The sequence below is a fragment of the Asterias rubens genome, chromosome 18, assembly GCF_902459465.1.
Source record: "Asterias rubens chromosome 18, eAstRub1.3, whole genome shotgun sequence".
In the NCBI taxonomy this organism is placed as follows: domain Eukaryota; kingdom Metazoa; phylum Echinodermata; class Asteroidea; order Forcipulatida; family Asteriidae; genus Asterias; species Asterias rubens.
Genome location: NC_047079.1, coordinates 8,867,267 through 8,939,355, shown reverse-complemented (window position 1 = coordinate 8,939,355; position 72,089 = coordinate 8,867,267). Strand labels below are relative to the sequence as shown.

Below are 72,089 nucleotides of genomic sequence, written 5' to 3'. Positions count from 1 at the left end.
TTGCTGTAAATGAGCGTGTATGTGACATTGACGTGTGTGTGACGTCACGGAACTCCCAGCCAATGGGGTGCACAGCTGCTAAACAAAGACACGCCCCCGTTCCGGAGCAAGTTAAAAAGCCACGACCAAGCGGGAGATGCTTCATTGATAACGCAATCACAGGCAGAACACGACAATTCGTTAAGTGACAACGATCGCTCGCATCAGAGACACACACACGGAGAAAAGCAGACGACATTTTTAACCGAGAAGGCCAACGCAAAAGCATAGACGTCGTTCCCGCTTCTTTTTATACACAAACATTCCTTTTCTCTTTGCAAAGATGAATGCCTCGCCTATGATGAGCCTTGTTGTGGTCGCACTCTGCGCCCTACTGGTCGTCTGTCAAGCTGACCTCACAGATATAGGAAACAGCGACATAATGAATGAACCTGGATCGGTAAGTCTTTGCATTATTATTTTGTATATTAAACAAAATATTTATTTCATCTTTAACATGAGTTTCTTAAATAAATAGCGGTGCATTGCAGTTTGTAGTCCTTAGCCACACAACTGTTAGAATCTGCCATGGAAAGTACAACATCGCTATCTGGGATACGATATTTTAGCACAATACTCGGTATTAAATGGCGGGGGGAAATTATTAAAATTCCTCCCGATAGATTTCAGAATGTGTCTGGCTTGATACTGACACGAACAGGTGGTCATTGCAGTGTGACAGTTCAGTTAATGAGCGTCTTCAGTGACATAAAAACAAACCAAGCGTGCATGCATTGTGCTGTTAACATTAAAAAAAACATTAAAAAAAATACAGACTTGGAAAGATTTGCGCTCTAGTACATAGGGAAACTTGATTCCATTCTGAGGTTTAAATGATACGTACAAAAAAAAGACACTGGACACTATTGGTAATTGCCAAAGACAGTCACTCGGTGTATCTCAACATAAAATAGCAAACCTGTGACAATTGAAAGAAAAAACACCCTTGTTGCACAAATTGTATGCTTTAGCTCCCTTGTAAAACAAGAGTAACACGTCTTAAAGGCACTGGACACCATTAGTAACTACTAAAACTTAACTTTTTAGCATACAACTTACTTGGTAACGAGCAAATGGACAGCTGTCGATACTATAAAACATTATGAGAAACGGCTCCCTTTGAAGTAAAACAGTTTTTGAGACAGAAGTAATTTCTCACTAAAATGTTTGAATTGAATTTCGGACATCAGCTCAGGTCCAGAAATCAAGCATCTGAAAGCACACACCTTGTGCGACAGGTTCATTCTTCTCCCATTATTCTCTCGCAACCTCGACGACCAACTGAGTTCAAATGTTCACATGTTTGTTGTTGTATGCACATGTGAGATACACCACGTGAGAAGACTGGTCTTTTAAAATTACCAAAGGTGTCCAGTGCCTTTACACGATCGAAGCTATTTCTCGAGACTTTCACTCGAGATTCGCGAGAAGATATTGATTTATATCCAGGGGTTGGAGTGAGATGTTAAAAACAACGTGTAGAGAAGAAAATATCCTTCAATTCTTACTCTTTTGGAGTAGGATATTGTGGGATCTGAGGCATTGCATGATGAGATATAAATATATATTATTATATATTTTATTGGCGGTATCAACATGTGTAGATCTACTTGCCATGTAGATTTTGTTCGTTTGGAAACTTGTCCGCGGAGAAGATTTTTCGGAATTCGGGAGACTTCTCAGTTCTGAAAAGAACTGCAGTCCTGCGTGCTTTGTATTTACTACCTGGGCGGAAGGTAGAAAATCGGCTGAGACTTCCACTTTATCGCGGCGGAGTGAGTTCTTAATATTGTTCTAAATGTTTAGACTAGCTCGCTCTAGTCATCGTCAGGAGACTGTTATTTCTTGGTCTAAGATGAGAGATTTTATGAAGTAGCTTCTCTGTTTAAATTTCTACTCATTTGGTGTACTTTTGTCCAATACTTTATTTCGAAAACGTAATGATTTTTTTCTTAAGGTGTTTTAGGTTTTTAAACGGTTTTGGCAATTTTAGTTTAAGTGTAAAATTTGGAAAATACCACATTCAAGTAAAATTGTCATTGCATTCACAAATTTACCAACTTAACGGCGGGAAGAAAAATACGAAACAACTGTAGTTTACTTTGGCAAAGTGGTTTAAAATGGGCATTGTTGTCATGACAATTGTTGGTGTATACATAACCCATAACACAGCCCATCCAGTACGGGTTTGCCGTCTTTTAGGAGGGAGTTGATTTAGCTGTTGCCTAAACATAAGAAAGTAATTCTCGTTCGCTATTGGACACCCCCCCCCCCCTCGCCACGATCTTAACAAACCTCATTGCTTTATGATTGCTTTGGAAACTAATTGTCTCGCTCAATTTGGATGTTTGCGTTATATTACGTGCGGATCTAAGCACATAATTGCCATGAAATGCACACATCGTAAGATCTGATCTCTCTTGATTTGCGTTATGATTATGACATTACTTGTAGGGTAAAGCGCAGCGCACAATACAAGGTTTTCGGCCATGCAGAAGTAAACTGTCTCAGTATGTACGGGTCTGTGTGATGCGGCCCCAGGGTGAGCCATTGAGCCCAAACTTGGTGTTAATTCATCCATTGATCAGTTTGAAGCTGTGCTTGGACATGCATTTTGACAGACAAATAAAACTTTGTTAAGGTAACCTTTTGTAGATCAATTTTTTTGCCAAGACACGAATCCCTACTGGGAATAAAGACGTATTACTTGTTGAGGCTTCAGCTTCAATACGTGTCAAGTTTTAAAAGCCATCAATGTTTTAATAGTATAGTATACATTATGTCAAAAGCGAAGAATTTCAGCAAAAATACGAAGGGCATAAAAATGACAAATCACCGAGCATGCGACCGACTTCTGATGGTTTATTTAGTATTTTCTTCTTATATTTATTTATTTAATTATGCATTTATTTATCTACTTATATTTGTATTTGTTCACTTTTTATTTATTTATTTACATGTACTTACCTTTGAAAGTTTGTGCTTCATTTACCAGCTTTGCGAGTCTATGTAGGCCAGATAATTCGAATGGTTGTGTTTTCCCCCATAGTAAAGTTCTACCTTCATTTATCAGCCGCAAACAGATTGTTTACTTATAAAAATGACTCAAAACACCTGTCGACGGCTTGTCAAACCAGAACAGGCCCCGACTATCTTAAATATTTAAAATACATTTTATCTAGATTCGGACCTAATCAAAAATTGATTATTAAACGCTTTTTCATTCATGGTGATCCGTTTATCGACAGGTGCTATGCATACAAATCATTCCTACCTGAAAAATTGATACGTGGCCCATGGCTTCGAGGTTTAAAGGCAATGGACACGATCAGTAACTACTCAAAATAATTGAAAGCATAATATATTGCTTGGTAAGAGCAATGGAGAGCTGTTGATAGTTGAGACACTGTGAGAAACGGCTCACTCTGAAACAACGTAGTTTTCAAGAAAGAGGTAATATCTCACTCAAAGATTTAAAGACTTCAGACCTGAAGCCTTTATCTGTGCATCTGATAATGTGTGGAACAAGGCTGTTTTTAAAGCCTTTTTAAGCAATCCGAAAGCACAAAAATGTCTTCAAAAAGGGTGTTTTCTTTTTCATGCTCTTGCGACTTTGATGAACAATATCATTGAGTCCAAACTTTCAAAGGTTTGTAAAGTTATGTTGTGATACACCGAGTGAGAATGCTGGTCTTTGACAACTACCAAAGGTGCCTTTAAGGCCTCGAATACATCATGAGAAGTGCCAATCCATGTTTATCTAGACGAGTTCGACGGGATTGATTCGATTTGAGCCCATTATACGTGTTTTTGTTGTGGGAGATTTGGCAGTGAGTACGATATTTATAGAGAGGCAGTTCCGTCGTTTACATGTTGAACTTTAAACATAATTTGTTTTCATCGTTCGAGCCAAAAACATTATAGACACTGCTGGAATGCTTTTTAAACCCTCTGAGAAATATAACGTCAATTTGAATTTTGTTGATAATGTCCTTGGTCGATTTCGGGAGGTCATTTTTGACAAGTGTGCCATGAAACGTGCCCGGGTGACTTTAGAACAAGGGTGTCGTCTAGTAGATGCCTTTAAAAAGCAGTTTATATAATAGTGACATGGAATGTGTACGGATGACTATGTTAGGATGAACGTAGGCCTAACACTATTTACTTGATACGGGAGAAATGTTGGTATCATTACACACTGTGTGAAGCGATCAGCTTTGAAGTCGTGTAACTTTAGAGTGAGGAAGAGGTACATGTTTCATCCTAAAAATTGAACCTAAAAATGGCTTGAGGCATGATGCCTTTCTCAGCCATCTGAAACCACACCGTTATAAGGAACAAGGGTATTTTCTTGCAACTTCGATGACCAATTGAGCCAATGATGTTGACAGGTTTACATGGTCACAAGTTTATCCTTCCTATAAGTGAGAACATTTTAAATATTGTGAGATGGATTGTGCACTCGTGCTTATTATCAAGTCAAACTTGTGAAATTCCTATTTCGCGTATCTACACAATGGTGTCAACTTTTACCACTAGGCGCCAAACTAATGAGTACAAATCAAAATGCTGGATGGACGGGGGGGGGGGAAATGAAGTGTACTTTCGAACTTGCATAGTTTTTGTTTGACTGCTGGTTATAATGTGTTGGCCTATAAACGATGAAGCATCAACGAAGAAATTCATATTTGCCTTGAGTGGTAACGAAGCAATGCAGCTAATTATCCCTTGGCCGAACATTTTACTGTACTGCGATTTTGGTAAACTGTAATTTACAATAACTTAAAATGAATACCTAATATTTGACTTGCTCACATATGGAGTTATTATAGGATTGTTTTCTCTCCTAACAAGGTAATTTAGCCATTACGAGAATTTTTACCCAAAGTGGCTTATACCCAACAGACTTTGTACCGGTGTGAAAGAGTGCATTCCCGGGCCGTACCCGGCTGCATAAAAACGGTCATGCCCGGTCCCGAAGAACACGATCGCTAAAACGGTGCCGTGTTTCTAGCTGTTTCCTGGGCTCAGTTGACTTAGTGTTTCCTGCTACAGATTGATAATCACGGAGACAAATCTGTAGATACTTTTATTGCTCCCCTGATTCTTCTCCCTTTCTCTCTAATGATGCGGTTCATTTAAAGCAATGGGCACTATTTGTTATTCCTCAACATAATTGTTAGCTTACAAACTTCCTTGGTAACGAGCAATGGGGGCGGTTGATACATTATTGTGAGAAATAGCTCCCTTTAAAGTTATGTCTTCTGAGAAAGATGTAATTTCTTACCCAAAATATTAAAGACTTCAGGTCTGAACACCTTTAGATTGCATTTGAAACACACAATGTGTGCAACATGGTTATTTCTTTCATTAAGCCTATCTCTTGCAACTTCGAAGGCCAATTTGAGTCAAATTTTTACAGATTTGTTTTTCATGCATATGTTGGGATACACCAACCAAGTAAACATACTGGTCTGTGACAATTACCAAAGGTGTCGAGTGTCTTTAAGTGAAAATTAAAGACAAATATTTTGGTATGTACTTGCTCTTCAAAAATATAGAAGAGGGAAAAAGGGGATTTGATGTCAAGCGAACCGGCTGCGCGGGAAAATTTCCAGCGTGTAACCCAACACGTGGAAAACACTAGAAATGAAGAGCAAATGAAAGCGCAGAGTCCTTCCTCTTCATTGTGTTCCTCCATCACCATGGTAACCATTATCTACTATCATTACGTAATCCCCACTTGAGTCTAATCTTGAGGAGTGGTTGTGTAAATCAATGTGAAGTCAAGTCAAGCGCATCTGTGTCAAACCGTGCCCAGTAATTGGGGAACAAATTAAAACATCCGGGTTTTATATCTACAAGGTCTCTTCTTTGGAAAATTTATGAAAAATATATGATTTGGAGTGTTTCGGCGCTACCGTGTACATTGTGAACAAATCATTACAATTTCTATTCACTGGTTCTCAATAACCACACAAAACAAGAGCTTAAGTGTAGTAATGTGGTCATGGAAAAGGATATAATGGATTTTCATCACAACGTTTTGAATTTGAGAAGCTGTTCTTTCTCGGATTTTGTATGCCTACTTTGGTTGCGTTTTTTTCCCGGCGATATTTCAAAAACCCAAACCGCGTTTGTTAAACAAAAAATTCACAGGTTAGTTTTATTGTGATTAAAACTATAGACAAGCTTCCGATTAAGGGTTTAACCAGATGAACAAACGATAGTAAATAAATAAATAAATAAACAAATAATCAAATAAATAAATAAACAAATGAATCTTTGCGTCAAATCATAGTACAAAACAAAATCGTTTTCTATATATGTTTGAACTCATCGTGATTTCGTACAAAAATTATGCGGTCTTAAATCCAACGGTTAGAAACAACTGTGAAAGTAAACCATGCATTTATACTATATAAACAGTTCCATTAAATTTGTGTAACGTCATTGCTTTCTTACGGAATCGGGTCTTGGGGAAGATGTTCTGTAGGATGAACGCCCCCCAGCCACACCCCACCCCCCCCTCACACCTCAAGACAAAAGCCTCCATCTTTGACCTGTTAATATTACATCAACAAACAGGGAGATCAAATTCGACTTCGCAGCTGCAATTCTGAGACAAATATTAAGGCTTTGTGGAGATTTGCGCCGAAGAAGAAAAAACAAAAAAATCGAATCTCGATTTGCTGTATCTTTGAAAAGGTTGTTGAAGATCGCAGACTGGTTGAATAAAAGATTACATCAACACTCTAACAAAACCAACCGCAAGTAAATCCCATCCTTAAGTATTCAAATCACAAAAATATTCATTGTTTGACAAATTCAACGGTCTATATTTTGTTTTTGTTTTGTAGGAGTTTGTATTTTGAATGATATTTTCGAAGTCGTTGCGGGTTAACAAAATACAAAAAGTAAACCTGCTACTAAAAATACATAATGGCTATAGATGATAATACGAGTGGACTACGTGTGCTCGGAGATCAGGGGACACACAAACAAAAACAAGGAAAGCTAAAGGTCTTCATGAGGAAATTCTAAAGACTGATCCACAAGGAATTTCGTGTAAACATATTCCTTAGGAAGTACAGGGACAAAGGAAATAACAATAGATCGTTCCACAGTGATGCAGGAATAATCTGTGTAAGCCGATACGCACAAAACAACACATGTCTAAAAACGGCCGGCCCGCGCGTACACCTTGGTCGCGTCTTTGGATTGGTGAATGTTTTTCTTCTTCGGGTGGAAACTGGATAATGTTTATCCAAGTCACAGCAGGAAAGGACCGTTCCTGTCCGGAACATTCCCAATGGGGAAAATTGAAAAAAGGGCAAAGGACCTTTCTACAATAAGGAAATTAATAGTGTGTGTAAAAATGTCCCGTAGTCCTGCACATTTTATGTTCATGTTCTAGTTTATGGATATACATCGCATTGTCCTTTCTTTGAGTAGGTGGAATCATTCAAGAGCCTGATATGCAATACGACGGCTGTTCTATGGACTGATTTTGTCTTGTTTTTTAATTTACTTTTTTGTTTACCTTTTTAAAAATTATTTCAAAACAAGACACCTTCTAAAGAAAAGAAATACATCATTTTTTTGTGTTTGACGCTGCATACGAAGTGCGCACCTGAGAAATAAATAATTAAACATAATGAAGGAACTTAAACACTTTTTGTTTCTTCTTTTTTTCATATTCTTCTCGAGTGTAGTAAATTTTCTTCTCCGGAAAATCCCCCACGGCTATACATATTTTTTATTAATACAATAATATTGTCATATGCCCTACGCTTGTACTTTTCGTCGAGTGGCTTTATATGAAGGCTGTCACATTGTGCGCGACGAGACGGCCGAATTCCCTTGGGGTAAAACGTCACAAGTTTTCTTTAAAGAAAAAAAAAGGAAAAAAAGAGAGAGTTAGATGAGGAAAAGGTTCTGTTTGGTGGGCAGCAGATTTGATTAGTGCTCCACGATTCATTCGGAGAGAGCAGCAAATTAATTCAGTTTAGAGAGTGAAGATGTCAGAACGTCAGGGTGCCAGACGCTTAATACGACGGCCGATATTAGCAATTACTGCAAAATACTGTACTTAAACCGTCGTAATACACGATGCCTCACTTAATTATTCCATCCAATCCTGACGTTCACTCTGAAATTGAAATAAATGAGATGCGTTTCAATCTGTCAGCCTAATTGATTGAGACATTGGTGATACTAAGACTTTAAATCTTAAACCGGGTCAGTCTATGGCCTTTTCCGAAACCACGGCTTCGGCTGTAGATTCGGCATTAGACTCCGTCTACTCGTCTGAAGCCCTGAGTTCGGACGTAAAGCACGCGCAATATTGTCACCCAAACCGCTTGGTCAAGCTAGCCTGAGCCGAATCTTGAGGCGAAGTCGTGAGCCGAAGCCGTGTGCAACAAGGGTGTTTTTTTTTTTTCATTATTCTCTTGCAACTTAAATGACAAATTGAGCTAAACATTTCACAGATTGTTTTTGTATGCATATGTTGATTTTTATATATATATTTTTTTTTTACAATTACCAATCTTTAAGCATCTTTATATGTGAGGGAGCTGTTTTACAATCCCCCAGTGAGGGTCGAGATGTCGCAAACTACGAGTCTGTCAGCCCGAGGTAGCTGCCCTTTTTACGGGTCGCAGAACACTTCGGGTAACGGCCCACATCGGGTGTGTTTGCTCCAGTTCGCATCTGTGTTTTTTTAGGTACGATGTGCTCGGGAATGATCGTTTACTCACATTATTGCTGGGCATGCGCTGCGACACGGCGTCAAACCAAACCGCCCCATCTGTGAAAACTTCGCCAAAAGATGGTATTCGATCAATTATTACTTTGTCACGGTTTATGTTCATGGACAAATAAAGAAAACCGGAAGTGAAGTTTAGAATACAGAAGAGTCGGTTACCTGTATTTTGATAGAGTACATTGTCGACTCAGCATAGAAAGTTAATAATCAAATTATAGAAATCGAGTGATGGTTATGGAACAATTGTTTGGTCGATGACACTAATGCCAATGAATGTCAGTGCACAATACGGGACACATTCTAGAACAGTCGATTACATTCTTCGATACTCTTTTCGGGTAACCGTTTTGTGTATTTGAGTGACAAGCACAGTCTCAATTCGCGGTTGAACACCCTCGTCAATGAATGAAGTTTTCATTTAATTGACGAAGAACAACAATCATTGAATGTGACATATTCTTGGAGTCGATTACATGAGTTTGATTAGCCTGAACCTCTGACGTCACACTTCTAGGCTCGTTTAATACCCTGCAACTTACGTTGTGGAAGTTTAATTTAGAATCGGCTAATCGTAGTCCCAATGATGACGTCATTCGCAGCCCTGCGATTTGAGTTTGTAAACACCATTCGATATTGTGTATAAGCTATAAACAAAATTGAAAATATGTTTATGCTTTAAAGTTTTTAATTTTCCGTCTATAGAACTGATGAAAACAACGATGTTTCGAAAACGGCTTGCACGCTGTAGTGTTCACAATTCATCCATAAATTAATATGGTTGTAACGATCGTCGCAATATCGACACAGATAATTCGCTATTTAGAGTCAAGTGCTGTACATAGCGGCAACTGACCGTACTTTGTAAAGTGCACTACATACAAGAAGATGACCCACGTGAAATGGGTATCAGTATTTCAAAGTGAATGATAACCCACCTTGGTAAGTTGTCCAACGACTCTTTGAGGGCGATTTAAGAAAAGAAAAGCAAGTAATTCACAGTAAATTCAGATTGACCTAACTCAAGCTACCCGACGACTCTTTCAGTTACGTTCAACTGAAGATAAATCCCAGTTGTCATTCTGCGGTGAAAAAAACACCCAAATAGTTATACACAGTATTTCAAACTGAACGATCTATTCATCTGTACCCGACCACTCTTTCAGTTGTCATTCTGTATGATGAAAACTAAGCCTCTCAAGGCAAAGTATACATTGTGTTTGAGTAATTACCAACAGTTTATTCTCCATGTGTAATTAATCGAACCTACTCTTTCAAATTATCCATCGAGTCCAATCTTGAAAACATAATAATACGTCATGTGGCAGAGTTATGACGCATATATAATGGATGCTTTGACATCAGATTCATCATATTTCCTTTTAACTTTTAGAGACACTAGATTTATTAGTTGCGATTAGTAGTTTGTGGTGGACGTTACTTCTAGAACCCAATATCAATCAGTTTACATTTTGTTAGTGTTCATAAATGATAAACTCAGAAGTAATTTCACTTTTTTTTAATCGGGGACATATTTTTGACTTCATGTAGTTTACGAGTGTTATTAGCATGCTACATTGATGACAAGATGATCCAAACTTAAGATTTTAATTAGTTTGTTTTATAAACTAAATTAAAACCACCGTTTATTATCCTGCTGACAAGCTTGATACTTTGGAAGTTTTATTGAAAATTGTCCAGGTGGTTTTTCATAAATAATCCTTTACTGCTTCTGCCTAAAAATGGTCAGGTTGCTGTAGTATGTTTTACGGCTACAGAGCGTCTTGTAGTCAGGAACCAAGACAAACATAACAAATGCTATGTGTGTATTTGGAAACATTGGTAAATGCCAGTACAGGATAATGCCTTTTAGCGACCTTTCTGTGTGAGAATTTGTAGCTTTCCAAGGACGAGATCGAAATCAGTTCAGCACTTACAGGTGAAATATCTAACCGTCTTCTTTTTCGAAGAGATTTGGGCGATAATAAGCCTGTTTGTTTTAGTTTTTTTTTTACAAAGCAAACTACCACTTTCAACACGAGCCCTTTTATTATGTTAATAATAATATCAAACATTTGTAAATCGCCTAATGCAAAAGTCGTTAAGTGCGTAAAGAGACACATAAAAAATACAATAAGTGAAAGATACAATTACAAGTAAGCAGATTACAAATAAACAGCTTTAACCAATGAGTGTTAACAGAGATTTAAAGCAGTTTAAAGAACTGGCCTGGCACAGGAAGAATATTCCAAAGAAACAGGAAGAAAACATACGGAAGAAGCTTTTACCTATAAGTTGGAAGCAATGACTGTTGAGATGATCTTAAAGCCCGAGTAGGGAATCAGGTGAACAAGTTTATATAAATAAGCAGGATATTGACATATTGTTTGAAATGTAAAAGTTTTAAAAATAATTTCATAAATTTGCACAATGTTATGCATAAGGTTGAAAAATGAAAAAAAATGGGTTGTTATCTTACACGGCTCATAACTCGCTATGGCTAGCCAAATAAATCTCCTTGATGGAGTGTTGGCTCTGAAAAGAGCAACGAGCCGTTTTGAACAGTATACTCTGCTCGTCCTCATGAGAGAAAAGAAACAGTACTGTTTTACTGGTTGCGGAAGCGATGTAATTGAGACAAATATCTGCACATATATACGGTATCCTTCTTTGCGCATTCGATCCCTCTTTGATTCAGCATGATTTAATATCGTTGCGGCTAGTCTGAGTGGACGACAAACATGTATAAACACCCTACCCCGGGGCGGGCTTTCCTGCCCCCTGATTACTGCAAATCCAATACCACTGATTTTTACACTCGTTCGTTTTACACGTTAGAAAGATCCAATTTAGCGTAGGGTTTAGATGACAAACGCCTAACCTGGGGGCACAGTGTGGGGGAGAAACATGTTCCGAATACGGTTCGATTTTTAAGAACTGAAGTCGTCATATCGTTATTTTTGCTCGTACCGTGTTGCCTTTTAAATAATTCAACCAGTTTGCCCTATTTTGACGGGCCCTAACAAGTCAGCATTTGCGCTGAGTGATGGCACTACTTAATGGCTTTCTACGACTACAGACCACCTATCACTAATTCTGTTTTACTTTAAGGAACTCTGATTTAGCAAAAAGCTCAATCGTTTTGTTGTAGGCCCCTACAACTTCATATAAATGTAAAAAGATTAAGCTCTGGGGCGGCACTGGTGGATCATGGCCAGTGATTCGTCCCAATAGAAGGAAATTACCTCAAATATCTCCCCGGAGGACTCCATGTCGCAGTTTATATAGATTGAGCAGTCGTAGAAATACTTCAAACCGACGTAGAGTTGTACTTTCTGATGTAAAACAGACTTGGCGTTATTAACCAAAAGGGTAGCCACAAGCCTGTTGCCACTCGCCCAACTCACGTGCGTAAAACACACCATTCACAGCTCAGTTTTAATTCATCTTTTACCCGGAGTAAGAAAACAGTTGCTCTTGTTAATTTGACCTAGAAACCAGAGTGACCTTATAAAGACCACCAACTGTATGTATGATGTATGACTCTTGTAATTAGAAATCGCAGACCACTCTCATCTAGAGCAGCGGATTTGTTTGTTTCGTGATAATCACGTCATGTGAGACTTCACACACCATGTCAGACTTAGCGCCTCAGACGCATCGTTAACGCATAGATTTTCTTAACAAATTGGTTGCTCCTTTCACTCACAATATTACTTACATGTAACCCTATGTGCGCTTTGGCGGACGTGGGCGTAATGACCCCTTCGGCAACAGACACATGTAGTAACTGTCAAAGACTATACTTTTCATCTAGTGTGTCCCAACATATATATGCATAAAATAACAAATATGTGAACAATCTGTAGACTTTAAGAAGTCATCTATAAAGTTGCTAGAGAACGATGAAAGAAAAACACCCTTGCCGAATGTTGGCACCTTCGTGCCACAAACTTATATTTGTTGCAGTATTATTCCTCCATGGTTATACCATATCTTTTAGTTGGTAAGCAGGTTGCAACAGCTAATCTAATTTTCTCAAAGTTTTGTAAAAGTGTCCCCTGTTCCCTTGTGTGAGCTTTACGTGTTTCAAGGCCCTAAAGCAACTTGCACAAATCCATCTTCAGACTTCCATGAATATAGGTCAGAATTTAATTGGGGATTTGTCAACTGATTCCATTATTGAAGCAATTTTACAAATCATAACGTGCCCCGATTACAATATGCTTTGTGATATAATTGGAACTGAAAAACACTGTGTTTGTTTGTCTTTTTTTCTTTCAGCGGCACAGACAGTATTCTGGAACTAGTTGAAAGAAAAAGATAACTGGAATTAAAATAGAAGTAGCAATTTTAACAATGTGGAAGTTTTACTAGTCACAAACTGTGTATTTTCACCGTCTGTTGTGAGAAAATAATCCCATCTGAAATAACTGCCTTCTGCGAACATAATTATTCTGCTCAACACCTCTGTGTTTACTTTTGGTTTCTATAATTTTGTATAGAAACATATACTGGTACAGGCCTCTGACAAAACACAACTCTGAACGTTGTTGGTCCACACACGCCATTCGAAGCAACTGAGATTATTTAAATTTTTGCAGGGTGGCTGGCTTTTTATGTTTATAAAAAAAGAGCAGGATTTTTACCGCACTCTTCCAAAAACTGGCATACACTTTACTATACATAAAGTTATGCAATTATGTTTAGTGTCTGTTAATTCTTTGTTGTATTTTAAAACCATATTTTTATCAGATTTATTTTATGACGTGTTTTTTTAATACTGCATTTGATTTATGAAAAACACATAATTCCGATTGTGATTATTTGCTTATTCTTGTGTACATAATCTGTATTGGTTGGAGACGCTAAAGAGTATTAAATGACCTGCATCACCTTGCGGTCATTGCTGCTTAATTCCCTGTTTAGCCAGTTGATGATAACAATTTAGGAGGTTAATCAGCCTTACTCGCCCCAGCTGATGAGAGGTTGAATTGTGAAGGACACCGGGTTACCGCGCGGTCGAGCCGCTGGCAAGCAACGGCGCATTTGAAGCCACATCAACCCGTGACCAGTCTGCGATTGACCCCTACCCCCAACCCCCCTAAGGGGGTCTAGAACAGACCCCTCGCGGTAGAAAAGACAACAAAGACATAACTCTCCTCGAGCCGGTTCAGAACACACGGGACCAACGGCGTTACGTCCTGAGCGCCGGACGAAGCGTCAAATCCCACTCTAGTAAATTTTAATTGCGTGGATTTCTACTCTTTATTTGACCACACCCAAACAAAATATTTCTCGTCGAATCACTAAACGCACAACATCACAATCCATCCGCTGACTGACTAAAACCATTTTTTACGACCCGCGTTCAATCAAGCACAGGAAAAAATAAATAATTGGCAATTCAATTGATTTAGCTGTTATTAATACCAATCATGCGTGGAAGGAGGAGATTTATCCGAATATGGCCGACCCCCCCCCCCTTTTTTATTTTAACCTTATAGGTTATCTCTGTAATCGCCTTCAAGCACAAGGGGAAATTTCAATCAGGGGTGACTTACCGAAGCGATCCTCAGATTGCTCCGGGGACTTTACTGCGATCTACCCTGAGGAAGAGAGAAGCAAAGGAGAGGGGAAGAGCGGGGGGGGGGGGGTGGGGGTTGAGAGACCGACCTCTCAGTCACACTCTACCGGGCAAAGCGGCCTTCCGAACGGGCCCCATCTGCAGTTTCCTCCCGCTTCATTTACCCCCCCCCCCCCCCCCCGAAGGGAAACGACGAGTTTCGGCCTGTTGTCGGTGCGTAGTTCACAGCGTTTTCTCAGGCTGGCGACTTGGGTTTATATAGGCGAACCTGCCGGACATGCTCTCTCGAGGATAAGGCCAGGCTAGGGTCCCACCCTAACCACATGGGAGATGTCAATGTGTTGTTTCTTGCACCTGCTCATTTTCTTTCGCTTTTGTTTTAGTTATTTTTTTGTATTAATTAGCTAGCTGGAAACACTCCCGTTAAGCTACGCTAATTTCGGTTCTTAATGGTGTAACTGATAGTCTGGCACCCCGTCGAATAGCAATGCTGCGCAGAGTGTGTGTTTAAATCTCAGTTGACTCCTGTTCCCTTGAGCAAAGCACTTAACCATAAATGCTTCTCTTCACCCAGGTGTTAAAATAGGAACCTTGGGGTTGAGAAAGTGGTATTTTTAATTAACTCATCGGTGATTACTTTAAACAGCTTAGTTGTATTCTCCTCATGGAGTTGAGAAAGTTGGAGGAATGGTCCAACAATGCAAGATTTACATGGAAAGTATTAGAACGCCTTAATAACTATAGCTTTGTCCTGGGTTCACACTCGTATACCTAAACTACCCCAATACCCAATGCCTAGACCCCAACCTTCAATGTGTTGTCTCCTAGCTCTTTTATTCCTCGAGGAATACCCCTTACCCACGCAATCATGACGTCAATACGATATTGTTTACAACAGCCACCCTTCATAACAAATCCCACAATATTTTCCCCTCAATAATTCAAACAGTAAGGATCATTGAAATTGAATTAACAATCTCACCAACAATGTAAACATTGCCTCTCCCCTTGGCTTCCAAAATAATCTCCAGTCACCAAACATCTCAGGAATTGTCTGCCAGAAACGCACGATCTTTTGTTCGTCCTTCGTAGTCAACATTTCTCGCTAATCGAAAAATTGAATATTAAACATAAGGGAGTTTTCCCCCAGGCCGTACTGGTCAAACAAAGCTACGAGTTTGCGTTTTGGGATGGGAGCCTGAAGTAGTTAGACAAAAGACAAAATCTGCTATTTTTTTATGACAGTAAAAATGAAATTGTATAAAGCTCCGGGGAAAGCATATTGATTTTTATCTTTAATGTGATTAAGCAAAAAATTATATTTTGCTTGCTTTGTAGAAGAGAGTTGTAAAGAAGTTTCGAATCGAAAAAGAAAATCAATCAGAGGGCGTTCTACTATGTTTCTGTTGTTCAAAGTTGTTGCATGTTTGTCTTTTTAGATTTCATGTTACTGTGGTTACGCTTCTCAGATTGAAATGTTTGGGCATAAAACTTACTCTATCTCCTCATAGGATGCCCATTACCGAGGAGAAAGTGCCTTAGTGCAATTGCCCTTTCAAAAACGAAGCATACAGACTTGGTATACACAAACACACTATAGTATATTAATGCACCCGTTCTGTATTCAGACCACTCACTATTCCTAGCGCAGAGTCTAATCTAAATTTCCCATTTAACAAAATCTAAAACCGTATTCATTGAACAAACGTAAATGCCCGGAGGCCTTCATTCAGCTACCGGATACTTCACTGAGTTTACGACAACTCCCGGAATCGTACAAGTGCAAATCTTTCCACGTGATTTGCAAAGAAATAAAAAATGCACATACATTGTACAAGAAATCATGATTATGAGAATATCATTTACTGTATCAATGGATTGTATGAGACATAATGGAGAGACCTCAACACCCTAAGGAAGTGTTTTGATCAATGGGAATTCATAATTTATAAGTCTGCCCTAAGGTGAAACAAAAAAGAGATATCACTTACGACGCCATTTGCATTTTCCATTGCAACTTATCACTGGGGCGAACGCCACATTAATGACTCCACTCAGTCATCAGATGAACATTTACGCAAACTATAACAGATGTCTGCTGTAACATTGATGGATCTGTGAAGGATGTGCAACTTTTTTCTGAAGGTTACCCGCGACCTTCATTAATTCTAAACCTGTAAGACTATACCACCTAAGGTTACAGTTGCTGGGGTGGATTTCACAAAGATTTAAGACTAGTCTTTTCTCGAGTTAGGAATCGTAAACGTCTTACGTCCATGTCCTAACAAGCCTGAAGTTTTTAATGACATGTTTGCATTGTAACGCTCACTTCTCCTGATGCGAAAGCTATGACTAGCTGGGCCCAATTTCACGACTCTGCCAACCGTATGCCAATAATCGGCGCTTACGGAAGTAGGGAATTCTGCGCTTTCGTCAAGCGTAATTCACTGGTTAGCAGGGAATGTTTGCTGATGCGTGTGCGAACTTCACGTTGCTATAGACATTCTTCACTTACACAGCTAGCGCAGAAATTTGGGTAAGCGGGGACCGGGAATGGTGATCGTAAGCGCAGAATTCGGTGGTTAGCAGAGCCATGACTGAGGGCTCTGTTGCCGTGCCGTGAGTGTGTATCGAATAGAAGTCCACAAAAGCCGATCAAAGATACACCATGCACCATTAACCGACAAGTCGAAGGCGCATGCATCCCCTAAGTGGCATCGGATTATACAAACGGGAAACGTCTCGGTTCAATGGGACTGGGTCAGGACATTTGCAAACATTCATCTTCAATTTTTAACCCTTATGGTTAATTAGTGTCAGAATTGTTTAAAGAAACTGGACACCTTTGGTAAAATGTCAAAGACCATTAGTCTCAACTTGTGTATCCCAACATACTGTGCTCAACATAAAAAAAATCTGTGAAAATTTGACTCAACTGGTCATCGAAGTAGCAAGAGAATAATGCAATTAAAAATACTTCACTAGCTAAAGTATTTTATTTGTTTGATTGAGAACTAACGCTTTCTCAAAAACTACGTTACTCAGAGAGGGCTGTTTCTCACAAAGTTTTATATTATCAGCAACTCTCCATTGCTCGTTACCAATATTGTCCAGTGCTTTTAAGGACACAATAGCATCACGACCGGGACTCGAACACAGAAACATCTGAGCTCGGCCGTCGAACTCTTCCTAACTTAGGATTAATCTTAGGACGAGTTAAGTTCCGTATATCTAAAGGCTTAGGACGCATTAAACCCATTCTAAGTTAGGACGAGTAACTCGTCCTAACTTTGGATTAATCTTAGTGCTTACATGCTACAGTGCATGGCTGGGACTCGTTGTAAGTCTTAAGATTGGACTGACGCACTTATTTTTAACATTTAATTCATCCATTTTGTTTGTTACCCAGTACATATTGTGTTTGTATTCTGTTGTGTTTTTCTCAAGAGCGCTTAGGGGCATGTTTTATTAATATGTGTTATGCGCGATACAAGAATGGTTAATTATTACTATTATATTAAGATTAATCCTAAGTTAGGAAGAGTTTGGTGAAATCGACGGCGGGGCTCTTATCCGCCCGACCACGGTATGCAACACGTTTTGTTCGTCTTGGTGTGTAACGTAAGGAGCTTCAGAAGACGAAAGAGAAAGGAAAGGTTGTGGGGATCTAATTCCATTAGAATTACACAAGCGTAAATTCAAGGATATTAAACTGTGTTTACGGGGAGTCACGTTATACGCTGGTTGTACTGGAGAACGTAAAATGCATTATGGTTACGAATTGGTCCTACTGTGTTACGTTAAGGGAACTGGGCTAACGTGTAGCCTAGGTTTAACTGGGTTACATTATGAGTAATTGGCCAACGCGTAGGGGTTTAACTGGGTATCGTCAATTGGAAGTGGGCTAACCCGTAGGTTTAACTATATGCTACTTAATTGCAAGGGGGGGTTGATGTTGATCTTTTCCGGCTGCCATATTGGAATACGGGTTACGTATTGGTTATACTCAAGGGAACTGGGCTTACGTGTAGGTTTAACTAGATTACGTAATGGAAAATGGGCTATGTTTAATTGCTGTAACGTCAAGGGAAGTGTACTTCGGTGTGGGCTAACCTACAGACTAAACTGGGCTCAGACTGGGCTATACGCTACTGCAAGTGTACTTCAGTGTGGGCTAACCTACAGACTAAACTGGGCTCAGACTGGGCTATACGCTACTGCAAGTGGGATAAGATGTTGATATTTTTTCGGCTGCAATATTGGGATACGAGTTATGCGTTGGTTCTATACGGGCTACGATGTAACCAGTTCAAAGCCATCTTCAGCGAGAAAGATAAGGCACGTTTTTTTCTTTTTTTTTTCTTTGTTTGAGTGAGTCACGTATAAGAAACATGTCTCTTGTCCCGTCGAAGTCTTCATTGTGCATGCAGTACAGTTGGTTGCCTCCTAATTTACCCGAACAAAACTGCCTTGTGTGACACGGCCTTTAATTGAATTAGCTTGTTGTCTCAATACACTACGATGGTGCCTGCAAAAAAAATTGACTTTCGGTCTCGCTGGCGTTACTTATATGAAGCCGACAGGGTGTGTTTTGGCGACCATGACCGAAATCAAGTTTCTGAAGTAAAATTCAATGAACGAAACATTTTCAAAAAAACTAGGCCTATACAAGAAACAGGTCGGCAAACAGAAACAGTTCATGATGTATTAGGTATGGGAGTTCATGTTGGTTCATTTGAGGAATGGAAAGTCATAATCCCAGAGTAAATAAAAAAATATTTCCAGAACTTCTTTAAATTGTGTTAAAGTGCAGAGCCATTTCATAACCTTCCGTAAATATATCGTTACCAGAGTAACCGCCATGGGCGTAAGGAGCTTAAAGAGGAGGTTTGCGTTTGGTAATCACTCCAAAAATATGCCAATAAAAATCAACAGTCTAAAAAATCCAGTCAGAAAGAAAAAACAAGTCAGAGGTTATAGAACTCTACACCTCGCATTGTTGGAGAAACGAGTGGCAAATTTCAAAAGCGAGAAAGAGACAAAAAGTGTGACTTTTGTACCGGAAATCCAAAGACTGCCTTTTATTCATCAAACTTAATTTAGAAAAAGTCTATTTAATCAAGACTGATCGTTTCATATAAAAAAAATTGTTGGGAGAGGGGTTGAGTTTACTTTTTATTCGTGTCTGCCTATTTGTTTTTCCCCATTGAGAATGAAGTGTGTCGATGATTAATGTGCTTGCTGAAGAGGCTCATAAATGGCTAATAAAATAGAGAGATAATTTTATAGGAAGACAAAACAATGATAACTTCAGATGTGGCTTTATCATTGAGAGATCGAGGAATTTATATTCGACAGAATGATCAAATTAATGGGTTGAATTAAAAACAAATTAATGACGACAAGATTGAAGAATCAATTTGCATCTTCAAATTCCCCAGGTGTCAACATAACTAATTTAAAGTGAACGTATTCCTTCTGGTTTGGAATTACTATTCCAGGATATTGATAATGATACAAGTTTATTATTCAATTTGGTTGATTGCTCGTAATTTCATTGATGTAATTCAAACCATTTGAGAGTAATATTTATTAACAAAGTTTCTTGACAAGAAAAAGAGTCAGAATCTTTCACGATTGACCTTAACAATAAATTGAATATCAAAATTGCCTTTGGGGGACGTTTAATTCAATGTCACTTAAATTCAAGTCCTTTTGGTTGGTAAGCAGTTTGCAAAATCTAATTCTATTAACTTAATCTATCTGTACATTTTTTTAATTTCCAGACGGAAACCCTGATTTGTATAGGTAGATATTAAATGTCAATGGTTTCCATTTCTTCTTCTTGTTCTACTCATTTCTATACTTCTATAACAACTATGATGATTTTTATCAAAGCCTGTTCATCATCTAGATTTTAGGCATAAGCGCATTAGATGCAGGGGCGTAGCCAGGACTTATTCGGTTGTGGAACAGGGGTGTTGTACCCCACTTATTTCTTGCTTAGCAAAGTAACGTTCTGCCAAACAGCTTTATGAAATCGGGCTCAGATGAGAAGGATGGTAATAACACTATAACAACAGTAAAACAAAGACTTGTGTTGTGCACATTTTCACCCGGCTGGGTGATGTCCAGTGCGCATGACGATTATGTGATTTCGAACGCTGATGCTTAGACATTTATCACGCTGTCACCATCTTGGTCATGTTCCATGTTTCACAACAGTAATGCATGCTTACTTTAATTTTGCCAACATGGCACCAGGCTACTATTTCGTCTAGCCTCAGTGTGGTGAGTTGGGATGAAGTAAAATCAAGATGACCACACCGTGATAAAGGTCCGTTGTCTTCAATGCCCTATTTACACACGGAGAGACGCAAACCAATCTTGACAATAGAACAACAAAATCTTTAAAGAAAAAAAAATCTACCGCACTATAAGACGGGATTTCATCCAGAACTCTTTTGTGACGTCTGCTGGGCAAACTGGGCATTAGTCACGTTCCCACAGCTGAAATACCCAAACAAACATTTTACTCTGAATGAATACACCCCCCCCCCCCCCACCAAGCTCCCGCTTGTCTGAAAACGTTTTCCTTTTCCCCTGATGTTATCTGGATCTTGAGAAAGCTTACCCTTCCTGAGGTACTGGATATAGAATTGAAATTAAAATTGGAGTCGAGGATAGAGCGTCAAAATTGTCCATCGTGGAGCATCGGAAGTAATTCATCTTGTCGGACGTATATCGGACACCTCATATATACATCAAATAAAATATTCATTTTTACCTCTATACGTTCACCGCACCGTTTTATCATTAAAAGCGGGGGAACTTCTCCCTTTGATCAGATGGGCTATAAAATAATAATATAGCATCTCTTTATATCATATTTGTTCTTTATCAGATATATTACAATATAGCAACGTTGAGGTATACTTTCTCGTATTAGAGTACCTTTGTTGTGTCTCACTTGTTCTTGGATAACAATATAGCAACGTTGAAGTATAATGCCCGTAATCAAGTACCTACATTTTTGTAAAGACACTTGTTCTTGATCAGATATTATGTTACAATATAGCAACGTTGAGGTATACTTTCTCGTACTAAAGTACCTTTGTTGTGTCTCACTTCAGCAGCGTTGAAGTATAAGTCCCGTATCCAATTACCTACATTATTGTAAAGACACTTGTTCTTGATCAGATATGTTACAATGTAGCAACGTTGAGATATACTTTCTCGTATTAGAGTACCTTTGTTGTGTCTCACTTGTTCTTGGATAACAATATAGCAACGTTGAAGTATAATGCCCGTAATCAAGTACCTACATTTTTGTAAAGACACTCGTTCTTGATCAGATATGTTACAATATAGCAACGTTGAGGTATACTTTCTCGTACTAAAGTACCTTTGTTGTGTCTCACTTCAGCAGCGTTGAAGTATAAGTCCCGTATCCAATTACCTACATTATTGTAAAGATACTTGTTCTTGATCAGATATGTTACAATATAGCAACGTTGAGGTATACTTTCTCGTAATAGAGTACCCTTGTTGTGTCTCACTTGTTCTTGGATAACAATATAGCAACGTTGAAGTATAAGTCCCGTACTCAAGTACCTACATTGGCACTTGTTCTTGATCAGATTATGTTATAATATAACAACGTTGAAGTATAATGCTATCGTATACCGACTACCTTTTTATATCTTACTTGTTTTGGTCAGATACATTATTGTACGCTTCGATATAATATTATAACACCTCTGTGTTATCCCTTAATAATATTAACCCTTATTCCGTCTCTGTGTTGAACTTTGGCACGAGTTTTCCTTAACAAAGTTTGAGGATCCCCCCATGACAAAATAAACCGATGTTTGCCCCACAAACAGTAGCCCTCCCCGTCATCCTCATTCCCATACTCACATCTTCTCTCGCATCCTTACATCTCGACCCCGCATATTACTTTTTAATCTAAATTAAACCTCAAAGATCGCAGAGTTCGCTTACTCCCTTCAAGAAGTGCATGACCCCCCTATACTTGGTTGGCATTATTCCACAACTCATTTCATCATAGCACAATAATTCTTCATCCGGACTTTATAAAACACCCAGAGATAAAAAGCATGGAAGACTTGTACTTCCGATTGTGGGAGGAGAAAATAATAAAAACAAAATCTGGGCAGAGCTAATAATTTGGGCTCGCTTGGGTGGCGTTAATGTTGACGCGTGAGGTTCGTTCATCAACCACTGGTGGGCTTATGGACTTATATGCTATATCGTTAAACTCTTTCGTCAACACTTTTATGTTTTCCTTTTTTTTCTTCTGGAGACATCAATAATTTTTAATTGTAAATATGGGGTTGGTTGCAATAACAATGACTTGTTTGCTCTTATCGGTGAACTGTAATGGCGTGAACAATGACTTGATTTGCGTTCAGACAAGTTCTACCCCTTTTCTTGTAAAGGTACTTGCAAATACCAATGTTCTCACTTGGTGTATCACATTGCATAAGAAAGCAAAGTGAAAATGTTGACTCACTAGGTCATCGACGTTGAAAGAACATAATGAAAGAAACAAAACTTGTTGCATAGAAGTGTGCTTTGAGATGCCCGAGAAAAGACTGTGCACCACTGCCCGTCTTAACGCTTGCTTGATTTTCGTCATAATGCCTTCCCCTGTTCGTTTAATTGCAAATGATTTATTACTGAACCGCAAGGTGTATTAAAGACTGTAGTCAGTAGCCACCTGCATGTCACTTAGTTCCCGGTCGATAAAGGCTCACAGACGTCCAGGTACTAGTTCATAGTTCGCCGACCGTCTTACCCATTCCGTTTTGTGTGTATCTCAAAAACAAAAACAAAACTGCAGTTTTTGTTTCGTGCATGAGTTAGTGTTCCATGTGATTCGCTAACCTTCCATTTTGTTTCCAACATGCCTCATCAAGATTTTAATTCTTCGACCGGGCACGGCAAAGCGGCGTTTCCTGCCCCCTGCCAAAAGAAACACCTCAATACGGAAAAGAGCTCCAAGCGATCCTTAACATGAAATCCAGCGACTTTTGCCTGCACTCTTATCCAATTGACTGCATTGCTGTTCAATGGGTCGATATCTTACCTAGAACACCTGGCAATAATATGGTATAGAACACATCCATCGAGTGTGTGAGAAGATGGGTCTATCTCACTCACTAGATTTATGTTTATGTTCTATTCCTGATCCTGAAAACCTCCTAAGAAATTATTTCGAGAAAACCACTCGCCAGACACACAAAGCTACCTTGCTTTTACCATACAGAATAGAACACCTGGCCATGAACTGGTAAAACCCATCCATCGAGTGTATGCGCAGATATGCCTTTATCTTTGACTGGATTTATATTATTTCTCTTCTCGCGATCCCGAAAACCCATTAGAAATTACTTCGAGAAACGACGCGCCAAATAAACGGAGATACCGTGCTTTATATGAGACCTTGGGTGGATTTCACCAAGAGTATAAGCATGGTCCTAACTTAGGACTAGTCCTAAGAAATATTGAAGACTTAAAGCTAGTCCTGTTAGGACGTGTTACTCGTCCTAACTCGAGACAGGACTAGTCTTAACTCTTTGTGAAATCCATTCCTGATATTTTAGCCACCCTACGAAATCGAGAGCTTTCTGTTTACTTGCCGAACCTTGTTGAATTGATCGAGAGAGCTCAACAATGCACCGAGTTGCATTCTTGTTATTAAACACGTATACTCCATTTATACAACTTAAAGGCATTGACACTTTTGGTAACTACTCAAAATTTATTGTTCACTTAAAACTTACTTGATAAGATAACGAGTAATGGAGAGCTGTTGATAATCTAAAACATTGTGAGAAAGCGGTAATTTCTCACTCAAATAAAAGATTCCACCTGAAGTCATTTGTTATGCATCTGAAAGCACATTAAGTAATGCAACAATGTTTTTTTTTTCTTGCAGTACTCTCTTGCAAATCCGATGACTAATTATTGACACCAAGTGAGAATACTGGCCTTTAGCAATTGCCAAACGTGTCCAGTGTCTTTAATACATTATAAGTACTTATTCGACGCTGAAATCGACCTAAATTTTTCTTTTTCACGGAATTCGTAAATCGGTAATATGAGAACTTGTTGAAGGAGGACAGGAAAGTAAAACACAAAAATCAATGTTGCATAATTCATGATTTTACGTAAAACTATATCTTCCAAATTTAAAAACTTAAAATAACAAAATGCAGGATATCGACGCGGTGTTCTCGAGATGCAATCGTTAAGTTTTATTACCTTGACTGATATTTTCAGCACTGTAAAAAAAAATATATTTCTGAATAATTTATAGAGATTTTCCACTCAGTGAAACGTTTCAAGCACAGACTAAAATATATCAACAGTAAGAAGGTCTGTGGGCTTGATGCATTCTTCGTTTTTCCAATACCCATTAACTTCCCTTTAAATACTCCTCAATTGCAATTAGATATCATTAAGCAAAAGTAAATTCTTAAAAATAAAATATCCAATGTTCAACTCCCATGGGCCTGCGGCAAAATGCGTGCACGGTGTGTAGGCCTACTCAAAAGGTAAACACTGACGACGGGGTTTATTTGACGATTGAAGAGGGAGAGCTATTCCGGACTGATTGCCGACCTTCCGATACTCATTAATTAGTACTAATTAAGGATAAGTAAACGAGACATAGCCGGGCATTGCTGTATACCGGACCGTTTCATAGAATGCAACAGCTCCCTTTTGATACGAGCCTGAGTGTGTGAGCCTGTGAGAACGTAGACTTGATTCAAGTCCCATTCTCGTGTGAGAGGTCCATACGCAAGGGGAAGTCACCCAAACTTTACTAAAACAACACGTAGCATACATACAGTACAGTGCGCGCTCGCCGTCAAAATGTGGTCCCGATAATGCGGAACAGGTTTGGGAATACAGAGCATCACAAACCAGTAGTTTCCTTGGGATGGCACGGGATTGGGACTTGAGTCAAGTCTAGTGAGAACGAGGACTAAAGCAATTTTAGGGAAAATAATTCGTTCAGTCTGAAAAAAAAAAAAAAAACATTTCGCAGAACTATACAATTTTGTAAATGTCATATCATATTGAATACACGGTTTCCTTTGAAGGTTTTATTCGCATGTTTGTTCTATTTGGGTATGTTGTATTTTTATTGCCGTGTCGTACACAACTTATGAACGTTGTATCCTCGTTTTTGAGCCTATAATAGAATGACACTAAGAATATTGTACAATCAGCAACGAGTATTAATATTCTGAAATCTTAAGCATAAAACAAATTGATTTTTTTTATATTTTTAAAAAGTTGTTATCCCTCAAAATGTGAACGAGAAACGTTACTGTCAAATAGTTTCTCAGATTGTGTATTCCAATTGCGGGTGATGTCTCAAAATCGCGACTACCTTTTGAAATCAACATCACATTTTACTTGTATTGTATACATTAACATTCGTGTAGTGTTAAAACAACCAAATGGTTCAAAAAACCAAGATGTAAACTTTGCCTTTAAATTGTTGTAAGGGTATGTAAAACCCAAATAATATACAACAAATAATAGCAACTACTGTAGGAGTCAGTGCTCTTCAATTCAGTTACATTGATTGAGTGTGTATCTACAAAACGGGTACTCTGTTACCTTCGCGACTCTACATGCTTACTAATAAGGTATATGGGTAATATGTGTTTATCTATACTTGCCTTATTTCTTTTGTTTGCTGATTAGTTAGAAGGGATATTGACAAAGCAACAGTCCCCGATGAAGCTCAAGGACACAAGCAAGCACGGGCTTTTAGGGAAATGTATTCAGATTGAATTACAATCCGAGTTGTAATAAGGACTCGTTGGCGTTTGGAAAGACCGCGTAGTAACTTCTTCTGTTAGTTCCAAGGCGAGCCTTTATGGTTTTGTAGCGGCGCATCTAGTTTCATGGGAATGGTCATAATGACTCTAGGCTAGACGGTCCTCCGTCTAAGTCTACCCATGACTCTGTGAGGTAGGCCTACCCCCAAGAGGGAAAGGGAAAGATGATTATGGTAAAAGTTTACCACGGCTGGTCGTGTTGCTTTTAAGCTCAAAAAAATAATAACTGTTAAAAATTTAGTTTTTTTATCAGTCAATCGGTAATACTACAATTCAAAATAATGCACAGAAACGCAAGTAGTAAATATAATTCTGGTTTAGCTGGTTGCAATGTTTCGTTGTTCTGTGGCAAAGTATACCTTTACTATTTTGGAAACCGTTCAAACAAAAACGGGGTCCTTTGCCGCTCGAGAACCATTGTATGGGTCTAAGATTTGGGTTTTTACGGCAAATATGTTCCCTTTTATCATACATGATCATGGTCATTGTCGACGAAATATTAGCTGCCAAATGCTTCCAATCGCATCGGACACATTATAGAATGTTTCTTCAACATGAAGGTATTATCATGTAGCGTTACTAATCTACATCTAATGCGATGTCCAACGTGCGTGTTCTTACAGTTCAACAAAACGCGCCCCGACAAAGTCACAGTTATTTCGGTATCGCTAGAGGGCTCGACCACGTGAGCTTCCCGGGGAAGAACGTCGTCTTGCCCCCGTGTGACATGACAGTCAAAAGGAAAGAATTGTGTCTATTCTCGGAGAACAAACTCGGGAAAAGCCCCGAATCTCGACGGGGCGAAAGTTCAGTTTACCCGTCCTCGCAAAGCGGCCAATGCGTCAGTTGTTTTTCTTGCACTTGGCAAGAATGTTTCTTGCACTTTTTACTGTTGTATTTATGCCTTCTTGGACACCAAGTAAGAATATAATTACACCTTAACCCAAAAAGGATTCATTGAATCTCATATATATAGGTTTAGGCGTAATTTTATTCTAGCATTTGCTTTAAAACTTTCGGCTTTTGTGTTTATGCCTTTCTAAACACGAAATAAGAATAAAATTAGGCATAAACCAAGACTCACACTTTCTTTTCTTCAAAGTGTCATGCTTGAGGGCATAGTTTATTGTAATACCTTTCCACAATATGAAACTGTGCGGTTGTTATTTGCACGAACTAGAAATGCTGGTCATAGCATTAATACAATGGCGTTCTAGTTTCCCCGTGCACCATTTATGTATGTGGGTTTTACTGATTTTACATAGAGTCCCTGAAGCCAAACAAAACGTGTTATTTAAACAAATCTGATCATTACAAAAGCGTCTGAATATAACCAGAGGGAATATGTTAGATACAACCACACTCTGATGTAATTTAATCACAGCACAGTGTGCGTTACTACTCTAATGCGACTTCTGTACCCGTCATACAAAATATTGCGCGAAATTGAAACAGTTCACATTGGGTCATGTTGATGCTCACAGACTGCCATCTTAACAAAACCGTGTATTGGGTATCGAGTTTCGGACACAAGCTGACCTACCACGTGGCTCAGACAAAACAAAACAGTTGGTAACAGCTGACGTAGGAGTGTCAACCATGATCTTAGCTCTTTAGTTGGCGCCAAGAGTTTGAAGCAGCCTGACGAAATTTGGCGCGGAAAACGAGGCACGTTTCACAACGGCTTACGCTCAGGCAACCGCGAAATCAGAGAATGGTTTTATCCCGGGGGTGCACTGCCCTATAGAAATCGCTCTCGCTAAATTGGATCCAGAAAGGGAATGTGTGAGCTTTATATCTTAACTTCTCTATTTGACAAAACAAAATTCGAGGGTGAAGTTTCCGTGGGGAGGGAGGGGGGGGGGGGGTTGGATTCGGTGAAGGGTAAGAGTCATTGTCAGTCAAGAAGACATAACCTGCTCAAGGGTTAGTGGCAGGGCTATCGATGTTCATATAGCGTTAGCGTCTGTATGAACATAGACGCACCATTTCAAATATTCCTAACACGGTTCTGGGCTGTGCACACGACCGTGTCCAACTGGATTACCCCAGCACCACAACCCCCTGTCTCTCGCCAAACAGTCAACCCCATAAACAAATCAAGAGTTTCTGTGGTTTTTTTAGCGTTAGCAAAATCAAGAACCTCTCATACCTGAGGGCATGAGTCGGCTGGACGCCAACAGAGCAAACAAATCGTCAGTGAGCCAATACCTTGATTTTAAGTGGCAGTGTCGCCCCCGGAAAGAAAATTTAGACAATTCTACTGGTGTATTTTTACCGCGTTAAGAAATATGTGATGTGATCATCACTAAACATGTGTCAAACAATGATACCCCAACGGTTCATTTGCGTTCATATTAATAAAATTAGAAGAGAGACACATTTACATGCCCTGGAACCATGTAAAGATTTTTCTTGGCTTAATTTAATTCCGGCTGCACGGAGTAAGATTTGTAGTTCTCGAGGTATCTACCGTAAATCACGTGTAAATTGATCAATGGCAACATACTCTGTCTGTCTAAATGCGTCATCCGTGTACCAGCAGGGCCCAATGTCATGGCTCTGCTTGCCGCCGAATTATGCACTTACTTTCACCGTTCACCGCTTACGTGTAAGCGCCGAATTTCTGCGCTAGGTGTAACTTTAACGGTACCTTAGTTGAAAATCGCAGAAAACCAGTTTCGAACATGATAATGGTAAGCGTTTTGAGACACAAAACGTTATTATACCAGTTATTTTTTATTCTTATTCTTCTTACATTGAACATATTCTCCCTTTCTCTGTGTACTTGCAGGAAAACGGAGGGTTCCTTCATTTCTTGAGAGAGGACCTGGTCCCAAGATACCTCCTCAGACAGGGTGGCATGAAAAAGCGACCATTCAGCAACAGCAATGACATGGACCCCATCTCAGAAGTCAAGAGGAGAGCGAAGAATGCAAGGTGTATGGCTGACTTCTGGAAGGGCAGAGGACTGGTTGACTGCTAGATGATCATGTCTCATATCGGCCATCGTACATAACTGGATCCAGTTCAAACCAGATCGGAGCGGATCAAATCAGATGGCACCGGACTTTTTGACAACAGTGGACTTTTTTGACGCCGATTTTGTTTGTAAAGTTGCTGTATATATTTAGATCGGAAACCCCGTTTTAAAGGAAGGAAATGTGATTATTTAGTCGGGTCTGATTCCATAGTGAAAACACAATGGTACAATGACCCCGGGTAAATCTTAAGTCTGAACAAAAATAGCCGGGGTCCTTTGAGATTCCCCTAAATGGACGGACATCAGCGAGTTTCTTTAAAGTTTGAATGCCGTCATCTCACTCTTCATTTCCCCTTAAATGGAACCAATTTTGACTCTTCTACATCCATCGGATATTGCACATAATAAAGCGATATTCCACCCATCACTTTCAGCAAAGCATTTCTGACTTCTGATCACACGTCATCGGTGACGTCATCGGTTAATTTATGTTGGTTTACTGATTCTGCACATTTATTTTAAGGGGTCGTAGAGTCATCCACACCCGGAGTCTTGAGCACCGTTGTCTGTTTGACAAATGACCCTTCAAATGCACCGTAGGCTTAGAAGTAACAATTTTTAGAATAAGCTGCATGAAATTCAATTGACATTACTAGATTGTGAAGACGTTTATTGAGGATTCTCACCAATCAAACCCCAAGCCAAGAAATAATTGTACAAACATCTCGTTACAGGTTCTAGTGTATAGAGTCTGTGATCTTAAAGGAGTCTAGCGTGTGTGGTTGGTCGTAGAAGGATTACCACAAATTACTTGACCGACTCACATTGACCAATGTAAAGTGTTGGGCAGGAATCGTGAAGAAAAGGGGGCATGCTGATTACAAACGATTGACACATATGTTTGGTGATTAACGGAAGTTTCCTCAAAAACACTTGCAAAGTTTGTACAATAATATAAAGCACCGAAGTGCTTACAATGGGAAAACACATGTATACAAAACAATGAGACGCCAAGTCCGTGCGTCAGTTTTTTTTTTAGCTTTAAACTGTGTTGAGCAATTCAAAACCTGTGTACGCAATCAACTTATAGTTTCCCTATTTGTATATCATTTTCGTGATATTCCTGCTTAGCATGTTCGTTGTTGTCCGTGCTTACAATCGTGTCAATGGGAGACTTTTGGGGTAGCAGCAGACTTACCATGGGGCCATCGTTCTCAGAATTGCGCGCATGCTCAGAATGTAAACAGTGCAAATTTACCTTGTAAGTCTGCTGCCACCTAGCGTTACAAAGTCTGCCATTATTCGGCACCTCTCATTGTGACTCCCTCCGGGTCAACTTAATGTACCACTAACGATTTTTGTGTGTGTTTTACAACTCCTTTGATCTCTTTACTTAATTTTGTTCTAAAAAATTCTAGAAATGTCTTAATTACATCGATTAGAAAGTTGGAAAGTTAATACTTCATCATTATTGTGTTCCACTATGTTTATTGTTACACCCCGTACCCATACAAAAACATAAGGCCAGTATTCGATTATTACGGTGGCCAATCCAGAGTGACTTAAAAACGGTTAGTACTAATCGATACATTGCTCTCAACTTTGCTTTAAATCAATTAGTACGTTCATTGAAAATCAAAATGAAGACGGTTTATGCTAATCGATACTTTGCGATAACAATTGACTCCATTAAATCAGCTTGGTTTTCAAGTCGGGGTATTCGACACCGAAATTATAATTGAAACCAAACTGTTAGAAGCTTGTGATATGTATTAACAACTTAGTGACAATGAAATCTCTCTTTTAAAACAGAAACTTTACAATCTTACTATAATTAAGAACTTTAAAATAACTATAGTTTATGTTATGGTGAAATAACAAGAGTAATATAGCGTTACAGGACTTCTGTTCATTACCCGAAGAGTAAAGTTGGACCAAAATATACGTCAATGGCCGCCATTTTGTTTAGGAAGAAAGTAACGCAAATTAGGTTGAGTTTTCTTGTACTTTTTTTCCTATGGAAACAAGATGTCCTTGTTTCCAACATTATTTGTAAAAACTTCAAGGACCACGAAAGAACCAATGAAACAGTTTACTTTTTTTAAAGATATAATATATTAATTTAATACATTATTCTTATATTATTACGAATTATAAATGGTTTAGTGTGACTATACAGCAGTGGAGATGGTATTAATGCGCTTGCGCATAGCAGGCTACCTGCATTTTAGACTCGGAGGATGTGAGTGTAAAAGTATAGCACAAAATGGCGACAATAAAATGAGAAGAAAATAAATCATTCAAAACTGACAAGTCTTCTATTAGTTTCACTTCTTGTTTCCAAACTGTGTTTGTTCAAAGACACTGGACACTATTGGTAAAAATTGTCAAGGACTAGTCTTCGTGTATCTCAACATAATTATGCATAAAGTAACAAACCTGTGAAAATTTGATTTCGAGACCGCAAATTCTAAATCTGAGGTCTCGAAATCAAATTCGTGGAAAATTACTTCTGTCTCGAAAACTACATTACTTCAGAGGGAGCCGTTTCTCACAATGTTTTAAACTATCAAACTCTCCCCAAATACTCGTTACCAAGTAAGGTTTTATGCTAATAATTATTTTGAGTAATTACCAATAGTGTCCACTGCCTAACATCCGCGTTTGCTATACAGTCATCATTTCTGCATTGACGTAACTCGGTCTGAGCCCTACATCGGGTGCTGAAGCAGAACATACTACTTAAAATTGTTCTGCCAGGCAAACATAAATAGGATTTCAGCAACTGATATTACGACATCGCATTTGGTTTTGTAATCTTTACCTGGTAAGCAAATCGTGTATGTGCTCAACCACTGTGGGCGTAAGCGGCACTGGGGACTATCGGTAATTGTCAAAGACCAGTATTCCCACTTGGTGTATCCCAATAATTATATGCATAAAATAACAAAACTGTGAACATGTTGGCTAAATTGGTCATCCAAATTGCAAGAGAACAATAAAAGAGAAAACCTTTGTTACTCAAACTTGTGTGTTTCAGATGCCTAAAAAGAAGGCTTCAGCTGTTATTTATTATTTTTTTGGTTTACCTCTTTCAAAAAATATATACGTTACTTAAAGACCGTGTCCAAATTGGCGACTACAGCTACGGCTATGGCTAGATGTCCAAGTCATCGTGCGTTGAGGGTATAGGACATCCTTAGCAACACCCTTAGCAACAGCCGTAGCTCTAGCCGTAGTCACCAATTCAGATGTGGGTTCGTATCGTCTGCACCCAGATTTTGCTCACAGTGCTAAGATTAATTAGACATCTCATTTTCCAATGAGCTCGATTAGTAATGGTTCACTGGATTAACTCATTACGAGATCAATCTTAAATACCTGCCTGCTCCATAGCAGGTCGATGACATGTTTTGTAATACCACTTGGATGTTTTCGTCTTGTGTAAAAAGTTGCATCCAAGTCTCGAAATTTTGTGACCCCATCCCAAATTCCATGCATGCCCAACTCATCTTATAATCTCATACACAGTGGCGTAAACGGGGGCATTGTATGGTAGCAACCCCCCCCTTCCCGGCGCGAATTTTTTTCTCCACAAACGACATAGCAATATTTTTTGTTCCTTTCCGTCAAAATTGGCTCTTTCCGCCAAAATTACGTCATAATGAAATTGGCCTGCTCTTTTACCAAAATCATTGCAATGTCGTTTTTTTTTTTTGGGGGGGGGGGGATAGCTCCCGGGGTCTTTCTGGTGCAGCTCAACAAAATTACGTCTTCGTGTGCCCGCTTGCCCTCCCCAATTAAAATCCCTGGTTTCGCCAGAGTCGTATATTTGAGAGAGTTTCGACAACTTGCGATTGGAAGACATTTTGTGTCTTTAACAAAACGCATGGCCGACAAAGTGCCAGACTCGTCTGCCAGTTTGGTTGTGCTGCATTTTGGACCGACAATGGCGTGCAGCCGTTCCCCTTAAAAACAAGAAAATTATGGTCCCTCTGTTTCAGCTTTCTCTCAATAAAATTACACAGCTCTGGTATAAATAATATTATACGCCACTCTACTTACACGTGCCCAGATGGAAACCAACCCTTCTATAACTGCAATGATCATAACCACCGGGCAGGACTCTCGCTCCTCCTCAGGCCTGCCTGCTGCCGGGCCCTAGCTCCCCCTGAAGCATTTTAACATTTTGAGCAAGAAGTTACCTGTTTCTCAAAAAACGTCTTTACTCCAAAGTTACCCCCTTACAAAGTCAACCCTGACAAAGTCACCCCCTTATTATATTTCACTCTCTGACAAAGTCACCCCTTACAGTTCAACAGGAGGGGATGTTCAAAGAGTGATCTTTCCCGAACGTCCTCCATCGTCTTCGATTTATGTCCTAAAGTGGGAAGTTTCGGAACAGTGTTCATTAACTTTTCATGTTCTTTCGCTCTCTCGCATGATCGCTGCTTAATCAGTCACTGTATTTATAAAAGTTACTACAAGCCACTGTATCCTACAGGCTCAGTTGGTGTGGATGGAGAAACATCTGACTCTATTGAATGGATAAGTATGCTTACTTCTTGGGGTCCCAACTAGAAAACCAATCGTCTACCTCATTACTATTTGGTATGCCCTCAAATTGTGCAGGCCCTCCAAATATTCGATTATAGACAGATTTGAGAGCCCAAGAAAAGGGATGAATGTGTCTTCCAACTTTAGGCGTTTTGGATGACACAGGCCGTGAAATAAATGGTTTTGCCGAGAGGTGTTTTTCAAGCTCGTACGTAGAAAATTACACTGGTGTATGTCACGAGGTGTTTATATTTGGACCGATAACAACTCACTCGGCCTTGGGACTTCCAATGAAGAGACGTAAACGTTCAAGAGTCGTAATTTCCCATTTTCTAAAAAGCTGTGAGACCGTCTCGTGTATAGTTTAGTGCTTAGCATTGTGCTCATTTGGGTTTCATTTTATAGTGGGGTGTAGCATAGGGAGGTTGATATATGATGCACACTTAATGATGCACATTAACCCCCGACTCCCCCCCCCCCCCCCCCCCCGCGATAATGTTCTCATCCAAACCCGGGGTGATGAATAAAAACGTTATATGTTTTACATCACATAACTCTTTGTATTATGCTGCTGTAAGCTTCCAACATTTTATTGCAATTAACTTGAAGGTGATTACCGAATGCCTTATTTCCTTTAATTTATCCGGGGGGAACGAGATCCTCCATTTGAAAATCCTGTTCAGACTAATAAGGTCCATCTCAAAAACTTAACCACAAAAACAAAACAAAGCACAAAACACCATCCATTAATTGACAATTCTGATGGCTTCTCGGAACTGCAACATCAATCAAAGCATGGAGGTAGATAGCAACACTAACATTTCCCTCCATAGCAATCAGCCAGAGCCGCTTACCGAAGCCGTACTAGACATTGGCCACTCATTGGCTACGAAGTCCAGCCAACAACATTACGTAGTATGTGTACGGTCAGTTCCTCATGCGGTTAGCAGTAAGAGAGATACGGGGTACCATACGAACATATAGCGCTGGTGACCAACAAGTTATCGAGTGCCTTCGAAACATGGTAGTCAAGTACCAGTGAAAGTCGTCTGCTTTTTGCCGAGGTCAAAATAAAGAGATGTCGGAAGGTAGGTTCTCACAAAAACCTTATTATTTTTGTCGAAACTGAAATACTTTGGAAATAGTTGTATGTAAAGTACATGACAGGAAGAGGTTAAAGGGGCTGGAATGTATTATATTAACCCCCAATGTGTCTTTAACATTAGGTAAAATGTGTTTTTGAGACTGTCTCTCCGCGTCTGAACAGTGCCACATTTCCGATTCTGGCAAACATGTGGAGATATGATTTAATCATGTACTTGGTGTTTCGTCATTTTTTGATACTTTGCCTCATTTTAAAGATATTAAAGATATTTGTGACTACATTCTTGTGCTATTTTATTAAGAAACTTCTTTTAAAAAGAACTCCCTGTGTGAAAATGAAAGGAGGTGGGCGTTAAAGGTGGCATGAACTACACGTTCTTTGAAGAAAAGGCACACACATTGCATGAGTCACAAAGCATTGAGTGGACTGTGCACAACAATAACAAAGGGCAAGGGGTGTAGGCCTACTTGTTCCAGCTTGTCTACGCAGTGTATGGTGGAACTGACTCATAAATGTTTACAGTCAGCAAATTTAGGTCTGACGTATGTTTTAGAGAGCATGTTAAAGCATGTCTTAAGGCTGTTGCTCAAAATAGAGTGAAAATTACTAGTAAATAATGCAGTAATTAATAAACCTGCTAAATATAAAAGAGGCTGCAAAATCCAGTACGTAATTATTGTGAAGTTGCAGCCTGCTGAGTGGTGTGTTCATTATAGGTGTGTACTGTTACACTGTACATTGAAAGTATAGACCTTAAATGCATTGACGTCATCCAGCCGCCATCTTTGATTGAGGTCAAACGGTGACGAAACAATCGAATCGCACATAAATTGGCCAATGAACAACCTCCTTTTGACTTTAAGGCGAGGGCGCCGTACTGAAATGACGTCATGTGCATAAGGTCTATACACTGTGTGAGTATCAACTGTATCATGTTAGCTAATGTAATATTATTGATAAGACTGGGCGAGTAGTGCGACATGTGCCAATGTCTCGACTATTAAAAATTAGTCACAAATAGTGTAAAATCACAACTATTTGAGGCAAACCTTTGAGTTGAAACCAGTGCGGTAGTTCTATGCAGAACCACCCCAACTCATTTAAAGATTATCATTACATGTGTTATTACCGCAAACCTTTAATAAACTAATTAAGGCTTTATTTAGCATACTAAACTAAACAACAACACTAACAGTTAAAATTTAGCTTGATCTCATTAGTTTGAAAACAGGGAAAAACATGACAGATTTTTTTCAAAATTTTCTTGGTCTTTGTCGACTTTCACAGACTGTATTTTGTCATCATGTAGGATGGATTCTGGTTTTGGACACAAATTACACTTAAAAATTCGTATATCTTGTTTACTTTTTAGACTTTCTAAATTTGGCTTTGGGATTTTTTTTTCCGAACCTCCCTTTTAAGTTTGCAGCAAATGTACTGAGAAAGCAATTTATATGAAAAGTACAAGTACTCGATTTAACCCCTGTATAGTTTATACAAACAGAAAGTCTTAAAATTGAAGACCTGGTGCGTTTTGTTTGGATTGAATTGGTGCTTGTAGATTAATTGTGTAAAGTAAAAATTTGGGTCAATTCACCAAGATTTTGTGTTTCCGTTTGAAATGTGTTGGGGGTTGCCATCAACTAGTATCAACTGCTGTACCAATCGCTCCGATGTGTTTTTACTTTTTACTCATTTAAACTGATGAGCTACACTTTGAATCTCGGCTTAATAAGACAAACATGCCGTTAATACGGTAGGGTAGTTAAAAACAGATTGATATTATTCCCCTAACATGAACGGGTAGACTGGGATACGTGTAACTGCCAAGCTTTGATTCTAGAAGTTTGCTTTAATTGTAGTTTGTCGGCTCGAATTGATAATACTGAAGTAGGAAACCATTACCTATTTTAACCGAACTTCATGCCATGAATACAAATAATACAATCTATTTGTATGTATACATAGCCAGACGAGTTGTAGGCCTAATACAGGCACGTGCAAAACTCATAGAATCTGGTAATGTGTGTACATGCAACGTTTGACCTGGGCCCAGTTTCATGGCTCTGCTTACCGCCAAATTTCGTGCTTACGATCACCTCGCTTACTGTGCAAGCGCTAAATTTCTGTGGGGCACTTCACGAAGAATGCCTAGTAATGTAGAGTACTTCCTTTTAATCCAGTTACATTAAAGCTTGCTCAAATAGGAGACACCCAACACTGACTTAATCTAACATTTAGTTAAAGTACCTTAGGCCTAATGTTTATCACTTTGTAAGCCAAATGATTGAGTAGAAACAAGCCAAACAAACCGAACTGAGCAGAACTGAGCTGAACTGGACTGTACCACTGATCACTTCAACGCCAAATTTACAACCAATGTTGTATACAGTTTAATACAAGCGTATCGGAAACACTTTTTTAGCAAAGTCTTTCAAAAATGAAAAAAGGGTGAGGGGAAGTATCCAAGCAAAACAGGTGCCCACCTGGAAATTGTGCCCACCTGGAAATTTCAAATGAACAAGCCTAGAAACATCCTCAGAGGTTCACTCGGAGGGTCAACCCAGGCACAGGTGAACACCCACGAGTGTTCACCTTGCGACACCAGGGCTTCACCTGCCGCTGTTACTATAAAAAGCACTGTGGCAGTGTGGCGGACAACTCAGCCAGGAAAACCCCTGCAGCGGTTTGGAGAGATAACATGAGGAGAATATTGGGAAATTACAATGGGGATATTTAAAGGCACACACTAGGCTCAAAATAATTGTCGGCATAAAAACTTACTTGGTAATGAGCAATGGAGAGCTGTTGATACACTAGTATAAAACATTTTGAGAAATGGCTACCTGCTCTGAAGTAATGTACACTAAATTTTGAGAAAGAGGTAATTTCTCACTGAAGCCTTTTATTATGCACACAATTAATTGTTGAGCCAAATTTTTCACAGATTTGCTAATTGATTTATACTGGGTTACACCAAGTGAGAATACTAGGCCTTGACATTACCAAACTTGTCCAGTGCCTTTAAGACAGGACAACTCCGAAAAGAAACTGCTACTTATTCACCAGACAAGCAGGCAGATGCGAGATGTTATGTGTCAGTGAATGACTGACACTTGCTCGATAACTGATGGCTAATTTCAAATTTTCGTACAGCTGCCAACACTTTTCTTGACATCCTGTAAAATATCAAAATACCTGGAGGGACAAGTCAGATTTTTTTTGTGATCTCTGTAACTGAATCATCTATAATTTAATAGTTTGGATACTGTTTTGACTTGAAGATATGGTGTCGAAATTTCTGCTTTTAAATTCAATTTCGGCTTTATCGGGAGGGGCTGGGATGGGGGCGAAAAAAAGAAGAGAAAAAAAAAGAAATGGAACAACTGAAAAAAGAGGGCACATGAGATCGATAGCAATGGAATTCAGTTTTTAAAAATTGTGTGAGTGTGGCATTTTCATTTTTTAGGATTGGGCATTTTGATGTTTTTATGTGACGATACCACTTTACTTTTAAAGGCTGGGTTTTCAGTGTTTTTGGTACTTGTCTTAGATTTTGCGCTAACAATTATTTTGAGTAATTGCCAATAGTGTCCATTACCTTTAACATCGCATGTGACAGCTCTTTCCAGCAGTCCAATATTATCAAGTAATTATATGGTGTCACTATAATCATGGAGTGTATAATAACTTTGTTCAAATTGTAATTTCACGCACTTAAGTCTGTTCATGTCGGCCATTATCACTGTTTAATTGTTGTTTTGACAGTCATTATCAGCATGTAATATTGGGTGAACAAGATACTGTTACTTGTTATTCCAAGGTTTCGTTTATCCTGAACACAACAATATGAAAAACATGTAGACAATTACACTGGACAGACTCTGTGAAAACTTACAAGTTTACATAATTTTCCTTTTTTTTTTTTTCTGTAAATGTACTTTTAAAACATTAGGCCTAATGAACTTTTATTGCCTTTTTGATGTCTGTTGTATGTTTTCTTTGAGGAACATCCACACACACCCCAAAAAATTTAAAAATAAAAAATAAAAATAGTAGGTAATGACAAAACAACAACACAAAAACAACACCAACAAACCATCAACTACAACCCCATACATCACTTACACGTAAATGAAAAACAAAGTAGTACATTTTTAATCCATATTTTAAGCGATGTTCAAGTGACACACTTAAATGTTTTGTATTATTAATGGGCAAGCACCATACAGTACATTTCATGTGTTGTTGTTATATAATACCTTTTTTTATTATTTGACTCGACCTATCCAAACTATTTTGACACAGTTATTTTAACCTTTTATCAGTGTCTATTACACGTTGAGTTACATACAAGTATAAATTTGCTCTAGTTCTAAGGAAAACAACGACGGGTCCGACACATGTTCAAGTAAATGCTGATCCACCTTTGCTATCACAATGAAGCGTGCGCCCAAGAGTCAGTTTCGTTTCAAGATTGGGGGTCACACTATTTGCTCAGTCCGAAGGCGGTTCCTTTTGTCAATTTTATTAGCCCTACACAAATTTGCGTGGCAGAGAATCCCAGCCTCATTCATTAAGATTTTTTTTTTCGGGCCCGGAGGAGGGTAGGCTACAAAGCTGGCGTTGGGATGCTCAATTTACCTGGATTAAACTCGAACTCACTGACAGAAGGAGCGGATTGGATCCGACGGCCCAGAAGGGATTCCAACGACAACCCGAGCTCGATTGGCGTCGACCGGCAAATTGCACGCTTATTAAATTCTAACACTTGTGATATTGCACGTTGGACTATCGAACACAAAGACCAACAACAGTTGACTGCTTTTTTTTTTCTCTCGACGCGACATCTGGATCGGCTCGGTGTGGCATAATTAGGGAGCAATTCTCGCTTGAGATATGAAATTTATCCACCAGGGCCCAATTTCATATTAGAACAAAAAATATTGCTTCAACAACTTTATGCTAAGCGTAAATGAGCAGGAAACCATACACAATATGTAAATGTGCAGTTTGGCTGGTAACCTTTTTCTGGTAAGCATAATTTTGTTGTGCATAGCTACTTTCTGTGCTTAAGCAGCTCTATGAAATTGGGCCCTTGGAGGTGACGGGAGATAGAGATGGGGGAAAGGTGCATGCACATGTGTGAGATTTACTGGACGCTTTTATAAATAGACACCCAATGTTTCCTGTAGGGAAATAAAATACTTCTTCAAGTGTTACTTCTTAACCTTGTCTTTGGACTAGATTTCAATAAAGTTGAATTTCAATGTACCTGACACCCTGTGACCTCCAGCCGCTATTAAAATTGCCCTAATTCCACTACCGAGCTGTCGATAGATAAATCACTATAAATACATCGATTTTCATAGGGCCAAAGCGTATTTTAAAATGAACTTTGTACAATTGATTATACTTTTAGAACATGCAAAAATGTATTACAAATTTATGTAAATTGTTCCCATATTGAAAAAGTTTAGAATCTTTGTTTTTTGTTAAATGGGTACCTGCGAAGGTACATTTGGGTAGGGGTTGGTGTTATATACGGCAGCTCAGGGCTGTTATACTCCCACGGGAGCTGAGAAAGATTAATTGATTGTTATTGGCCCAATGATCAGGGCACTAATGTAAAGCACATTGGGACGTTATTGTGAATGCACTATAAAAACTTGTTATTAGTATTTTTGTAATAATCCAACTCCACAAAATGTTTTGTTCCTAACAGATTGAAACTTCATCAGTTTGAAAATCACTAAAGCACACCATGGCCGAGAACCGCTACGCCATCGACTATGCTCGTTTGGGGACATCTAAGTGTAAGAAATGCAAACAGGGTATCACTAAGAAGGACCCCCGCATCGCTAAGCTGGTTGCCAATCCATTTTCTGAGGATGGAGGAGACATGAAACAGTACCACCACGTCAAGTGTATGTTTGAGGCGCTACAGCGGGCGCGGCCGTCGACGAAGAAGATAGAGGAGCCCGACGATCTTGAAGGGTTTGACGTGATGGAAGACGAGGAAAAGAAATTGGTCAAGGAATTGATCGCAGGTAAACATGAGACATTATTTACTGAGTTAGCCGTTTCAAACTACTTAAATAACCAACAGGACCGATGGTACAATGTATAAATGCAAATAATTGTTAGTGGACTGCCGTTTCGACCCTTGCAGAGTTGTTGTATAGGCTACTTGTAGCCTATACAACAAACCAACACATTAATAAATAGGTAATGATAATTTGTTTCCCCCTTCTTAATCCTCGATAGTGTTTGGTGTAGGAATTATCTGCCATTTGGTGAAGTGTTATACTGTGTTAGCAGTAAGTCAGTGGCAATCTCCATACATTAGTCTTGCCTACTCCTATGAAGAAACTGTATCAAAAAGCTGGCTTGGGGAGGCATCACATACATACATGTAGAGACAACATCAAAGTCCTCATGCCTCTTTGTTGTCAAAGTGCACCGCAGGAAACAAACATCAAGTTGATAGATACTCTCTCCCTCTCTCCAGAAAAAAAGGGAGAAAAATAAATCAGTTCTGAGCAGTGCAATGTGTTAATATCAACAGAGCTTTTCCCCCTCTCTGCCTACATGTACATGTACCTAGAATGCTGAGAGATGTTACTAGTGCAAGCAAATGATCTATGGATACAGAGTACCTGCATCTTCATCCCCCGAGGGGGCTCTAACTTCCCAACGTCCCCCCTAGGCTAACAAGGCCGGAAATTACACTGCATCTCACTCCATTCTCGGACCCCTTGCCCTACGACCCCACTGGGGGAGATACATTAAGTGTTATGGCCAGGCGATTGCCGATCACAAGACAAACCGCCTCCTCAAGAGTTGATGTGAGAACATCAGTCGACACTGTATCCCGTGTCCTCTTTGCTCTGCACTCCAACTTGTCAAGGCTCGTCTCACTTATAATCCCCCTGGCCGATGATGTTGTCTTTTTTTTTTTTTTCTTCTTTTTTTTCATCCTGTCCGTGATTGTTCCCCAGTCCTGGCCTCGGTTAAACTTTTTCAATTGGTTTTGGCCCCCAGGGCGGAGCTGTTCGCTCTTGTAGTTGTAAAAAAGCGTGGACTCGCGTTTGTTTAAACCGATGTGGTCCTACACGGCTGTGGTGCTAATTGCCTGATTTGCATTCAGGTAGGAGCGTCGGCCCAAAACCAGGGGTGTACTTTGCGTGCTGTTGAACATTAACAGGTTCTTCTAATCATTTAGCTTGTTGATATTCTGACAGGGAAATCTTGCCGGAAGACAAACTAAGGTCTGAAGTAGATCTGTTTTTAGATTGTTACTAGCTGACAGCTCAGGACTAAAAAAATCCAACGAGTGGTCGCGATGATGGAATTTCAAAGCGGAAAGAGCTGTAGGTATGCACAGTGGTCGGAAACTTGGCATAATGGCAGTCCAACTCTAAATCAGATGTGGTTGAACACCGAGATGTTTCTAGACTCCTCGAAATAACGCGCATACTGCCTTCGTTTGTTTCCTCTTCCAGTATCTGTTGTCTGTTGTGAACAAAGATTTTAATGCTAATCAGTGACGGCACTATTAAGGCTTGTGTTAGGCGATTTCTCATAATTTTGTTTATGAGGACTATGTGGAACTGGCCTGCTATACTCTGTGAGTGTATGGAATAAAATGGTTCTTGAACAGGTTGAATAAAATGAAATGATTGTAGAGGTACGTTTTCAAGCATTTCCCTTGTGACGGACTCATAATGTACATTTTTTTTTATAGATGTAGCACACAAACAAAAGAAAACAAAATGTGAAAATACCTACTTCTTGTGTATTTTTTATACTGTGTCCTGAAAGTGCTGTCTGCTATAACCCGCATTAAAAACAAAAGACGATCGATTTTTATTTGTTTGAATTGAGATGTGGAGCTGTTTGTTTTAAAGCACATAGTACCATGTGAAAGCAACCTGTGGTAGAATCCACATGGGGCAGTCAAGACACCCCCAGGGGATTTGAGCGCTATATACATTTGATGTCCTTTTCCTTTTGATGCCCTTTTCCTTTTGATGCTATCTCCGAATATCATCTCCTTTTATTAAAATCAAAAATATTCCCGAGGCCATGACCCTGACAAAATTTAATTTTCAATTTCAAATGGACATGCAGGCAACTTGCGGGATTCTGGCCAATAATTCTTTAGTGGCGGAAAATGTTTTCCTGGAAACCATTGCGAGATAGATCAGTTACGTACATGGTACATGTAGATCATATAAATAGACTCAAATCAGAGGAGTAAAAATTCTAAATTGTTGGCTTCGGGCTGTAGGATACCATAATTAAATACATAAATATCCAATTATACTCTTTGTTGAAAACCTTTGAAAGAAAATTGCAGACAACTGTGTAATTTAAAACATTTGAAAATGTGTGGTGGTCGGAAACAGGAAAATCCTCCAGCGGTGGTTGGGGAATCCAGAGTGCCGGGCGGGTTTTCCGGCACCGACCACTGTGGGAAGAACCCTGAACTTGTTTTCCAATTGGAGAAGCTGCACTTCACGACAATGTGTGTAAATTGTATGTGGGCTAACCTACCCTCTAATAGTGTATGTGTTGCCACTTGCGTGGATCTCAATTTTAATAGAGTGTGCTTTAATGGACAGGAATCTTGTAAAACAGACAAAATATATGAACTGTGTAAAGTACTGGAGTTGGGCTGTGATGATATGTTACATACAGTACATGTAGGCCTACATACACGTCAATCATTCCACCAATCAATCAATCAATCAATCAAATAAAGCGAATCAGTGCAGTGCTGTAAGTGACTCTCATTGACTCTTCATTGGTCCTAATGCTCTAAGGTGTACCATATTACATTAAAGTGGATCTCACTATCTAGAGTGGATTTTGAGGGTGCCGGTAAATGTTACTAAATGATGTCTCATGATCTACTTTCATGTTGTGGATTCAAGAATCACCCCCCTCTTATTATCTTCGTCAAGCGACAAAAATATATGTATTTTGTATGTACACGTAAAGACATGCAGAAAAAAGTGGCTGCCATTTCCACAGCCGATCAGTGCAATTAAGTGAACGCACAAGTCGTGTGTGAAGCCTAGTCGTGCTGCATTAAGCGTACAGTACATTTCTTGTTTGTCTTGGTACAGTGCCACCAAGCTCTTGTCTTTGCCTTTTGTGTCAGAGTAAATTAAGCTGCAAAGTGTGTCAAATATTCCAACCTTAACCCCTTTTTTACGCCGGGAACCAAGTCAACTGTAGCTGCTTCAGTCTCAAGAATCTCGGTGGTTAACTGACCGACTTGGACAAGATTTAACGGGGATGATACTTAGAAGAAGAATCAGAAAGGGGGGAGTTTAGCGTTGTACTGTAAAGCTGACTGATGTTTAAGAACGCCCCAACGACCCGGCAATGACATTGAGTATGATCAAACTTCAGAGAGCTTTACAGCAAAGCCTCGATTCCCTCCTCCTTGGATCAACGTAGTCGTCAGACATCTTGTCAGAAAGCAACGACGAAGAGAAGAAAATGCTTCTCAGATGTCGACAAAAGGTGTGCATCAGCTCAGCTCACGGATGTGTGAATTTCTTAATCTTGTCTTTCCAAATATCCAAAGCGTCAGGTTCGAGCGTCAGGTAGAAAAGAGTCCTCTGTATAAAGTTAAGCGATATACACTCCCCCTCCCCTACGCATGGGGCTAACTGAATTAGAGCGGTCTTTAGGGATTAAAAGTAGAAAGGTTGAAGAGTAAGTCCCGACTTGACTAAAGTGCTAACGAGATTAGAAGCTGGTATCATCTGAAGGAAGCTTCTCGTATCACATGTCACTTCCATGTTGAATAACTCCCTTCAAGATCAAGGTAGATTCCTTACGACAGACATGTCTGATGCATCGGGCTGACGAATCTGACACTGGTGCAATCATGCTCACTTCAAGATGGTTCTGAGATAAAATACAAATATATCAACTCTTGACGAGTCAAAGATCCCCGTAGGTTTTAAACTTAGCATCTTGAAACTCAAGGTGCGGTTACAAGTGAGTTATTCTTTTCGCTTTGTATCACTAAAGGCACCGAACACATTGGTAAATGGTAATTGTCAAAGACCAGTATTCTCACTTGGTATGTCCCAATTATTTGCATAAAAACTTACTTTATTTGTTATTTTATCCAATGTTTTTTGGGATACACCAAATAAGACTACTTGTCTTTTTGTTGACAATTAATGTACTACATGTAGTGTGTAGTGCCTCTGAACTTGAGTTAATGTAAAACAGTGTTGGTTATTTAAGGTTAAAATCTGATGTCAGACAATAATGAAAACCTTTTCACTATTATCTTTTTTTTATCATTTATTGAGCTTAAACTTTCACAGGTTTGTTTTCATTTAAAGCACTGATATAGGCCTAATACATGTAGCTTCTTTTTTGAAAGGGCAGGTGCACCAAGGCATCTACTCATTGGTAAAGGGCACTCTACAAAAACATGAGAAAATTGTAAAGGCATTGATCCAGCGAGCGCCGTAAAGGCTTGCAATTACCTGTGTTGCCTCCGTGAAGTATCGGGCATGAAGTCGGGTCACACACAAGATACAGAATTTTGACATTGCTCTGTTGTAGTTTACCTTTCCTATTTTGTTTCTTTGATTCGCAGACCTGGCAACCAAGACGCAAAACAAAGCCAAAACTCCAGCCAAGAAGAAGACAGTTCAGAGTACTCTCTCCCCAGCTGGGAAGGTCACCACACCCTCCAAAAGCCCCACTGCTACTGCTCCTTCAGGTAAGGGAAACTTTAACAATCAGTAAATCCATCGGGGATCAGGTCTACCCTAAAGCTTTTATAACATGAGGTAATCTTAGGAGGCTTGTAGCATCATCAAGAAGCAAATCTCTGTTTAAGAAGCGTAAGAGCCGTTAAATTGTTGCACTTTTCTCAATTTTATTATACAATTAGTAGTTTTAAAGGGAGGTAGTCACTTTAAAAATGAATGGCAATAAAAACTGTTGGTTTGAGCAGCTTTTGATGGTGTCAATGATAATAACAACAGTTGATTCTTTTAGCGTGCACATCAGTCACTTAATCTGAGAAGCATTACGACTGTAACAATTCTCAGATTGTTTAACTCCTATTGGGGATTACACAATACTGTAATTCTTCCTGTGTGGACGTATACAAAACGTGTGTATGCCCCTATTCGCTCCAGATTTTGAGCGATCGTGTACCATATAAACGTCACCACCTTTTGAAATGAAATGTTCACACGTTGTATACATCTACATTTATGTAAATAATCGAACGGTTTCATCAACCGAAGGTACACTATACCTTTAATTGCCTTCAACCTGTGCCTTTAATTGTGTCAGATAATGTCAACCTAACTGTCCCCCCCCCTCCAAAGTAACACCTCACCTTAGACTTGAGTAATGTTTGTCTGATGAGCAGCGATTAATCAGAAAATTAAGGGGGCGCCAATATTTGCTGTCGATTGATATAAAGGGGTAGGGTGTGTACATTACTCACAACACTATGAAGTGTAAAATGAATGAAAGATTTATTAAAAGGAGGACCCTTTGGTAATTACTTCAAATATTAATGACAGTACAAATTTACTTGGTAAAGGGCACTGAAGAGCTGTTGATAGAATAAAACATTGTTGGAAAGGACCCCCCTTGGACTAATGGAGTTTTAAAGAAGGAGTTAATTTTTCACAAAAAATGAGAAAGGCTTCTGGTATCAGATGAGGCCTTTCTCGGGTAACACTGTTTCAGCCCTAGAAGTAGGTTGTAACGGCCTCTGGACACAAAATTGTAGCCCACACCTTGAAGTGGCCTTCAGGCCTTGTGTGTCTGGCAACTTGCATAAAAAATAAATTAATAAAGAACATACTCTCTTCAGATTTTCAAGGGACCTTTAAAGAAGTTTGAATCTTTCTTTTGTAATGTTTGCTTTTAGTATAAATTTGTTTCCCTCTTTTTTTTTCCCCATAGAGGCTCCTGCATTATGCGCCATATAAATATCTTGTATGATATTATTCTTATTATTAAAATTAATCGTCTTTACCTCTTTGTTCTTCACATTTGCAGCCAGCACTTCAGCGACATCATCTAAGAGCTCGGCAGACTTGACCGACACAGACACAAGTCATCCAGACAACTCATTCAGGGAGTTCCGAAAACTCTGCGCCCGAATCTCTGATCAATCGGCTTACCTTTCCAAAACCAGGGAGGTTGCGACGTTCATCAAAAAAGGATCATCTGGTGGTGAGTACTATATGACGAGAATGTTTTGTGGTCTAGGACCGGAGCGCGATAACGATCAGAATTTTCATAAAGCTACATGTAAAGCAGAAATTATTGCTCAGCAGAAATGAGCAGGATACCAGTCACAAAATGTTCATGTGACATGGTAGATTGGTTGGTAACTTTATTCTGGTAAGCATAACTTTGTTCTGCTTAAGCAGTTCTTTAAAATTGGACCCTGGAGTTACATGGAAGCCATGGCCGCTGTTGCCCCCTGATCTTGGTCTTTGACTTACTCCAATGGAAGTGCCCTTTGCAAAATGAAAATGGCCTTGCCCTTTCAACATATTCAAAGATGAAGTTTAGCTATTTTTATATCCGATGGTGATACAGAAATGAGTGGTTTCTGAAGTGTAATAGTAACAAAGAAGCATATTTGTTTGTAGATGGATTCAAAGGAGACACATATCTGCTGCTGAAGCTGCTGTTGCCGGGTGTGGTCAAAAGAGTTTACAACATCAACAGTAAACAACTCGTTAAGGTCTTCAGCCAGGTGAGAGGCAGAATAGATGATTAACAAAAACACTTAATGATACACTTTAAAGGCACTGGACACTGTTGGTAATTACTTAAAATAATTGTTAGCATGAAACTCACTTGGTAATGAACGATGGAGAGCTCTTGATAGTATGCAACATTGTGAGGAATGGCTCACTCTGAAGTATTGAATTTTTGAGAAAGAGGTAATTTCTCACTCAAATAATAAAAGACTTCAGGCCTGAAGCCTTTTATTAGGCCTCTGAAAGCACATAAATTTGTGCAACAAGGGTATTTTTTCTTTCAATGTTTTCCTGCAACAGGCTTGTTATTTTATGCATATATTGGGATACACCAAGTGAGACTACTGGTCTTTGACAACTACCAAAGGTGTCCAGCGGCTTTATGTGTTTTTTTAGGAGTAAATGTTTTTGTTCACTGACATGATGGAATCAAGCTGAAACTCATCAATTTTGTTTCTTTTTGATTCTTTAGGTCTTTGGGACTAATTTGGAGGAGATGGTGGAAGACCTGGACCAAGGAGACGTCGCTGAAACAGTTCAGAAGTTCTTTGATCAAAGTGAGGAATGCCCTCCAGCCAAGAAGAGCAGACTTTCAATTCATGAGGTAGGTGACGTAAATTTCCTTTTTTCTTTCTTCTTGTAGGAAGAGGTACATGTACTAATGATAAGTAACAGTGATGTCTTGTTGCACTCACTTTATCAATAATAATACCAGTGGGTTCTTAAATAGCGCATTTATCTGCCACTCAGTGATGCTCCTGGCGCTGTAACATACAGTATTTTCCTGCATGGTACGCAGAACTACATTTAAATTATGAGACCTCATACCTCAGTTGTTAGAGCATCTGCCCAGAGTGTCAGGGGTCTTGGGTTCAAATCAATGAGGACCATTCCATTTTTCTCTCATCCCACTAAAGTTAGTGGGAATCACCAAGAAAAAATCCCTTCTTTTCCACCATAAGTGTTTCTAGCTTTTTTACGTACATAACATATACCTATCCTAGTACACAATACCTCTGTCCAAAACAATTTGTTTCTTTGTAAAAGTATCTTACTCAAGGGCACAAGCATCGAGGCCAGCCAGGCAAGGATTCGAACCCACACCCTGTGAACAGCAAAAGTTTAGTTCAGCGCACTAGATCTCTCGGCCACGACGTTCTGCATCCTATTCCTGTACTGTTTCTTAAGTATTCTAAAGCTATCTGCATTAATAATAAGCTTGACTAATTGATCACCTGTGTACATTAGGCAGCACTGCCAGCTGTGGCCTCGATAGCTTGAGCTGACAGTTTAATGTAGAGTGTTTGTTTCGCTTTGTCTATTTTTCACAACTTTTGTTATGTTTTTGTATCGTTTTATTGTAAAGCGCTATGATCATGCTCTTTGGAATAGCACTGTACAAGCACTGTATGTTATTATTATTGAGAAAATGCAATGATGCAATTGTGTCGTTTTAAAGGTATCGCGTCAAAACCACTTAGGAGTTCGTCGATGGATTTAATGCTATACAAATGTCGATGTACAATGTATATATACTGAACAACTTACCTTACCATTCAAAACAATATTAGGACATTAAAATCATGAATATTTTATAGCCTTGATGAAGGAAGAGTGTTTTCTACGTCATGGAATTTAACGCCACAGTAAGCAACAATAATTGGTTCTGAGTATTGACATTTCGACTATTTTCTTGTCGCCCGGAAACACATCCTGCCCTTAAAAAACTCACCTCTACAGAAATCAACATGAAAATAACATTAGTATGGGATTTGTTTTTCTAAGACTTGTTAAAAACGGTAGCTATTATACAGTGTTATCTGTAAACCATCCCACCCTTTGTCACGACATTTTTCAAAAAAGTCCCAGGTGTAAATGACTTCCAAGTTGCAAAATTTCTGAATGTAATTAAGAAATAATTTCTTAGGAACTGAATTATTTTGTGATTTCAAAAGATTTTCAACTTCCAACAGGGTTTTTCTCATAATATAACATTTTTGTTGCAGGGGCTTTAAAAGTGTCTCTTCCTGAAAAGGGTACTGATGTGTGTGGTTTTTTTCGGTTTGTTTTTTAGAATTACAGTAGTAGTTGAAAAGATACGAAGACGATAAGAGCCATATGAACCAAAAACTATGGATTAACTTGCCGGCGTCGTAGGGAAATCTGCCCCCGGATATTCTGAAATTAACACGGTTTGGAGGAGGTTGATTCAAGAGAGGGCGCTATCACAAGAAGTTGGTTCACAGTTCACCGTACGAGGGGATAGAATTTTGTTCTTGAAGGGGCACAGCCATTTTTCTTTTAGTAAGGGGCACTTCTATGAGGAAAATGTGTATTTGTTTTGCAACGCTGCAAAGGGCACCACGGCAACCAGGCACCATGGCAATTTGTGTCGGTGCTGTTGATTATTTTGAGGCCCTGCAGCCTAAACAGCTATACATGTACCAGTTTAACTAGACAATGTACACTAGGCTAGTATTGATGTTGATCCCTGCGTTTCATAAGTTTCAATAACGCTTTCACGCTTTCAAATCTGGTGGTGGTTAAAAGAATACTAAACCTGTCGTTGACCTTGGGAATGGATTCCTGCGCCAAGGAAAAAAGGAAAAGAGATTCGATTAGCCGATTCAAGTTTGTAATTTATCTTGACAACAAACCCATTCAGGGGTCGGCCTATGACAGAGAGCTTTTCAGAATTTTCATTGTCGTACATTTTCATTCTGGTTAACAACATTATACCCCATCCAGCCAGGCAATTGAAATAATAATTTAATTTCTGCGAATTGTGCGCCCCATCACGCCGACGTAAGTCGATGCTTTAAATAGGATTATTATTAATGTTTGACGCCAACCCAGCGCAAACCGTGCGCAGAACCCTGCAAGGGTTTTAACTTTATGTTCTACTCTTCCTTCATCGCATTATTTTGTTTAGAGCCGCAGAAATGGCTGTCCACTGCCCTCATTTAATAAGTGGTTTATCGTGGTTCTGGGGTTCGGAATTTAATACGGGGTTGCGTCCTGGAGGGGTGAGCTCCTAAATGAAAAAAAAAAAGAGAATATCATATTATCTCATTGGTGGTTATTAAGAAGACAAGGCTGTTGGCTTTGTTAAGATTTCCTTTCTCTGGCTCCCCCCCCCCCCCCCACGTATCAAACGGAAAAAAATTAGATCACAAGAATTTCAGTAATCCTAGTGTTGAACAGGGAATGGATTTAATATAAACGAGGGGGGGGGAGGGCTCCAAGGTCAAATTCAGCTTTATTATTCACTTGTTCCCCCTTCGCAAAGAGTCATTTGAAAATTAAATTGTGGATGGGCGGGGGGGGGGGGGGTTACAAGTCTCTCACTGCAGGATAGAGCAATTTATTTTTAAATCTGAAAATGTCTGATGTCGCATTTCAAGTTGCTGAATTGTAGTTTTTTCCCTAAATGTCCTGCCTGGTCTTTTTGAGAGCTAACCAAAACTCTTCAGTAATAAATATAATAATAATAATCAAACACATTTATATAGCGCCAAATCCATTTTTAAAATGCTCCAAGGCTGTTTACAATAACAAAACTATAACATTAAACTATGAAAAGTAAAATCATGAAATAGTAATCCCAAGATCCCTAAAACTTGCCCTAAAATATAGTATTATTAAATCGCACACAAACTTTTTTCTTCATCAAGGAAAAAAGCTTTATTTTAATTTAATTTACCAAGATTTCTTTAATCCAGTTTGGGCATTGATCGATACTTGAAAGGGAGCAGGTGATCTCCCGACCATCGCTTCCAAGAACTTGCCACAATAACCTGGGGTACCGTCATCGGCTAAACCAGCTCCCTGTACGAGTTTAAAAACAGCTCATGACTTTGTGCCTTCTAGATCTAAGATGTTTATGGACAGTAAAGGAAGATGGCAACTTAAAGGCCTATCAGTATGATGGTTGATACCCACCGTGGTGTGTGTCATTCAATCCCTAAACAAAATAAAATTATTGTTTCCTGAAAAAGCTCAGATTTCTACAGATAAGTTGGGATGGATATCCCCCCCCCCCCTCTTTTTTAGTTTTAGACTATAATCATTATTTTCTCACAATGTTTTACTATGAATCAGCTCTCCGTTGCTCATTACTAAGTAAGTTTTTATGCTAACAGTTATTTTGAGTATTTACCAATTAATAGTGTAAAGTGCCTTTAGTATATATGTTTGTGGTGCATGTGTATACATTTATGTAGGTAATAATTTGTTGTTCTGCAGAGAGCTGTTTGCGCAAAATAAGCCAGTATACCCCCTTCAGATACAAACGTTAAGTCAAGAATCTTTTCTCATAATTGAAGTTTAATGTTTAAGTGAATAAGCACCTCCCTTGTCTGTCCAATTTGTTTCTTTTTTTTTATCAGAAGATCCCTTGATGTGAAATGTTAAATCCCTAGTGATTTAAACCTTCCCCCCTCTCCTGTTTAATCGCAAAATGTTTTTAAAAATACTTGAAATTGGAGCGAGGTTTACATCTGTCGTTTCAACCCGCAACATACAAAGTATTCGCCATCTGGTGTAGTGCCAGAATGAAGCAATTATTAAGACCAACAGAGAAAGGCAGGCTGTCTCATTGCTGATTTGGTTACGTCTAAGTGATGCTTTAGCCTTGTGGCTGCCTGTGTGAGAGCTCTCCGATTTCACACACACCAAGAAATCAGATCCCTATCCAAAAGCGTCCGCACGGTTCCCCTTGTTGTTTAGAGGATGTTGTGTTAGCGCTCTGGCAGTTTTCAGGGTGTTTTGTTAACAGATTAAAATATCTATCTCCATTTTTTATTTCTGGTGTTTGGTGTACTGCCTCAGCGTGTTATTTTGATACCATCAACGATGTTGATTCTATTAAATGATTGTAATACCAGGTGCCAGGATAGCCTGTACAGAAATACAGTCATACAAAGTTAAAGGGTACATACCTTGTGGTTTTTGGAACCATTCAATTCAATTCAATTCAAGAATTCAATGGGAGACTTTTGGGACGCTTAGTGGCAGCAGAAAAACCAGGAAAAATCCATTGTTCTCGGTAATGTGCGCATGCTCAGAACTGAGTAAACAATGGAAATTTACCTGGTAAGTCTGCTGCCACCTAGTGTTCAAAAGTCCCCCATTGTTTATATATACATACAATAAAACTTATCTATAAAATGTTTATTGTGGTAGCACTTTTCATTTTTCATATGCAGCTGATGATTTATATTACTTACCCGTACACCTTCATTCTCAGTGTAGGGATTCATAACATGGTCAAACTTGATATAAAATGTACCAAAACCTTTCAAACTCCTCACACTCACCTACAAATTATGCAGAAATGGATCAGCACCAGACTATCTCCAGGAATTAATTCAGTACTATATCACCCTCCGCGAAAACTTCCTTCCAGTTCACACAAAGTTCTACGGTCAACGTTCCTTCAAATATGCTTCACCTACATGTAGATTATGGAACTCTGTTCCCAACAATCTCAAAGACTGTTCCACGTTACTAGAACAATTGAAATCTCATCTTTTTAATCACAGAAGCGCTTAGAGACTTTATTTTGTAATATGCGCTATATAAGAACTGATTATTATTATTATTTTTATTTAAGATTCTGAGGTTGATAATGAGTCTTTTCTATCTATCAAACAAAGGTTGATGATTTCCTGGAGCGAATGGCCAAGTTGACTAAAGAGACTGAGCAATGCGTTCATCTGACGAAAATAGCTAAACGCTGCACTGGCAATGACTTGAAGATGGTTGTACGCCTCATAAAACATGATTTACGTATCAACTCTGGTGCAAAACACATGTGAGTATTGAGTGTAACAATTTATAGGCCATTCATAGCACTAGCAAGTGGCTCGTGCCAGATGTCCATAGCAGCTGTAGCCATAGCACACATTTTCCAATTTAGTAACTAATCTTAACATAGATACATGTATAGCCATGACAACAGCTTCATTACCATGGTTACAGCCTAGGCCAATCTCAATACAAATGCCTCTGAAAGTACAATGTATGTACTATCCCCGCCAGGTTTAATCTAAGAACAACGGTGTGAAGCTAGTGTGCCATTGTGGACAGTTGACAAATTCAGCACATACAAAATTGAACAGATCCGCCTTTTAGTTTCATGTTAATACAATAATGGGTTGTGTCAAGCCGCAAAAAAATAAAAAATTACGAGCCTCAAATGAAAAATGCAGTGGTTTGTGCTGAATGTTTAAAGAGGGCGCCCCAAGGTCAAGTTCAGTTTTGTGATGCACTAATTTTTCATTGGATAGAGTCCATATGATAACAGTAGTGGCTTCTTATATAGCGCTCAGGTCCGTCACGCAGTGACGCTCTTATGAAGACGAGGGAAGAAACTACAACTCCCTAACTAGCCTGAAAATCTGATGTCACACTTCGAGGCTTGTGAACAACGCCAGAGATCTGTCAGTGAGGCTACACTGTGCATCAATCCCTGTTCATAATCACCTTTCGCCTACATTCATTTCACACACTTTAACTAACTTGAAATTCATAAAGGCATAAAGATAAAGCCATATAGAACGCCCCAGATTGGAGAGAAGGGGTTTGGAAACGAAATATAAATGTATCTTCGTGCTTGCAAGCTTTTGCACTTTAGCAATTAGGCTCAGAATCCAGCATTTGTTATCGACAGCCTGTTGTGTCCCTAAACATTCCATATTATTTCAATGAACGAAAATATTCTCGCTCCTGCACTCATAAACTTTCCTTATTTGTCTAGCATAGTGCCCTTTGCAAAATGAAAATGGCTGTACACCTCTGAAGATAAAATTAACAAGCCTGGAATGGTCCATGAAAAATCTCCACTGTATCTCCACAGACACAAAAAGAACAACATAATCCAGAATGTGTTGGGATCTTCCTCTCGACATGGCCTACACTGTACTAATCACTCTACGTTAATATTTAATGATGATTTACTTCCAACATGTCCAAAGGTCTTCTCTAACAGTTTAGACTTCCTGCTCGAGCACTTAAGTGGAACGTTACTAAATGACTGTCTGTGTTCTGAACTTTTTATAATCGGAATACTGTTTTGCGAAGCCGAGTGTACAACACATTAATAAATACTCAGCATATTTCCACTGACACCTTGAAATGCACCTTCTGTACCAACCCATTTCTTAAGGAGCCAGTTTGTTTTTAAAACAATATTTGTAAAGGTTTTGAATACAAAAGTCGAAGTCGGTTTATTTCCACAATATCAAAATCAATAGACAAGGAATATTTAAAGTTAAGAGATAAATAGTTTTTAATTTATAACCTCAACCTTTAAATACCCCCCTCTATTGGTTATCATCTTGCCCTTTAGACTAGAAGCCCTAGATCCCAACGCCTACGAAGCATTTCAAGCCTCACGTGATCTTCGGGATGTTGTCGATCGCGTCAACAAGAACAAGGAGGCGTCCAATGGGCGTCCCGGGATGACCAAGAAGCTTAGCGTCAGGGCTTCACTGATGACACCAGTGCTCCCTATGTTGGTAAGACAAAAAGAGGCTGATGTAACTTGTATTCACAAACTCTGGTGCTACATGTATGCAAGAGCCCAGTGCACTTACCATAAAGAGAAGGGTTCGCCTTGGTGTTCCTGGTTTGATTGGCTGTACACTGTGCTACAGCACCTTGTTAAAAACCTTTACATGGTGCTATGAAAAGAAAAAAGGTCTTGTACTTCACAAACAAAGCTCCACAAGCTAAAGGTTGGAGCACCATGAGCCTCACTAAGTGACGGATTTAGGATCTATTAAAAAAAAAATTATTACTATTGGTTTTAAATGTGAAAGAAAAAAATACTTGAAAAACAACGAAGAAAACAACTGACCTAAACAATTACGTTCTCCCAGACTGTAGAAAGGTTAATTTAAAAAGACTTTGAATTCAAAAGACTTTGAATTCAAAAGACTTTGAATTCAAAAGACTTGATTTTTGAGTGGAAAACTTAACATGCTGTTGTAAGAAGGCAAAGTATACATTTGGTTTATATCCTGGTTTTCATAGCCAGATTGCTTTATACAATGTTCTATTAAACACTCCTGTAGGCTTCTAACCGAAAGTTTTTATTGCCATTAATTTTAAGAGTAATGACTAAGCAGGCCTGATACTTCACGGAGGCAATGAGGCCGATTGCCTCCGTGTCCCCTGGTCATTGCCTTGGTGCCCTTGAAATGCTCCAGTAGAAATTTGCAATTTCATCATAGGGTGCCCTTTACCAAGAAGAAAATGCCTTGGTGCCCTTGCCCTTTCAAAAACGAAGCATACAGCCCTGACCAAGTGTATACCTCCCTTTGAAAGTGATTGGGTTTTTTCTCCTTTATTCAAGGCTGAGGCTTGCAAGTCAGTTGAGATGGCCATGAGCAAGTGTCCCAACGGTATGTTTGCTGAGATCAAGTACGACGGTGAACGGGTACAGATACACAAACAAGGTGACACCTTCCAGTACTTCAGTCGCAGTCTGAAGCCGGTCTTACCTCACAAAGTCACCCATATCAAGGATTACCTGCCCAAAGCTTGCCCTCAGGGAAACAGTATCATATTAGACAGTGAGGTGAGTAAAGGGAACCTAGTTGGGTACCTATGGGGCGCAGCTACCCTGAAGTACCCACAAAGTTACCCATATCAAGGATTACCTGCCCAAGGCTTGCCCTCACGGAAACAGTATCATAGTAGACAGTGAGGTGAGTAAAGGGAACCTAGTTGGGTACCTATGAGGCGCAGGTACCCTAAAGTACCCACAAAGTTACCCACATCATGTTTATATTTTGTTCACATTTCCGAGACTGGCACATAATCTCTGACCACATATCCTTACACTGCCCTTGGCCCCGCCCACCTGTCATCCCAGGAGTATGAATATTAAACCATGCCCCTCTTATTGCATCAACAGATTCTGATGGTTGATAAGACTGGTAAGATCTTGCCGTTTGGATCCCTCGGCAAACACAAGAGGAATGCCTTCAGCGATGCCAACGTGTGTCTCTTCGTTTTTGACTGTCTTCACTTCAACGGGGAAGACCTCATGGACAAGTAAGCAAGTCTAACTATTTTATTGAGTGTTGAACACTGAGGGCGTACATGGTTTTCCTACATTACAAATTACTAAAAGAAACCATTTCAGTACATAAATACATCAACTACAAAAACTTATATAATACATGTACAAGGAAGGACACTAAAAGTTCAAAAAAAGTATAAATTTAAAAAATGCTGGTTGCTCTTTCTGTTATCCTTGATGCGTTGCCAAATTGCCTCAGAGCAGAAAGTTCCTTGGGAAGGAAGACCAAAGGTAAAAAAAACCCAGAAGTAACAATCTATTTCCCATTCCTTTTAAAAATACACCAGTATCTCACAAAGAAATCATCTTCAAGCAAGTTCAAGGCACAAGTCGCTTATTTCGTTAGCAAACAATTTAAAGCTCAAGGGGAACAAGTGTAATTTTAGGCGCTATTGAAATTTGTTAAATAATTAAACAATTTTCATAAAATACAAATAACTTGAGGGTAGCTATCGTCAGACCTGATACATGTACTTCATGGAGGCAACGAAGGTGATTGCCTCCATGCCCCATGGTCATTGCCTTGGTGCCCTTTAAATGCTCCAGTAGAAACTTAAAATTTCATCATAGAGTGCCCTTTACCACAGGAGAAAATATTTGCCTTGGTGCCCTTGCCCTTTTGAAGCATACTGGCCTGTATCGTGGAGGTAGATTTTTGATTTTTTTACCAATTTTCAGGCCTATGAAGGAGAGGAGAAAAATCATGGAGCAGAACTTGACCCCGATCAAGAACCGAATAATGTTCTCCGAGTCCAAAGATGTCTCGGTAAGTTCTCGATCTGAAGGATGAGCATTTCTCTCTTTATGTTATATAATATCGTACATGTAACTCGATATTTGAAAGTAACATCTCAGCCATACCATTTATTTTGTTTTGTTATTGCAGAAAGCAAGTGAGTTATCGAGTTTAATAATGAGCGTCATCCGAGAGGGTTTGGAGGGCCTCGTTCTCAAAGACAAGATGGTAAGTAACCATCTTCCAAGACTACTCTATGACAATTCACCATTCACACAGGAGCTTGAGTTCGGTGCTCTTATCCGCTTATTAGTATTATAGAATAAGCAACTATTTTGTATCGGACTTTTCAGCGGATGATGTTTGCACTTGCCGTTTGTAATTGTCAGTCCCACCTTCAAGCACCCCCCTTTTTTTTACAGTGGGATGGGTGTTTTTTTTAACTGTGGGGTGGGTTTTAGGGGACATTCTTTGCGGCAGGACAGCTTTGTAGAGGTGCTGGTCTCCTGTTCCTCCTCGCCACTCACTGGCTTGGTATTTTTTAGCTATTTTGCTTCTTTGTTTCTTTATGTATCGATTTGTAAATTTATATTGTTATGCCAGTGTAAAGTCTAATAAAACTTAAAGTATTTGCCACTGCTCATACTGCATTTATTTGATGAGTTGGAATACATGATTGTTTTCTTCTTTAGAGTGTTTATGAGCCAGGCAAGAGACATTGGCTGAAGGTGAAGAAGGATTACCTAGCAGAAGGTGCAATGGCAGACACAGCTGATCTTATTGTCTTAGGGGGATACTTCGGCACAGGCAGCAAAGGTAAGAAAATGGCCAAATCAAATACTATTCTATAGCATAGATGATAAAGACTATTTGATTTTACCCCTACACCAATGTGTGGAAAGTTCTCCATACATGTACTCAGTACTTTCCAGAGCTCTGCGGAAAACAAATCTACAGGCATATTACTAGGGTGGGCTTCAAACCCATGACCCATTCTAGACCAAATGTCTTTCCAACTAGACCAAATAGCAGAAACTGGTAACCAGGTTAAAGTCTATAAAGTTTACATTGATGCGACTGGTGCCCCATCCATTCTTTGCTTAGCAAACTGGCAAAGAAATTAGCTTTATGAAAATGGGCCCTGATTATTATTCTTGCATTCTCATGTCTGATTTTTGCATTCCAGGGGGCATCATGTCGACATTCCTCCTGGGCGTCCACGACCCGGCTACGGACAAATTCCTGACGGTCACAAAATGCACTGGTCTGGACGATCAGACAATGAATCAAGTCAATCGTGACCTGGACGTCAATAAGATCAGCAAAGATGCATCTAAGGTACCAAGCTGGCTCAGCGTCAGCCGGACTCTGGTGCCAGACTTTGTGGTCAAAGATCCAAAGGTAAAACTGGGAAACCCTGCGTTCACTAACAGTAATGAATAAGAGAAATAAAAGAGTGGTGGCATTCAAAATTACCATTTAGTACCTTGCAGGGTTGGGATAGATAGATTGTCATTGGTTACAGGTACATTAGTTTTGTTAAGAATGTTGTTGTTGTAAACAGATTCAGTCATTTGATTCTGCTCTCTAAAATTGTTCCCTTTTTCTTTTTTTCAACAGAAATCTCCAGTGTGGGAGATCATGGGGGCAGAGTTTACCCAGTCGGAGAGCCATACAGCAGGGGGGATATCCATCCGGTTCCCAAGGGTCAGTCGATTCAGAGACGACAAAGACTGGCATTCGGCAAACAACCTTGACAGACTCCAGGTAAAGTTCAAAATATTTTCTCGTAGTTTTGGAGATTGTTGTAGATAAATTGTAATCAGGAATCGGACGAGAGCGAAGAATTTGTTATCTCTGAGACTTGTTGTCCACACATGCTAGATGTTGTGTTTCAGCAAGAACTGATCTTCTGTTTTTGTCTTTTGAGTAAAGGCTCTTTATAAGAAGTCCAAAGAGACAAGCGACATACCGGATCTGATCTCCAAAAAAACCCCCACCCCAACCAAAATCACAGCCAGGATGCACAAGAAGAAAGGCGGGGCCTCCAAAGAAGAAGAGGAGGAGGAGGAGGAGGCGGTGATAGAGGATTTTGAGGATTCTGATGAAGATGAAGACATAAAACCAAGCCCTGCTAAGAAAATGAAGTTAGATACTAACGGCAGCGGTACCTCCTCCCAGGTTTGTACATTCTTTACAACTTGACCCTCCAAAACCTTGTCTTTTTTGTGGATGTTAATTGTCACATATGGCACTTGCAGCCACCATACTTTGTGTTGTTAATAAACCATTGCTTCTAGCTCACACACATGAGTCGCACGTGTCCCCCTAAATCTTGTATGTTTCTGACAGAAACGCTTCTGAGCTTGTGTTGTTTATAAAAACTGATATCTCCATATTCATGCTTGCCTTCTCTTTCCTTTAGCATGGTCGCCCAAAGTACACCCTGCCTTTAACTAAATTGTTATGCCGTCATTATCTTTTATCCTTTTTGCTCCTTTTGTTTTTGTTTTAAGAATAATCCTTTTTTTAGTTCTTAGTGGTTTTATAATTGTATTTTCTGTATTTTGTGTTGCCTTTTACCTAACTTAATGATTTTATGTTCCAAGTTCTTTGAGGCCTAGCATAAGATAAATACCTTATTATTAATATTATTATTTATAAATAGTTGTACTTGATATCGTTGGCACCAGTAATTTCTTATGTATTAACTTTTGTGATGCTAATTTTTTACATTTTGATCATGTGTTTTAGATAATCCCACTCTTTAACAAATTCTTTGTTATAGATGTACATAATTATAGTAGTATTTTGTTTTATATATTAATTAACGAACATGCACTTCATGATAACTGCATTGTGTCATACACTCATTGACCATGTTGACTTCAACTGTTTGTTACTTATTACAAGAAAGTGTTGTGTTGATCTTAGTAGCCAATCGTATACCAAACTTCCGTACCAAGAAATCATCTTTGCTTTTAAATCCTTTCTTTACAGAGCAAGCCAACTTGTAAGTACGGGGCCCAGTGCTATCAAACCAACCCCCAACACAAAGCAAAATTCAGCCACCCTGGTGACACGGATAGCTCGCCCAGTAAGAAGATTGCCCCAAGCCCTAGTAAGATGACTCCAACCAAACCCAGCGCAGCCGCCTCAACAAGTGCCTCTAAACCAAACACGTCTAGCACCCAAAGTCCTAGCAAGGTGAGTATTTATTTGATCCACTTTCTGTTCTGTGGCTGTGTGCCAAAAGTCACTTCAACATTTAGTATTTTAGTGTACAGTATTGGAGTTGCATTTTTAACTATGAGACCTATTCCCTTATAGCACCAGTTAATGATTTACAACTTTATTCATGACATTTTATTTATGATCCACATCCAGAGTTAATTATTCAAACTTATTCATTATGAGACGACTACTTACTTATTAATATTCATGATTCCCAGGCTCTGCCCAACATCTTCTCCAACGTTGCCGTCTATATGCCGAAGACGACACCAGATTTCTACAAACTGAAGCGATACCTGATTGCATACGATGGAGACATCGTGACAGACTTCAATCAAGCCAATGCAACTCATTTTATTCATGACCCACAAGCAGAGGTGAGAAAAGAGGTCAACTTCTCTCACAAATTTATAAAAGATTCACAAACTAGTTAATGAGAGATTAGAATTAGCTGTTGCAAAGTGCTTACCAACCAAAAGGACCAACTGGTGTAAATGCAAATAACCCCCCCCCCCCCCCCAGCAGACTCTTTTTCAAAGGCTAAATGACAACACAACAAACATGAACAGGTGTAACATAAGGGTTGAAGTGTCAGGCCTTGTACTAATATTTGCTTTTATACCATAGGGCTATTTCTTAATGATTTCCCAGACATGTTTCAGTACAAGCTGACATGGTGTTTGGTCATGTTAATTTATTATATTTTAAAGCATTTCAAACTGTTGTTTTTGTTTTCTTTTTAATTGCAACAGGAGCCAACGTCGACGGCTGGCAAAACCATAGTCACAGCGGACTGGATCTGGCAATGCGTGAAACTCAAAAAGTTATTGCCAACTGCAAAGTTTGCGCCCAAATAACAAGTCAGCTAACTGGTACAACAATGTAGGGGTTAATCTTTCAGAATTCGGAAGACTTCTCTACTTCCATGGAGTGGATGATGAGGCAAGACAAGTTCTCAAAAGAACATAATCTACCCAGCAAGTAGATATACACATGGTGTTATCGCAAACCAAACTATTCATTGACACATCACTATGCAATGTCTCAAGACATTGACACCTCACTATGCAATGTCTCAAGACATTGACACCTCACTATGCAATGTCTCAAGAGTCCCATAGGGGTACAACAATGGTATCAAACAAAATAGGATAATGGACTTTATTCTTATGATTGAAATTAATTGGAGGATATCTATGTTTTAAATGTTAGGAATAACTTTAAACCATTGGAAGATGAAATAATATATAAATTCCTGTTTGAATTTATCTTTAAGGCGCAATGATGCATTTCACTTAACAATTTCATGAATTTTGATATTTTTTAGTAAACTTAATTTAAAATGTTTCATTTCTTAATTGTATTTTTTTTTAAATGTGGAATATTTTTTTTCTTACTATACAAAACAAGTATTTGTTATGAAATTGTACATTGTATTCAAGATGACATTAGCAGCTTTTTTTCCTAATGTAGACCATAGTGGTGTCATTTTATTTTAAAAGGTGATCATGAATTAAGTTTCTGCTAAGCTTAAAATCTTTCCAGCACAAAGCAGTTTTGCTTACCGTGTATTGTGTTTGTAATAACTGATTCTCAGATTTTGAAGGATTAGAAATTTGAGACTTTTATATGAGTTCAGATAGTTTAAGCTTATGCCTGGTGAAGAAAATGAAGATGTACTTTTTCAAATACAAAGAAATTCCTTCTCGTGAAAGGGAGGGTAATTACACCAAAAATTAATGACTGAAACAACTTACTGCATAAGAAACACTGCAGCTGTTGCTAATGTATAAGTTTTTTTAAGAAACAATCCCTATGAATGAAGGTTAAAGAGAAAGACATGCAAAAACATTTCAATCTGAGAAACTTTTGTGCATAAAACATTTCTCAGATTGTCTTTTCCAACAACAGATTGTTCTTCCTGTGTGTACATAATGTACATGTACCTGCTTCAGAATTTCAGCAAAATGTCAACAACCCTACCACCTTTTGAAATGAAATTTTCACATGTTAGTTTTATGGTAAATATCTGCATTTATGTGTGATTAAAGCAACCAAAATGGTTCCACAAACCAAAGGTATACTTTGCCTTTAATCCACTTCTCTTGTAATGCGAGACTTTTGAGACGCTAGTGGCAGCAGACATAATGCAGATCTGAGCATGCACCCACGTGCTTAAAATTGTGCACGTTGGTCGGGTACTACTCGCGCAAACTGAAAAAAGAACCAGCCAAGTCCATCGGGACTCTGTTCCCCAAAAGTTTTTACGATGCAAGAAAAGATCTCACGCCTTAGCGTTTTGTGAAGTCCGCTGCAAGGAACTAAAACAAAGCGCATTGAGATGTTTTGTGGAATGCGCTATATAAAAACTAGTTATTATTCTTATTATAATAAACTCCCAAGTACAAAAGTTTCAACAATAAGGTTCAAAAGATAACTCAATACACACAGTGTTTGTTTTATATTCTTTAATATAACAAAAAGTTCACTTCCCATACTTGTTTATTTGATAACAAATTCTGACAAAAATTTCATGAATTTTTCCTTGGTAAGTTCTTGCTTCTTTTTTTAAGTTGCATTTTTTTACATTCATCATAATTATATAAGCTAGAAAGAAATAAGCATTCTCATAACAACACAAAACTTGGATCAAACTTTTATAGTAGTACAGATCCTTGTTATGATTTTACGTATAGATCTCTTTACACGGCTCTGTAGGATATGACCACCATTGCAGGCCCAAGTCATTCAAGAGATAAATATTCACTATATGCACAATATTGTTAAAGGCACCACAAAGGCCGTAAGCATCAATGGTTTGGTACCTCTTACATATCAGTTCTATACTGACTATAACTTCACTGACTATCACTGCACAAGGAACCGGATTTGGATGTGTCATGTTGATGCCCAATGCACACTATAAGCATCTGAATAATAAATTTTAACAGACGAGCGCAACAGCGATAGTTTATGAAGATGCTTTTTTTTCTCTCTCCACGGAATGGTTCCAGACTGAAAATGCACGTAAAAACAATGATTTTTTTTTTTAAATAACTGAGAATAAATATTTTACTACCAATTTCTAAATGGGCTTTTCTCATATGACGGGAAATTTAACGGCTAGATTGTTGTTTAATTGCATCAATGGATTGATTTTTCATCTCTAACTTGGATCTATGCTTAGGATCTATGCGAAGAATCTCAAGTAAAAAAATTACTAAAAATATTTGCATCAAGTCTTTCAACCAATCCGAGACTTAAAGGGTATACCTTTGGTAATTACTCCAAATATGAATGATAAACTGTTGATAATGTATAACATTTTGAGAACTGAGTCTTTTCAAATGAGTAAGGCTTTATAGACAGATTGAAACAAAATTTCAATCCGAGAAACATTTCTACAAGAGACATTTCTAAAATGGTGTATTCCAAGTATGTATAATTCTTCCCACGTGGACTCAACCGCTTCAGATTTTTCTGCAATATCCCAAAACCACTACTTGCTTTTGAAATGAAAGTTTCACGGGTTAGTTTTATTGTATACATTAAAACAACAGAACAGTTCCAAAAAACCAAAGGTATACTTTGCCTCTAAAACCTGCCTTGTCCTATACTAACCATCAATGTTTGCATCACTTCTCATTAGGGTAGAAACTACCCCCACAGATGCGCAACATCAGAATAGTTTGTAAAATTTTATTTTAATAGATACGAAGGGAATATTTACTGGACTACAACAGTGACGACCCCACTCTAAAAGATGGTTTTCTATGAACTGATTTAAATAAACGAATAAACTTATTTTGCTCTGTGATTATTTCTACATTTTAACAGTAAATTCAAATGCCTATGGTTAATAATGATGTAACAGGATGATAGAGAGCTTAAAACAAATTAGGGTAAAAATATTTGTAAAGAAACCCTGGGGATTTTGAACTACTTTTTATGTGTATGTTACCATAACAACACAGATACATGTACAACAAAAACAGGGGGAACGAACTGAGCCCAATTTTATAAAGCTGTTAAGCAGAAAACAAGAAGTGGGGCACCAGTACCAAAAATGAATAATAAACTATGTGGAATTTTGGCTGAAAACTAGTTTCTGTTTAGCAAAATTTTTCTGTGCTTAGCAAGTTTTCACGCTAAAATTGTTACAAAACAATTCTGAAGATGTACTTCTTATTATTTCAAGGTAACATGAACACAATAAAATAGTAAAGGAGTATGTTACTAATAATCTTTATAGAAATTTAAACATTCATTTTCAGGAAAATTTTGGGAGTTGGTAAACAAATGAATGGAAAGTGACTAAACATCGCTTAAGTGATTCGATGAATCCTGCGGTAACCTCAATACAAAAAAACGGGAATGAACAAAATCTCAACCTTTGCTTATCTTAATATAGCAACCAAGAAGAAAAATATTGCTTGACACTTGATAACATGTACCCCAATAATAATAACAAACAAACCAAGGAGGAAGAAATAGTGTATGGTATGACCCCATTTCTTAAATCAGGCAAGAGGATTTACAAAATATGTATTTATGTTCATCCTTGACTTTTCTATAAAAAAAACTAAATATTGAAAGTGTTACAGAGTTGCACTGGCAATCAAAGTGCATAGACTGAAAAATAAAATGTGCAAGTATACCCCCTGTATATAAATTTGGGTCGACTTCCTAAATGCATTGACCCACAGGCTGTTGCCCTAAAACGGAATGCAACAAACCCACGTCGTTAATCGAAGTGTTATCCCATCCGCGCTGCTGAAAATGAAAAAGCCCTCTGTAGACTTGTATAGTATCTCTGTTGAGATAGGGGAGCCACGCTTACTTGCGACCCTGAAAGTTTTGAAGTAATTCCTTTGCTAGCTGCTGTTGCTGGTCCTTTGCACTTAAGTTGGAGACACACCTGTGGGTATAGAAAGAGTAATGATTCAGAGTTAACGGCTTTCTTGATTGAATAAATGTTTCTAGACCTCTCTTTATACCGGGCCTGATAAATGGTAGGGGAGTTACCCTCACGCTACCAAATATTCTGAAACTACCGGTACGTCCGATCAGCTTCCCTGTGTCGACCCCGCTGTGCTTATTGGGGTGAGCCCCTGACAAGAGCTAACCGAATGATCACTTACCCTCTCGTGGTGACTTCATGCACCTCGGGCCAGCCCCCAAGTAACCTGTTCCACAAACAGGGCACTTGGGGCTGACTCGGGTGAGCCCCTGGAATGACATCAAAGCTATACGAACGTACCAGAGCAGACCGGGGTCACCCCGGGGAAGCTTATCAAACGCACCCGTTATTACACCTGCTTGTTATACTACATGTATAACAAACCAACTGAAACTTAAAAGGTGTTATTCCATCAAGATCGTAGCGCACATGACGGTACTTTAACATGGTTAGAGGTGAGTCTTAAGAGCTGAACGGTATAGAGATAAACTAACAGATTCCCTAATAATTTAAGTTAAAATTTACCTTAAATCATTAATGATGTCTCTCGTCTTTCCAAAGTAGATTTCATTAAGTGTAGTTCTCATTTTGTTCTCCATTGACTGAAGGAAACAAACAACAGGAAGGAAGCTATGTTTTAACAGTTGATACAAACATATCTCTAAAAACATATTTGAAAGGTGTTAAACAGGATTGGTCGCAAATTGATAATTTCTGTGGACATTTGTTCTTTTGTGTCGTACCCAAACCCTATTAAAGAACTTGGGGACATACCTCAACCATCTTGCCAATGTTGACGATGTGGGGAGTTGCCTCACTGACTTGACAATCCCCCTCGGACTGCCGTGTCAAACTTCCGCCGAGGTTCATCGTACCGGAGCCGCTTTTGTTGGTCTGCATTGAAACGAAAGGAGTCAATATACAAATTTGAGGATTGTACAGAAATTACAGAAATATAATGAATCATTTTGTGCGGGATCTTGTCATACGTACCCTTGAAATAAAATGAGATAACTCTTCTCTTCTCTTCATCAACTAATAACAATTTCATCTAATAAACTGTTTTGAAAATGTTTCTCTTTTTGATTCTGGTTTTGTGAAAAGAATCTTTGAAGCTCTGTGGTCTTGTGGACTTTTCCCACCATATTTTCAAGCCTGGGTTGTAAATCCACCTTCTCTTACAAAGTCGTTTAAAAAGATGAAACTATTTTCAGTGATAACTAACCTGTAGCCAGAGCATGACAGTTGATGTCAACTTGTAGTGTGCATTGCGTCCACTTGATTTATCCTGGGGAGAAACATACATAGATCTCATAAGGTTTCAAGAAGTTACTTTCGTTTGCAATTTAAAAAGAATTGTCAAAGAGTGGATCCATATGATTAAGGTTAACAGATGCCTTTGAAACACGCAGAAAAACTTATTCAAGTTGGAAAGAATAACGTTGGCTTCCGGTTACTATGCAAGTTTTTGCAAAGTCTATACCGAGCCAACATGGCTCATCAGCCCAGTGTTTATATCCGGTGTCCTTGACATTAAACGACTAAGAATATTTTCATATTCCCCCTGGACAGGATGCTAGTCCATCCAGGTAACACCCCTGCTCTCTCCAAAACCCATTTGTACTCCTGGGTGGAGAGAAGCTATTATGATAAAATGCCTTGCTAAAGGACACAAGTGTAGCAATTGACCAGTCCTGGACTTACTTGTACTTCAACGACGTGGATGGAATCCCAGCATCCCTGGATGGTCTTGGATCCATCTCCGGCTTTCTTGATGAGAATGACCCCAGCGAAGCCATGGTCAAGATCCCAAAGATACACTGAAGATACACCCCCTTCAAAATATCTAAAGAAAACCAACAAGAATAATAAAATAACCACAAGATAGAAATTTCTGTAAGGGTCAAGTGAATGCAGCACCAAGTTTCAACCCTTTCTGCGTCAAAAGCGACTTCATCGACTGCAGCAGAGCTGTCAACATTTGCATCTTGCATCAGAAAGACTTTGTACAAAAATCAGGGAGATACTTAAGAACTTTTTTTCAACATAATGGGGGAAAAGAGTTTCCGTAATGGTAAAACTGAATCGGAGTCCTAATTCATACTAAAAATGTAAAAACTTATTCTTCAAAGTGTGTTGGACCAAAGTTTCCCAGCTTCAATCAGCAACCTCTCACAAACTGAATACAACAAAACCCTAACTGAGCTAATAAACAATAACAGAATGACAGGTTCTTACAGGTCTCTATAGGTGTCAAAGGCAATATTGGCCTCGACCTCGAGCTTGCGGAGTTTGGCGGAAGGTACTGCTCCGTCTTCCAAGGGTGGGTCGTACTTGTTATTCCAGGGTGACCTATGTGAACAAAAATGTATAATATTAAGTTTTTTAAAGGAATGAGCCTGTTGACAAACTGCTTAAAACAAGCCCATACTTAACATTCCTGATGTGTTAACGGCAGAGTATACTTTTGGTAATTGCTGTGGGTTATTTCGAGGCATGGCCCTAATACACACCTGTAAGAATCGCCGTCTCTGTTATAATCACACAGAAGATAATCTTTCCCGGCTGAGCTGTCCCGAGCGATCTTGAGTGGCTGATCAACCGATGACAGCAGGTCTTCACAGAGCTCTGGAACCTACGTTTTCGTAGATGAAAATGGAAAATGTGTGTAAGGGTACTGAGAGACCATGTGAAGGCCAAAACTACTAGGCCTTCAATGGATCTATAAAGGTCATGACACACAGGATGCTTCATTTTTGAAAGGGCAAGGGCACCAAGGCATTTTCTCCTTGGTAAAGGGCACCCTATGAGGAAATTGTAACTTTCAAGGGCCCCAAGGCAATGACCAGGGGGCACAGAGGCAATCGGCTTTGTCGCCTCTGTGAAGTATCAGGCCTGGGAGACCAGGTGAATGCCAAAACTAATAAGGCCTTGAGCGGATCATTAAAGGCCATGTCACACAGGGTAATTTGTACAGGCAACTTTAAGGCATTCAACTGCTCTGTATGCCAAAGGAACAGTTCGGCAGCACAAGAGACATTCTTCTAGCTGTAAAGGTCCGGTCACACAGGCCTCGATAACGAGATCGAAAACGAGATCGAAAACGAGAACGTTAAAAATGCACGCCCTCCATTGTTATCGCTGCAGTGTGACTCGACTTTAAGTCACTATTATCCCTTGTAGAATCCAGAGCCTTGCCCCCCCCCCCCACCACGAGTCTCTTACCAAGTCTATAAGGTCACTGAGGTTCTTTTCAATCTCTTGTGGCGGGAGTCTTCTCATTAAGTCCAATGCGCAATCCAACTGTGTGTCTAGATCAACCTGCGTTGCCTAGCAGGGTGCAAACATAATCAGGAATATAGCGTTAAATACCAAGTACATGTACAGTATTTTGTTAACCATTTGAGATAATTAACACAATTTTAAGAGTAACTATGAATATAAATATGAATAGTAAATATGCAGGCACAACCATGAGTAAAATCTCTTTTGAAGGAGTGGTGGCTCTGAAAAGAGCCGGTTTGGTCTCGACATTTCGAACTGTATACTCTGCTCATCTTCAGGAGAAAGGACAATTTTGAAGTTTTCCAAACATAGTCACTGTAAAGTACCAACTGTAAAGTACCAACAATAACACAGTGTGTATGTTATGTGTGTTACAAGAAAGTTAAACAGATGTAATGTACACTACACAAATTTCAACGTTCTATTACAACACTTAAACGCTGCCAACAAGTATATTTTCAATTGACCAAGAATGTGTACACTCACAATGAAGGGATACTTGGTGTGGCATCCTGTATTCTAATACAGATTACCAGTACAGTTAAATTGCTATAAGGAAGAACCTGACTATTTTTTACCAGGAAATGATTTGACAATGACAGTCAATAGTGCAATTATAAGTGTACTTGTCATGGAAGAAACATTTACACATGTACGTGCATCAAGTTGCTCAGGTATCAAATAGCATCCATACTACATGTACATTCCATTGTTATTAGTCAAATTAAACTTGCAGTATGTAGTCATTTGAGCTTTTTTTATGCACATGCCCCACGCACGCCTTTTTGAACTGTCTCTTTCATTCAATTTGTTCAGCTGAGTCAATTTAAGTTTTCAAGACAAATCTCTAAAATATATCTGGTGTGACTAAAACAACATTGACATCTTGGAGAGATACGTGCTAGTTGCATTAAAAAATGCATTTCTCGCTGTTAAAATGTTGTAATGTCTACTACCCGTACTACATGTATATTATGAGGTTTCTTTCTCCACCAGTCCAAACTTTACAAAAAAAATCAAGTTGTTGTGAAGTTCAGGCACCAGTACTGTGTATGAACCAGCCTATAATCACCATTATGATAAAAAAATACACTCAAGTCAAATGTAGTCATAAACACACATACATCTAGGGTTGTTCTTTACTTCCTGTTTGCAAGCATTCACTGTCAGTACACAGACAAAACAAGTGTACAGCAATATAGCACTACAGTGTAGAGTATGATCTATGCATCACTTATTAAAACAGACACAGAATAACAAAATTGAGTGCACACCAAATGTTAATCTTGAGTTACAAACGTGACATTTTTTAGTAGCAATCCAGTCTAAAATTGCAGATGACTATTTTAATGTTAATGGATTTTGTGTAGCATTGCTAATTACATTTCTACTTACTGAGCTACACTACACCTTCGTATGATTCAACTGTTTGCACTCAATGTCTAATGTATGTGTAAGGGAATGATTCACCACATTTTATGGCAATGGATCTTGTTTGCCATCTTGCAGCAATTCCACCCCCACTCTAGTCTAGATGCATAGTGGCAATATAAATGCAATGTTGGGCAGTTAAATTTATTATTACACAAATTAAATCACCCAGGATTGTTGCTATTTTACATGCCAAGGTTTCATATATTGTGTATATATTTTTTTATAGATTCAACTGCTATATTGAGAAGGGGTGACTAATAAAAATGATAAAAAATAGAGAAGTTTAAGATTGAAAAATAGACAAAAATGGCATACAACCAAGCCCAACCAAGTTACCAACAACTCAACAGAGGAAATAAAAAAGTGGCCCACCCACTTTTTTTCACAAAATAAATAATTAAATAGCTTCACAAATCCCACTGTTTTACAAAGCTGTCACAAACATAAATGTTTGCTTAATCTTGAAACAGAATGTGCATAGTTTATAGTTAATAAAACAAACAACAAATTCTGGTAAACTAATCGGCAGTATCAGGGTTAAAATTTTGCCGGACACTTGACAGTGTAAGTTTTACTTTTTTAGGGTCATTTTTGTTGACGCCCTCTAGCGGCTAGCCTACACGATAACAACGGGCGGAGCCCGTCACACAAAATGGAGGCATTTACTGCCAAATAATGCGTGGATATGCTCGATCTTTTGTCTTAGAAACAATCGAAGATTAACTTAAGCGCTCGTCACTTACCATCGTAAAGAAATGTGGTGGTACCCCCTGAATCTCAGCGTGCAGACGGTAACTCTAACTTCGGGAATAACCACTCAACACACGATATTCATCTCAAGATGGCGAACATCCGGGCTTTTGTGACGTTTCTTTATGGGACAAAAGTCTAACCAATCAAAGGGCACGGTTGTGAATAAATCTGCCCAAATAAGGTCAAAACCGATGAGCAGGTTTTAATAATAGGTGAAGTTCCAGCAGATTGCTTCCTTGTTATTTTGTTGTTTTTAGCTGCTCAAAGAAAGTAGAGGTAGGTTCTTATTCGGATTAGTTTTTCCACACGTTAATCATTATGTGCGAAATGTACGTGAAATGAACTTACGCGTATTCTCCCACTTCAAATCAAGCTATTAAAGCCGGGAGTTCGTTTGCTATATTATAATGTTCATGTTCAATCTCACTTGCGACATAAATTAATGTGTGTGCTCTGTAAGTATAAATTTATTATTATTCTTGTCTGTAGCCCTGGTTTATTACCTTTTCGCTCGGCCTACGCAATTGCCTTCTTTATAAACAGATCGTACCGATTATTTTCCCCTCGTCATGCTAAAAAGAAGAAAAAAAAAAAAAAACTAGGGCTCCGACCCCGAGAGTTTATACCATAGAGGGCGCCATTTAAATATGCACGGGGGGGGGGGGGTAGACGTTCAGGCTGGGGGGGGGGGTAGAGTTCTGATCGGAAAAAAATACTGAAATGTTGAGGGCGCTTGATTATTTTTTTGGTAAAGAAGATCGAGCGGAGGGCACTGAACATTAACAATAATTGAGCAAGGACCAGATGAACTGAGTGATAAGGAGAGCAATGGAACACAAGTAAACGTTTACCTATGGACTTTTATAGACGACGTAGGGTCACAACTATGAG

General features: G+C 38.9%; 3 protein-coding genes across 3 annotated transcripts; 2 read left to right on the top strand and 1 right to left on the bottom strand.

Moving 5' to 3' along the window:
• The first annotated feature begins 94 nt into the window (after positions 1-94).
• On the top strand, positions 95-31,571 carry LOC117302407. Its single transcript, XM_033786343.1, has 2 exons — positions 95-439; positions 29,073-31,571. The coding sequence occupies exons 1-2, from the start codon at positions 323-325 to the stop codon at positions 29,262-29,264; spliced, it is 309 nt and encodes a 102-aa protein (XP_033642234.1). The 5' UTR covers positions 95-322; the 3' UTR covers positions 29,265-31,571.
• A 3,275-nt stretch (positions 31,572-34,846) lies between these two features.
• Positions 34,847-64,739, top strand: LOC117302231 (DNA ligase 3-like). The gene is made up of 19 exons (XM_033786074.1): positions 34,847-34,906; positions 40,649-40,973; positions 45,560-45,685; positions 46,990-47,166; positions 47,592-47,698; positions 48,178-48,309; positions 53,363-53,520; positions 55,057-55,225; positions 56,065-56,289; positions 56,629-56,768; positions 57,475-57,562; positions 57,683-57,760; positions 58,225-58,348; positions 58,719-58,933; positions 59,153-59,299; positions 59,468-59,713; positions 60,533-60,739; positions 60,985-61,143; positions 61,519-64,739. The coding sequence occupies exons 2-19, from the start codon at positions 40,688-40,690 to the stop codon at positions 61,621-61,623; spliced, it is 2,889 nt and encodes a 962-aa protein (XP_033641965.1). The 5' UTR covers positions 34,847-34,906; positions 40,649-40,687; the 3' UTR covers positions 61,624-64,739.
• A 280-nt stretch (positions 64,740-65,019) lies between these two features.
• LOC117302232 (F-actin-capping protein subunit beta-like) lies at positions 65,020-71,303 on the bottom strand. Its single transcript, XM_033786075.1, has 9 exons — positions 71,189-71,303; positions 68,952-69,056; positions 68,240-68,361; positions 67,965-68,078; positions 67,431-67,572; positions 66,952-67,014; positions 66,501-66,620; positions 66,252-66,328; positions 65,020-65,684 (listed from the first exon to the last, which is right to left on the bottom strand). The coding sequence occupies exons 1-9, from the start codon at positions 71,189-71,191 to the stop codon at positions 65,603-65,605; spliced, it is 828 nt and encodes a 275-aa protein (XP_033641966.1). The 5' UTR covers positions 71,192-71,303; the 3' UTR covers positions 65,020-65,602.
• Positions 71,304-72,089: the final 786 nt, after the last annotated feature.

Bases quoted from the DNA above. Each gene is read 5' to 3' on its own strand.
- LOC117302231 (XM_033786074.1), top strand. From the start codon at position 40,688: ATGGCCGAGAACCGCTACGCCATCGACTATGCTCGTTTGGGGACATCT. The intron at 59,714-60,532 runs GTTTGTACATTC...CTTTCTTTACAG, and splicing joins GCAGCGGTACCTCCTCCCAG to AGCAAGCCAACTTGTAAGTA. The intron at 60,740-60,984 runs GTGAGTATTTAT...CATGATTCCCAG, and splicing joins GCACCCAAAGTCCTAGCAAG to GCTCTGCCCAACATCTTCTC.
- LOC117302232 (XM_033786075.1), bottom strand. The intron at 68,362-68,951 runs GTAAGAGACTCG...ACGAAAACGTAG, and splicing joins TCAGTGACCTTATAGACTTG to GTTCCAGAGCTCTGTGAAGA. The intron at 66,329-66,500 runs GTATGTCCCCAA...TGTTTCCTTCAG, and splicing joins ACATTGGCAAGATGGTTGAG to TCAATGGAGAACAAAATGAG.
- LOC117302407 (XM_033786343.1), top strand. From the start codon at position 323: ATGAATGCCTCGCCTATGATGAGCCTTGTTGTGGTCGCACTCTGCGCC. The intron at 440-29,072 runs GTAAGTCTTTGC...GTGTACTTGCAG, and splicing joins TAATGAATGAACCTGGATCG to GAAAACGGAGGGTTCCTTCA.